General features: G+C 44.8%; 4 protein-coding genes, 1 long non-coding RNA gene and 1 other non-coding gene across 8 annotated transcripts; 4 read left to right on the top strand and 2 right to left on the bottom strand.

Annotated features, from left to right (window-relative positions):
- Positions 1-16528: 16528 nt before the first annotated feature.
- Positions 16529-32317, top strand: LOC123399828 (protein PSK SIMULATOR 1-like). Of its 3 annotated transcripts, none has more exons than XM_045094205.1 (18): positions 16529-16601; positions 18001-18079; positions 18171-18432; positions 18701-18956; positions 19066-19291; positions 19369-19519; positions 19618-19795; positions 19832-19872; positions 23519-23844; positions 23925-24017; positions 24123-24210; positions 24328-24376; positions 24455-24561; positions 24656-24844; positions 31166-31279; positions 31363-31439; positions 31565-31609; positions 31689-32317. In XM_045094205.1, exons 3-18 carry the CDS (start codon positions 18241-18243, stop codon positions 31885-31887), a joined length of 2331 nt encoding a protein of 776 aa, XP_044950140.1. In that variant the 5' UTR covers positions 16529-16601; positions 18001-18079; positions 18171-18240; the 3' UTR covers positions 31888-32317. The 3 variants fall into 3 exon arrangements, with proteins under 3 accessions (XP_044950140.1, XP_044950139.1, XP_044950141.1); XM_045094204.1 differs by having other exon boundaries at positions 17972-18079; XM_045094206.1 differs by lacking the exon at positions 18171-18432 and having other exon boundaries at positions 17972-18079.
- Positions 32318-35430: 3113 nt separating this feature from the next.
- Positions 35431-37688, bottom strand: LOC123399827 (cysteine-rich and transmembrane domain-containing protein WIH2-like). Its single transcript, XM_045094203.1, has 3 exons — positions 37525-37688; positions 37085-37355; positions 35431-35713 (listed from the first exon to the last, which is right to left on the bottom strand). The coding sequence occupies exons 1-3, from the start codon at positions 37568-37570 to the stop codon at positions 35656-35658; spliced, it is 375 nt and encodes a 124-aa protein (XP_044950138.1). The 5' UTR covers positions 37571-37688; the 3' UTR covers positions 35431-35655.
- Positions 37689-37750: 62 nt separating this feature from the next.
- TRNAN-GUU lies at positions 37751-37824 on the top strand. Its single transcript has one exon. It is a non-coding gene; the product is annotated as a tRNA-Asn (tRNA).
- Positions 37825-47753: 9929 nt separating this feature from the next.
- LOC123396983 (uncharacterized protein At4g22758) lies at positions 47754-49829 on the top strand. The gene is made up of 3 exons (XM_045091715.1): positions 47754-48110; positions 48208-48403; positions 49384-49829. Exons 1-3 carry the CDS (start codon positions 47754-47756, stop codon positions 49644-49646), a joined length of 816 nt encoding a protein of 271 aa, XP_044947650.1. The 3' UTR covers positions 49647-49829.
- Positions 49830-54390: 4561 nt separating this feature from the next.
- LOC123399825 lies at positions 54391-63273 on the top strand. Its single transcript, XR_006610439.1, has 2 exons — positions 54391-54487; positions 63094-63273. It is a non-coding gene; the product is annotated as an uncharacterized LOC123399825 (long non-coding RNA).
- Positions 63274-64282: 1009 nt separating this feature from the next.
- Positions 64283-69035, bottom strand: LOC123399824 (caffeoylshikimate esterase-like). Its single transcript, XM_045094202.1, has 9 exons — positions 68934-69035; positions 68619-68862; positions 67832-67861; positions 67186-67312; positions 66967-67113; positions 65728-65858; positions 65524-65661; positions 65255-65353; positions 64283-64676 (listed from the first exon to the last, which is right to left on the bottom strand). Exons 2-9 carry the CDS (start codon positions 68841-68843, stop codon positions 64446-64448), a joined length of 1128 nt encoding a protein of 375 aa, XP_044950137.1. The 5' UTR covers positions 68844-68862; positions 68934-69035; the 3' UTR covers positions 64283-64445.
- Positions 69036-71265: the final 2230 nt, after the last annotated feature.

The raw sequence follows: 71265 nt of genomic DNA, 5'->3' as shown, positions 1-71265 counted from the left end.
TATTATATATATATTGTAATTTTTTTACAATGTATATAATATAGTGTCTTACATTTTTTAGAAAAGGAGGCTAAGCCCCGGCCTCTGCATCGAAAGATGCATACGACCATATATTAAAATCAAACTCAAATCTCAAAATAGTACAAGAACGGTGCACCCAAAAGTAAAAGAAAAAGATACAAGGCGACTGAAGCGCCCAACCAGTGACGTCAATAGACCTAGATGACTAAACACCTATCCTATTAATATGACGCCATCCAAACCGATTGAAGATACCCTGAGCTACCATCTCCCATCGAACACACCCAGTAACCATACGCTCCCTGGCGTCCACAGGAGTGAGTAATGACCACGTGCGGATCAGTGCGGTAGCCCTGAAGATAACCTGCAAGAAGTTGAAACCACGTTGTATGTTAAACACAATGTCATTCCTGCAGTTCCAAACAGCCCACAAAAGTGCACATGCTCCCACACGAATAAGTTTAGCAGATAGAGCATCAACCCCCTTTAACCACATCCCAAATAACGTGTTTATACTAACAGGAGGAGTGATATTGAAAGCAATGTGCAACGAGCGCCAAGCCAATTTAGCCATAGGACAATCTAGAAAGAGGTGCTTAATACTTTCATTATTTGGACAGAAGCTGCATCTAGGATTCCCATTCCAATTTCTCTTGGTAAGATTATCCTTCGTTAGAATAACTCCTTTGTGAACAAACCACATGAAGATCTTAATTCTAAGAGGCACTTTAACCTTCCATATATGCGCGGATTTTAGAATAGGCGCCGAATCTATGAGATGCAAGTACATAGATTTTACTGTAAAAACTCCATTCGTAGTCAGCTTCCACTGAACACGATCGGGTCTGTCAGAGAGGTTGATGTCCATCAACCTTCTAACGAGATGCAACCAACTAATCCGTCTATCACCAAGTAAAGACCTACGGAAATGAATATTTAGAGGTATCTCACTTAATATTGACGCAACGGACGCTTGTCGACGTTGTGCAATATGGTACAGCTGCGGATATTGAATAGCCAAAGGCGTCTCCCCTAACCAAATATCTTCCCAGAATCTAGTGGATTCACCATCTCCTATGATGAACCTGGTTCTGTTAAAGAAAGCATTCTCACTACAACAAGAACCCCCTTTCAGCAACGCATTGATGTGTTGTTGTATGTCCATATAAGTGTTGCTAAGGCCTACACCAACGGATTAATATGTGTTGCCGTAGGCGGCGTTGGAAGGGCCTACAACAACGTATATAAATGCGTTGGTAAACGGCATGAAAAAACGATGCAGGCTGGCAACGTATATAACTACATTCTAACAACACTTTGTATGTGTTGCTCGCTGCATTGTACAATAGGATTTCCAAATGGACACAACAGATCATTGCAACATATAGAGGTGTTGCTAAAGTTTATGAACTGCGATTCCATATATTGTTATCAGAAAGATATGGTTAGTGTTGACAATACATGGAGCCACAATATAACAAACATAAAGGTCTCATATATTAATTTGACTTTGTTGCTTTACAAAGAACATGATCCAAAGGATGCAATGAGATACTAAAATAATAGCTAAGTCTGGGCGTTTCAATCAACGCCTCAACAATTCTAAAACATAATGTTTGAAATATCCACACTAGAGATGACATCCTAAAACACTACGTAAGACCATCGAATAGGAGCCCCATTCTCCACCTTGCAATCAACATCTGGGCCATGCATCATCAATTTATCTTGGCAATCTACAATAATAAAGAAATGATATCAACAAGTTATTGTAGAGAAAACAAGGCAAAGAGTGGTAAAATTAAAGAAGGAAGAACATACAAAGGTTGAAGGCCATGCAATAATTAATCCTGCTGCATGACCAATAATGTTGACCTTTTTTAGAGGTCGTATCAACGGATCTGATTTTGCCAATGTAGCATCAATTCGCACTGTCCAGAATTGATTACCAAGACGAACACCCTCAACTTTGTATTCTGGGTCGGTGCTTTGGAGTGTACCAAGAGCAACATTCTTGTTTGGATTTCCCAAGCTCTTCAAAAATACTATAGTGCCAAACTGTTCGTAAACGAGAAAACCATTTGTACTATAAGCAATTTGAAACATGCACATAATCATCTGTAACATAAACTTAATACCCATACATCTACCGAGTCGGCACACATGCAATTTGTTGTACTGCATTGTTGTTTCTGTAGATATTTTATGCAACATTAATATGCGATATACTTAAAGCCTAAGAACTGAAAGGGAGAATAATAAGATTTAGAAGATGTATGTCATACATTGGCATTCTTTGTTGCGTTACCTCCTCTCGAAATCTTACTAATGCTCTGGCCACCATGCTAATGGAAAGATGCAAAATAATCAGAATAACTTAAGAAGGAAAAACTGAATATATATGTACACATGATGAATCATAATTAAATATTCATATATGTTGTCTACATCTATATATGTACACATGATGAATCACAATTAAATATCCGCGCTGCTACACGTACGACGTTTCTCGAACGATAAACATCCGATGATACGTGGTAGCGAATTACCACACACGGGGCGACGGAGGCGGAACGGCTTCGTACACGCAATGGGTTAGGGTTTGGGCCAGGTTGGATCGTACTTCCTCTTCTGTCCTGGTAGGCCCCACCTCTTAAATAGAAAATTACTCTGTTTTCTTTGTTTACAAAGCAAGCTTTCCTTATCCCTTTGCTCAGGCAATGGACGGAGTCCTCTAGCTGCTACCGCTGGTATCTAAAAAATTTCAACAAAATCAGATCCATAGGAGATGTGATTGGTAAAAGCACAAGCTAGGTAAAAGCACAAGCTTGAGGTAATAGCTAGGAAATTTAGTGCCTAAGACCACATTTATCTTGACCAAGGCAGCATGCTTAGAAGTAGTCCATTGTGTGTCTGAATCTAGCTAGTATACTGTGGTTGTGCTATATGCTGCAATGGACAATGTAAACATATTTGATCCATCAGTATAACGTTGCTGAATGAATATGATATTTCAGAAAATATTTTGGTCATACAGAACATAGCGACACACAGCGTTGAAGAATGACTAGTTTTGAGGGGTTACGGAACAGTACACTAATATGGGTTTTGGGCTTGGGCTAGACCGTGGGTCATGGGGCAGTCTTAATTAGGAACCACGAGCATCCCTAATGTACGATCGAACCGTCGTACGTTTATCGGACAAGAAATGTCGTATGTGAAGCATTTTCGATTAAATATTCATATATGTTGTCTACATCATTATGCAAAAGAAAGACTGAAATAACAATGTGAAGGGATTTTTCATCTTGCTAAAAGTGGCTGCACTTTATCTCTTAGGTTGTTATCTCGGATAGTTTTACTCAATATTGAAATTGTTATATATGCCAGACATCATTTCTAGCATGCGTACGCACTGGAAATGTGCAAAAAAAATCTTGACGCATGAGAGCAGAGATGCATTGTGAAAATAAGCTTTAGAAGATTAGAAGATATGTAGTGCAGTAACCTTATTTGCACTAGAGTTTTCCTTCTCTTGTTGCACATTTTCACCACGGATAGAAGTATGTTTGTTCTGTGACAGAAGATATATCATAAGATTTGGAAGAATTGTGATAAACATTCCTACCATGAGACGAGTAAGTAACAATTGATTGTTGCTCAACCATATTGGACTCCAAGTAAAGATAAACAATTTCTCTTTTTGAAACAGATTCAGAGTTGAGAATAAATAAGCAACAACAGCTACGCAACGAGTATCTAGTGTTTTATATCTGATTTCATTGGTGTATCATCATAAAAGTTTGTACAGTAATCTTCTCAAGATTCTCGACATTGGTATAAGTTCAGAAAGGGAAGGAGTTAGTAACCTTATCTGCACTAGTTTTTTCCCACTCTTGCTGAACATTTTCATCATGGACCAAAGTTTCATCGTTCTGTGACAAAAGATATACTATCAGATTCGTGAGAACAATAATAAAAAATCATAGTGAAAAAATGTGTGAGTAATTCCAAATTTGTACTCAACCATGTCTGATTCCAAACAATATATCAATGATCATACCTCATCCATAGAAGGACGTTTGTATGATGGTTGCATCTCCATGTCTTTGAGAAATGTTTTCTTGCTCTGTAATGAATGTCAAGAGATGATTAATTTCTTTAACAAGAAAACAGAAATGTATTAATGCATCCATACACTACCATCACATTATTCTGCTTCCCAACAGTACGAAGTTGTTCACTATGACCGTCGCCATAAATTCTTTGTCGATTGAAACCAAACTAGATTAAGAACATAATTGTAAAATGGCATCGAAATATTTATTATACCTTTCTAAAGACACATACTTTTCTTTTTGAGTTTGCCTTGGCAATAGAAGGAACATCTCGAGATGCAGATATCTGATCCAAAGAACCCTGTAACTACTACCTAAGAATTAGTACATATATTGAATAATGGATAAATTCTTCGAATTTACCTGTCCTTCGGAGTTTTTGTTCTTCGCTTTTAGTTCCAAAATCTCAGCGTCTTGCTTTTCCACTTTGTTCTCCAGCTTCTCCATCTTCAGTCTAATAGCCAAAAGATCTTCATTCGATGTATCCTGCAATGAACTAAGGTATATATTCTGAAAGTGGCGTGAAGTTGACACATCAAAGACTTGATTTGGATCCGGAACACGTCCCAGGCCATGAATATGTCCAGGCTTGTCTGCGCCAAGTACGCATTCAAAACATCTCCTTTACATGTTGTCTTTCCTGTACTAGTATCTACTAAAGATGGATTCTCCGCTATACGCTCCTTCAAATCAACCTATATACATGAATAGTGTATGTCAAAACAATGTGCTAAACAACACTATAATTTTGAATAAAAGTGTCGATACTATACACTTGTTCATTCATTTTCTTGTTGCTTTTATGCTTATGAGTATGAATGTATAAGACAGCCCTGTGTGGGTACTTCTTTTCTGGATCCTTTAGTCTCTATTGGTCAAATGGTTAACTTATTAAATACCTGCAGTACAAATGGGATATATATGCATATAGTTTGAGTTCTCATAAACTGACCAGCTCTTCTCGAACTCGTGGAAAACTCTTAGTTCCAGACGTGTGTTTGGACTTCCTCATCGCACAATTTCTCCTATTTGTCTCACTTATCCCCTATCAAACAATTGTATAATGTATGCACAAGTATTTTTCAGAATTTTCCACCATGACTGAGGAACATGTACATAACAAATCTGGTGACAGTATATATACCTGTGCCTTTGGGGTCATCCAATTACTGACAAGAATAATCCACTGGTTCTTAATCACACCCTTTGGAACATTGGTGTTATTCGCTTCCATGCTCTTATTTGCATCAAAGTATAATGCTTTCACATCAGACTTATGTTCCCTCCATCTATCTCCAATTTTTTTTAAGATAATCTTTTCCATGCGAGGAGGGTAAAGAAATCTCATCTACATTTAAAATAAAACTATGTTTATGATAATGCTAGTATGCAAAGCATAATGATGTCAGCAAAAGAGATTTAATGTACTCTGAATACACCTTTACTTGTGCTAGTATATCCCTTTTGTTTCTTTGTTCATTTGTCGTTTTTTCTCTCTCTCCTATTAGCTTTCTCCAGTCCTTGTAGCTCAAACTACACAATTTTCCATTCCTAGCAACTGTGCCAAGAAAATTCCCAAGACGTGCAGCTTCCTTTCCAATTGGTTGGTTTATATCATTGTACTGGACCACAATTCTCTGTCCTTTCGGAAGATTCCATGTTTCTTTTAGCCTTGTCCTCCCACGCTTGGTTGTTTCTCCATTTTCATCTAATCATGCATAAATTTCCAAATCATTTATAATTCTAATTCAGTTCTATTTTGGAGAACATGGTACTGCAATGCTGATTCTAATTCTAATTTTTCAGAATGTCTAGCATAGTGTCAAAAGGTAATTACCTTGTTCATTAGCAACAGTGTCGTCCTGGTACTCTTCATCATCACTATCATTCAAGCCTTCTTCAACATTACAAGATGATGGTTGAACATGAGACGACTCAACATCTTTGCACATGGTATTCTCATGTTCAATATGTTCCTCAGTCATGTATTCATCATTGCATTGAACAACATGTATTCATCATTGCATTGAACAACATATTATCTTCCGTGAAAAAAAAACTATCATCAATTACAAGACATAATCGACACTATTAGCAACCCACACGTACCAGTCTGAGGTTTTGAGGCAAAGATTAAATATAAGAAATGAACTAGGGTTTGAGATGGATGATGTTGGTGAAGATGTTGATAAAGATTGATCCTGCCACGAAGGAGGAAGCGTTGGTGATGACGATGGCTTGGATTTTTTCTCCTAAAGTGAAGTTTCTCTGACAGAATCACTCTGCCAGAGAGCAAAAGGGCGTCTGCCCAGCTTTCCACCTCGAGAATAAATGATTCATGGAACTTTTGCCAAACTGATAAAAACTAACCTGCAACCATGTTGTGACATCTCCGGATTAGGCTACAGTAATCCCGGTAAGTGAACTACAGTAAACCTATGCAAAGGATGCCACGTCACCGTGTTTCCTATCATTGATCTCGTGATTGTTTGAGTCAGTTCGAATTTAAGACTTAAGTTTAAAATCAAACGAGAAAAGTTATAGGGTTGAAATAAAAATGTCGTGGGAGTTATATAAAAATTCCCTAACGAATTATATAACTGAATCGGGCTTCTTAAGATTTATTTCCATAACCACATAGTTAAAATAGAAAGCTATATATATATATATATATATATATATATATATATATATAAATAGAATAAAATAAAATATTAAAAAAATGGTAAGAGAATAATAATAATAATAATAATAATAATAATAATAATAATAAGAGGATAAATAATGAAAGAAAAAGAAACAACAACAAAAAAACAAAACAAAAGGGGACCAACCCCCCTGGCCCAGCTGGGCGTGGTGGCCGAGCTGGCCACCACCCATCGGCCCAAGAGGGGGCCCGAACCCTAGCGACCCCCCTGGCTCCCCTCGGCTCCCCATCCCCCCTGCCCGCCGCCAGGGGCTCCCTCCCCACGAGCCCCATCGCCACCTACCCCCCTCCCGCTCGGTCCCTCCCCTGCTCGCTCGCTCTCCCCCCCCCCCCGAGCGCATGAGCCCCAGCCCCCCACGACAGCCTCCCTCCCCCACGAACCCTCCCTCTCCCGCACCCACGCCCCACGATTCCCCTGCTCGCTCGATCCCCAGCTCTCTCTCCCGTCGCTCCCGAGCCCCACCCCTCTCACCTCTCGGCTTGCCAACCCGAGGGCCCCAGATCCCATCTCGCCGGCTCCCCCTTCCCGGCGAGCCCTTCCACACTCCGGCACCCCCCTTCACCTCACCCCCCGGGCCACCGCGACTCTCCAGCCCCGTCGCCCCACCGCGAGGGCCTCCCCTTGCTGGCCCTTCAGGCCTTCCTCCGTCGGCCTCCACCGGCCTCTCCCTGATTCCCTCCTCTAACGCGCCGGAACCGCCGTCCGCCGCCACGCCGGCGACGCCTCCGCTCCCCCTCGCTCTGGAACCGCACCTGCCCCGTGACGGATCCGCACCGACCGCCTCCGTCACCGAAACTTCACCACCGCCGGATCCGTCTCGCCGGACTGCAGCACCACGTCGGTCGTCGCCCTCCCTCGAGCCCACTTTGCACCTCTACGGGCTCGGTGAGAACCCCCCCCTCTTCTCCTCTCTCCCCTCCGGATCCGTTCTGACGAACGTCGTCGCGTTCCGACGAACGTCGTCGCATTCCGACGCCGTTAGGTTCATGCAGGTGGAGATGGGGTTGTCACCTTCCTCTCCCTGTTGAGAGAGGAGTTGTGAGAGTTGTACAGAGAGTTGTTAGAAAAAGGGTTGAGATATGTATGTATTAGTTGCATGTATATATTATGTATGTATGTATTTTATGCCCGTATTTATGTATGTATTTGCGTATATAGGTATGTGGAGGAATACGATATTTGTATGGTCATGTATCTGTGAATAAAAATATGTTTTTGGCCTAAAGCCACTTACCGGTGGGGCCAACGCACCCCGCTGTCTATGACATGGAGGCCCCACACCCCTTTTAAAGAAAAGTAATAATTAAAATTAAAATAATGTTAATGTTTTTATTAAATAAATAAATAGATATATTAGTTAAATTAATTAATTGGATAATTAGAATAATTAGAATATGACACATGGGTCCCCCACTAAATTAATCTGATTAATTAATATTTAATCTTAATTAAAACTTGTGCGTGTGACGTTCGGGACCCGCTGGTCAGTTGACCAGTCAACTGTTGATGTCAGCATGACATCATGCTGATGTCATAATAGCTTTTTTATTAAATTATTTAAATCTGTTTTTAATTCCTAATTATTGAATAAAACTTTAAAAATTAATATAAAATAATCCGTAAGCCAGATCAAAATATTTTCAACATCAAAGTTGATCACCAGAACGAGACGAACCCGGATACACGGTCCATTCGTCTGTCACGCATCCCTAGCATAGCAAACATGTAACATTTCCATCGTTTCCAGTATGACCGGTAGTAGCCCGAGACCCGGAAAATATCGTCAGATATTCTTCCGACCCGTCTATGACGGATGTTGCTGCGTTAGCTCATGTCTAGCCTGCATCTTGCCATGTCATGCTTTGTGTTGCATCGTTGCTATTATTTATTGTTTCTTCCCCTCTTCTTACCGGTAGACCCTGAGACTGACGCTGCTGTCGGGTACATCTACGACCCTGCCGATCAGTCCTTTGCCGCAGAGCAGCAAGGCAAGCAAACCCCCCTTGATCATTTCTATATCACATATGTCTTTCTTCCTACTGCTTGCATTAGTATTTTGCTACTGTTGTAGTTAGCTCCTACATCTGATGCATAGCCTGTTTTTGATGAACTGCTACTTTCAGCCTTGTACCTTTAATATGCTTAGTATAGGTGGAGCAGTCATCCCCTGTGACCCCGTAGTCCAGTTGCCCCGCTTGTTTTCAAATCTCGATCTCTGATCGACGAGCCAGACCCGACACAGCACATACACCCCCTTCATTGTACGACGCTACAAAGATACTATCGGATACCGAGGGTGACACCTCGCTAAGTACTCCTGATGATATCTCAGTAGTATAGCTAGTCGGTCGTGGTTATCGAGGGTGATTCCTCTTTCACCATTCCCGACGACGCCTCTGTCGTGCAACCCCTCAAGTGTGGGACCCCCGAGGGTGATTCCTCTAAGCCCACCTTGACGGGTACATCGTTCGGGATCCAACGAGGGTGATACCTCGGATTCCCCACGATGTTACAACCACACAGTTACTCGACCATGTTACTGAGATCATTGGTGATTAGTTGTAAAACGGGTGGATTCCCGTGAGATTGTGTTGGTGGCCTAATTAAAATGTTAATGGATTTGGGTATTTGACCTGGGTTGGTCGGAGACCTTTTCGCACTAACCGGCTACGCGGGAGAATTATGGGTACTCGGCGTCGCGGTATCAGCCGAAGCTTTTCAGATGTCAACAAATGTAGCGGCGCGCGCCCGAGTGGTCCCGAGATGCATCGCTCTTGTGATTAAGGGATGCTAGGACTGACGTCGGCCGCCCACGCCACATGCAGGAGCGCGAAGGGGAACTGGGCCCACGAACCCTTTGTGCTTAGGAGTTAGACCGGCGGGCTGGCCTCTCTGATTAGTCTTAGGTGGGGCTGCGACGTGTCGATATTCCGAGGCCGGGCAGGACCCAAAAAAGTATGTCCGGCCAGAGTGTTATCGAGCGTGACGGGACATGTGGTGCACCTCTGCAGGGATGAAAATTAACTATTCGGATAGCCGTGTCCATGGTTACAGGACGACTTGGAGTTGTGCCCCGAATCTTATACAACTACAATTGTTACTTAACTGGATTTAGTTTGCCTCGGGATTGCTTCCTCGCAGGGAGTCGAGGGAGGATCTTTAGGCATGACCTCACTTTAATATTGCTGCAACAATATGACTATTAATGTTTTACCCCCGTTCTACTCTCGTCTATTGCTGCAAGACCTTGAAGATGGTAGTCTACGATAGGACTAGGCCTTCTCTCTCTATTCTCGCATTGCTGTAGTCAGTCCACATATAACCCCCCTTCTTTGATAATGATGCATAATTAGAATAGTTCTGATGTAAGACTTGCGAGTACTTTGGATGAGTACTCACCGCTGCTTTGTTCCCCCTTGTCCCCTTGATCCGTTGCTGCGACCAGATGATGGAGCCCAGGAGTGGAGTTTCCTGCCGACGCCTGCCATCCCGATGGTGTCTTCTTCGTGGAGGCCGCTGAAGCCCAGGAGTAGTTTAGGAGGTTCCCAGGCAGGAGGCCTCGCCTCGTTCGATTGTGTTCCTTTTGTGCTAGCCTTCTCTAAGGCACCCCATGTTTTATGTCTGTGCTCAGATTTTGTTGCTTCCGCTGACTCGTGTGCTTATCGAGTTTCTGTGTTCTAGCCCTCGAGGCCCCTGGCTTGTAATATTAAGCTGATGTTGTTTTATTTGGGTCTAGAGTTGTGTTGTGATATCTTCCCGTGAGTCCTTGGGTTTGACCGTACGCATTTGCGTGTATGATTAGTGTATGATTAAACCGAGGGCGTCACACATGTAGAAGTTTTCCAAAACCGGCATCTGCAGAGGCAACAAACATATTAAAATGGGCAGGCCCATGTTCAATCCTAGTTTATGCGAAACAATGACTATTTTTGAACATCCTCTATTCTCAAATAGCTACTACCCATTAGCTAATTTTTTTCCATGCAACAATGCCACATTATCAAGTCATGCATGGAGTCATAAGTTACTTTTTCTATTAATATCTTCATGCAAAACTTCATGCACTGTTTTTCCCACGAAATAAAGTCATGTAAGAAAGTTTTATATTTGTTTTTGCATTAACTTTAGTCTTCTACCACTTATCCATACATTTTTAACAAGGTTCCCGCCGCAACGTGCGGGACATCGTTTAGTTCTTAAAATGACCTTAACTTTTACGAGTAGCTTGGCATGCCCATGGTAGGCTTCCATGCCACGTTTGAACAATTTTATGACACTGTATGCGAGACATGTCCGACCATTAATGAGCATTCTTTGACCGAGAAAACTATAGAAAATGCAAACAAAAAAATCATAAACCCATACAACTTGCATGGTGCCTTGAATTCGTGTTACAACGTCATGAGAAAAAGTTGAGGTCATTTCAAGATTGTCGAGAAATAACACGTTATCAGACGGTGCCTTCTAGCAAGACACCCTCCATAAAATATGGTCTACTTTTAGACATTCTTGAAATGACTCCATTTTTTGTAAGTAGGTGGGAATGCCCATTGTAGGCATCCATATGATGTTTGTACGAATTGTATGCAAGTTGTGACACGTCTGATCATTTATCGGCCTTTAATTTTGATCGAGAAAACTTCAGAAAATGCAAAGCTTGTCAGAAAACCAAATAACTTGGCATGGTGACTCGAATTGGTAATACAGTTCATGAACAAAATTGGAGTCATTTCAACGATATTCACAAACAACGTGCTCTCAAACGGAGCCTTCTTGCCTACGCGAGCATCCCCCGTTTAATCTATTTTTAAACATTCCTAAAATGGCATTGACTTTCGCAGCAAGGTGGGCAATGCCCATGATAGGTATACATGCCAGGTTTGAACGACTTTTGATATCGTATATAAATTGCAACACGTCCGTCCACTTATCGACATTTTTTTGTTATGGCAAATAGTCGGGCAATCGCACACACAATCGTAGAATGGGCGGACCCACCGACATTGTGAATCTTCTAGAAGGTTAATGACCGATTCTAAGAACATTCTAAAAGGTTTCTAAACCGTCTTTTATTTTAATTTCTCGGTTTTGGTTTGGTTTCTACTTTTCGTTTCTTTTTTGTTTTGTTTCTTTTGGAAAAAGCCATATTTTTCTAAAAGTGTTCAACATATTAATAAATTGTTAAGTTTTTAGCAAAAGATAATCAAAAATTCTAAATTTTCATCATATTTTCAAGAATAGTTCACGTTTTAGAACATGTTCAGAATTTTTAAATTTGTTCCTATTTTCCAAAAAAAATCTCTATGCTTTTAAAAATTGTTCAGGATTTTAAAAAATATTATTAATTTAAAATTTTGTTCTTGTTTTTAAAAAAGGGCAGATTTTTAATTTGCTCGTGTGAAAAAAACCAATTAGTTTTTGGAATTTCGCCTTTTGTTCTCATTTCAAAATGTGTTCCGAATTTCAAATTTTGCTCCAATTTTTTTATAGATTATTTGTATTTCCAAAAAAATATTTCTCATTTTAAATATTTTCATAGTTTCAAATAATGTTTGCAAATTAAAAAACCGTGGATTTCAAAAAATGTTCTTGTATTAAAAATAGTTCCTGAAATTCAAAAAATGATTGTATTTCCAAAAAAAAATCGTAATTTTGAAAAATGTTTCTGTTTTAGATAATTGTTCACAGAATCTGATAAATATTCGGTACTTAAAAATGTTCATAATATTTAGTGAAACATTCAATGTTTTGTAAAATCAGTTTCAGTTGTGCCGTTTCTATGGTTAATATAATAATATACCCGCGCTAACCTAAGTCAGATGTAGGTGATAGGTCGAGTTGGTTGCAGCACACAGAGCATCTTCGAGAGACTAAGCCTGAACTCTGGTGGGTAGGGGATACCACAGTTTGGTTTGCAAGTTGGCAGTTTGTTGATTTGTTGTAGTATTGGGGAAGAGGGAGGATGCGCTGTGTGTCACAACTGCGGTGTTGTGCGCATGCGGGGTGGACGAGGTTGCCGTCATGTTAGGGGACAGGAGAGGAGGTCGGGTATGCCGTACGCGTCAATCAGCCGAGCGTTGCAGTGTCGCTTGAGGCGTGTGGGGATAGGGCATGCGCTGAAGCGCTTATTAGGCCAACTCCACTGCACGACCTCAAACGATCGTCCGGTTTGGCCGGATTTTGTTCGTTTGGGACGGCAATGGGTTCGCCCATGCCCGCCTCTGTCCGTTGGGTCGTGCGTGCACCCACCGCGCGGTCGCACCCCAAATCATGTTCGTGTTGAATTTGATTAAAAAAAAGAAAACTCAACTAAAAATAAATAAACGCAGTTTAAAAACTTAAAACATAATAAGATTAACATTAAAAAAGGCCCAGTTTTCACGGCCACAAAACGGCCCAGTTTGACATAATTAACATAAAGAAAGTAGCCCGTCGTTGCCGTCGCCGTCGCCGTCTTCACTGGTCGCCGGTGTCGTCGTCGTCACCGTCGGTGACGAGGTTGACGTAGGGCGGCAGCGTCCAGAGGTGGGCCGGCGGTCCCTGGTGCGCGGGGGCGTCCTGGAAGCTGGCCTGGAGCACCTCCTCCCGTGACGAGGCCTCCCGCTCCGGTGACCGCGGCGGCATGGGGCACCAGTTCACGACCCCCACTGCCTGCGCCATCTCCGGCGCGGTGCACCACCAGCCCCATGACGCGCCCAGCAGTTCCGGAGGAAACGCGGCCACCTCCTCCTCCTCCATCGGCTCGGGGATGGCGACGTCGTCGGCCGTAGAGAGGGACATGGCGTGGTCCAGGCCCAGCCATTGACGCTCATCATGCGTCGTCATGGAGTCCTCCATGACACGCTGCATGAGCCGGGCCTCCTCCTCCTCCGTCATGTGAGGAGGTGGGGGTGGTGACGGAGACGGGGAAGGCGACAACGTGGGTGTGAGGCCGCGCACCCGTGTACGCCCGCGCACCTCTTGTGCCCGCCGCGGCCCCGCGACCGTCCCGGCGAAGTAGGAGGCACGCCGCACGTCGTGCTCGTCCCTGAGCCAGGTGTCCCAGAGGGTGGAGTCGGTGATACGTCTCCGTCGTATCTACTTTTTCGAACTCTTTTACCCTTGTTTTGGACTCTAATTTGCATGATCTGAATGGAACTAACCCGGACTGACGCTGTTTTCAGCAGAATTGCCATGGTGGTGTTTTTGTGTAGAAATAAAAGTTCTCGAAATGTCCTGAAAATTTACGGAGATTTTTTCTGGAATAGAAGAAAAATACCTGCGCAAAGATCCACCGGAGGGGGCGTGCCAGTGGGCCACAAGCCCACAGGCCACAGCCACCCCCTATGGTCGCGTCGTGCAGGCTTGTGGGGCCCACGTGGCACCACCGCCCCCAATCTCAGCTCTATATCTTCCGTTTCGCCTGGAAAAAAAAATCAGAGAGAAGGTTTCATCGCGTTTTGCGATACGGAGGCGCCGCCACATCCTGTTCTTCATCTGGAGGGCAGATCTGGAGTCCGTTTCGGGCTCCGGAGAGGGGAAATCGTCGCCATCGTCATCATCAACCTTTCTCCATCGACAATTTCATGATGCTCTTCATCGTTCGTGAGTAATCTCATCGTAGGCTTGCTGGACGGTGATGAGTTGGATGACATCTATCATGTAATCGAGTTAGTTCTTGACGGGGATTGATCCCTAGTATCCATTATGTTCTAGATTGATGTTGCTACTACTTGGCTATGCTTAATGCTTGTCACTAGGGTCCGAGTGCCATGATTTATGATCTGAACCTATTGTGTTGTCGCAAATATATGTATGTTTTAGATCCTATTTTGCAAGTTGTAGTCACCTAATATGTGTTATGACCCGGCAACCCCGGAGTGACAATAGCCGGAACCACTCCCGGAGATGACCATAGTATGAGGAGTTCATGTATTCACCGCGTGTTAATGCATTGGTCCGGTTCTTTATTAAAAGGAGAACCTTAATATCCCGTAGTTTCCATTAGGACCCCGCTGCCACGGGAGGGATGGACAATAGATGTCATGCAAGTTCTTTTCCCTAAGCACGTATGACTACATACGGAATACATGCCTACATTAGATTGATGAACGGGAGCTAGTTACATATTTCTCCGTGTTATAGTTGTTACATGATGAATCACATCCGTCATACTCATCCATCACCGATCCACTGTCTACGAGTCTTTTACTACTGGTTCTCGCTACGTTACTTTGCCTAGGCTTGTCCCTTGCTAGAAAAGGGATTGGGCCACTTTGCTGCTGCTGTTACTTGTCACTTTGCTACTGCTGTTACTTGTTACTTTGCTGCTGCTGCTACTGCTATTCCTTGCTACTCCGTTGTTATTTGTTGCAAGACTTTGTTGGAGCCGTAGCCGGGGAAGCATTCTTCTCAAGAATAATCCCCGTCCACGTGCTGGCGCCATTGATACAACAGTTAGGAATAGTCTGCTGTGTCAACAGATCGTTTCTGGCACCGTTGCTATCATACTACTTTGCTACTGATACTTTGCTTGCAGACACTAATCTTTTAAGTGTGGTTGAATCTGACACGTTCAACTGCTAATACTTGAGAATATTCTGTCGCTTCCCGTCTTGGCGAATCAATAAATTTGGGTTGAATACTCTACCCTCGAAAACTGCTGCGATCCCATACGCTTGTGGGACATCAGTCGGCGGGGTACCTTGGGTCGTAGTAGAGGTCGTCAGGGAGGAGGCGGCGACGGTGCTCGATCTCCTCGCGGCGCGCGCGATCGCTCGTCGGCACCGGCGGGATAGGGACGCGATCGGCGGAGAGATGCCACGCGTTGGGGAGGTGGACATCGCTCCATGGGACCGACGTCCTCGTCTTCCAGTAGCGTCGGCATACCTCAACGTTGAGGTACTGCCGGTCGCGATGGCCGACGGTCCTAGGAGCGATGGTGAAGGGAGCTTTGGCCTAGCGCGGTGGCGATGCGGCCTCCTCCTTCACGGAGCCACGACGGCGTCCCGACGAGGAGCCAGCCTCGCGGTCGTGGGTGCCCTTGCGGCCGTAGTTCCACAGGCCCATGGCTGCGGTGGCCGGCGAGTTCGAGGAGGAGGCTAGGGTTCGCGGCTGTCGGGTTTCGAGGAGACCGCGGGGTGGCGATGGAAACTGTGGACGACCGGTCCACGGCTTCCTCATTTAAAAATGACCGCGACCGTCCCCTGGACGGATGACAGGCGGGCCCGGCCGCTCGTGCGCATTGATGCGGGTGGGTGGGAGGTTGATGGCTGCCTGCTACGCGTCCCCGACGCGGACGAGCGCGCATCATTTTGATGTCCGCCACGACCCAAATCCCTCGCAAGTTTGTGCTCGAAATGGGTCGTGCCGGACACAAAACGAACAGGATGAATCCGGACCGTCACGCGGTGGGCCAACCTGTTTGTCCCTTTTACTCCAAACGGACGGGACCGGACAGAATGGGGTCGTGCGATGGAGTTGGCCTTACTATTTAATTTGGAAGGTGATTTACACACTCTACCGTCGGATCATCAAGAAGTTGAAAAACAGATCCTATTTTATTTTGGTCGGCTCTATAATATCCAAGTGGTGATTTCTATATTGGTATAGAGAATATTGATGATGATCAGGAAGGCTCTACTCTCTACTTCTCCGCCTTCTTAAACCATGCGCACCACAAGTCGGCCGGCCAGCCAGGTCAAGCCAACGTACGATTCTCCCTATCAGTACGTACGTTGGCAGTGAGCCCTTTGGCGGGGTCAAGTCAAAGGTATCCCGACATCTTCGATTCACCTCCAATCCGCAGAGCCAGGCCTTGATCTTTCTTGTCCAGGTTAAGGTTAGGGATCCATCGACCTCTACTGTTTTGTGCGTCGATCGATTTCCACGGAATCCATTTCCCTTGACACTGGTGTTATTCTCCTCCCCTCCCCTCCCCTCCCGCGCGCCTTATTCTCGCCTGCTCTCGCCTAGCTAGTTCAGGTTCGATCGCCAGAGCGTTCTTTTGTTGCAGCAAAGCTCCCGCGGCCGGGCCGGATTGTGCGCCGAGATCTTGGAAGCCATGGATTTCTGCCGCGCGGGCTGGTGGAGAAGGCCGCCACTAGTAAGGGTTGCGAGCCCCCTGCGAGCATAACTAGATATGGGGTTTGGCCTTTGGACTTTGGGATAGGTACCTCGACTATAGCCGCGGGTGAAAAGTATACTTTCTGAAGACAAAAAATACAAAATGTTTGAGCACCAATCCCTATTTGTTTTTTGCAGTCATCGATTTTTCACAACAATATTATCCCCTGTTTATCCTATTTCTGCACTTTAGCTTTTTTATTTATATACGTCCAAGTCCAGATCTAGGTGATCTTGGATTAGCAAGTACTCCCTCCGTTCCTAAATACTCCCTCCGTCCGGAATTACTTGTCGTAAAAATGATAGAAATGGATGTATCTAGAACTAAAATACATCTAGATACATCCATTCCTCGAACAAGTATTTTCGAAAGGAGGGAGTATAAGTCTTTATAGAGGTTCCACTAGTGGACTACATATGGATGTATATAGACATACTATAGAGTGTAGATTCATTCATTTTTCTTCGTATGTAGACTCCTAGTGAAGTCTCTTAAAAGACTTATATTTAGGAACGGAGGGAGTAAATGGCAATTAAGGTTTTGTTCACTACTTTCATGCACTAGTACCTTTCTTCACACCTGTAATCTATTCTTATCGTTATTAGGCCCTGTTTGGAACCACAATAGATTATAATAATCTGGATTATGAAGATAGATTATATAATCTGGTTTATAAAAATAATCCAGGTGGACATGTTTGGAGGCCAGATTATATAAACTGTAATTCAGTTTTTACATTGTACAATGACATGTCTGCCCTGTTTATAAAAATAGGACAGTGACGGTGGCAGTAGGTAATTATCTCCAAGTTTACAAGGGTAATAGGTCATTAGTAATCCATAATCTGATTTTAGCTGGGGTAGAGTAGATTATGAGTTTTTAATAATCTGATCATCTAGTTTTTTAAATCTACAATATAAACTGTCCTGTTTGGAAACATAATAAATTATGAAAACCAGATTATATAATCTGGGTGGTTCCAAACAGGGCCTTAGCTGTGCTTGTGTATAATTCAGTCGCAAGATGGATGCAACTTTTGTTGCAGATCAGGAAAGGGTACTCACAAGGGTGGCCGGATTCACTTTTATCCTTCCTGTTGACCAGACGATGCTCCCAATTTCAGGGTACGCGTTGTCTTTCTTCACCTGCAGATTCCTTTCAACATGCTAGCTAAATACCGTAAAACAAATTATATCGCGACGCATTATTGTACAGATTAAAAGGGGATATGGAGGTAAACGGACCGCCTTAACCGATTGCAACTATTATAAGAATATACAAGAAAATGGGCATTAAACCTAGTAGATATGCCAATTCTATCCTGCCAAATTCTATGGGTTTCAATTTATTTGAGAACTTGCTGCAAGTGCCAAGTGTCACGCCCATTTTTCTGCCGGTAGAATTTCTTAAAGCCATCACATGCAATTTTTCCAAGGAGCAAGAACTCGGAAGAGGTGGGTACGGAGTGGTTTACAAGGTATGGTGGATTCTTTTTCCTCTTCTTTACTACTCCATCCGTTCCTAAATAATATAAGTCTTTAAAGATTTTACTATGGACTACACACGGACGTATATAGACATATTTTAAAGTGTAGGTTCACTTATTTTATTCTGTATGTAGTCTCTAGTAGGATCTTTAAAAAGACTTATATTTAGGAACGGAGGGACTATCCACTTTGCGAATGTCAGCATGCAGCATTTATATCAAAGGAAAATGTCTATACTGAGAAAAGGAGGTTGGACAGGGGATGCTTCAAAATGGGAAAATGATTGCTGTGAAGAAACTTTTTGAAATGCAACTAGAAGATGATCAATTTCAGAAGGAGGTCACCTATCTTATCGGGGTTAAGCACCAAAATATAGTACAACTCGTAGGCTATTGCGCTGAATCACGGTGGGAAGCGACGCAAGTAGGAGAGAAATATGTCATGGCTGAAACGCGGACAAGACTGCTCTGCTTCGAGTATCTAAAAAACAACAGCCTTGATAAGCATCTTTCTGGTATGTTGCTGTACCATGCTGTGCTGTAACCAGATCTTGTTTTCCTTTAAACTTCATTATTTTAGTATAAATTACGTTGGATGATACAATATACAGTCTATTTCTACAGCTGAATCTGGTGGGCTTGAGTGGCACATAAGATATGATATAATTAGGGGAGTCTGCAGCGGTTTGCATTACCTTCATGCTGAGTGCCGCATTATTCATTTGGACCTTAAACCCCAAAATATATTGTTGGATGATCATATGATGCCCAAGCTTGCAGATTTTGGTATGTCTAGGCTATTTGGCAAACAACAGTCCCGAATTATCACCAAAAGTCGTGGGGGTACATTGTAAGCTATTCCTCCTCAGAACTTCATTGCTTCTCGATCGATCTAGTATATAAAAATATATCATTGTTTTTCTGCAGTGGATACATGGCTCCCGAGTACATAACAAATGGATTAATCACAACAAAGTCAGATATATTCAGTTTAGGCATTATAATCATAGAGTTAATGACGGGACACAGGAGATATCCCGAGAGTAGTGAAACACCATTTGAGGACTTCATCGAGAATGTAAGATGAATAAATCCATCCCCGCAAAAAAAAGTAAGATGAATAAATCCACCATTTGCATTTTCATGATATACTAAATTATTGTGGCAAGTTTGTAGGTGATTGCAAATTGGAGGCACAGATTGGAAAAAACACTGAGTCATAGAGCATTGGAAATATGTTCCGAGCAAGTAAACAGATGCATCGTATTAGGACTAAATTGTCTTAATCCCGATCCCAGTAAAAGGCCCTCTGCATGGGATATACTACAAACGCTGAATGAATTGGAAAGCACAAATTGACTACAAACGCTGAATGAATTGGAAAGCACAAATTGTTGTTTTGACATGAATGATGTACAACCAATGGGCCAGGTATGATAAGTAATGACGTGCACTGGTACATGTTATGCTAGTTTTTTATTTTCAATAAAGGGCATTTTATTGACTCCAAACATCGCATTGCAACGATACAACATCCTAGAGTAAATTGATACAAAATAAGTGTAAATCCTGCGCTTTGCTACGGATATTATTATATCTTTTTGCTGAGATTATTCTGAAGTATTTTTACATAAAATTTGTATTTTTACACATGGAGTTGCGCAGATCAAATGTTGTTGAAGTGCAAAAAATAGATTGAAATATTATCTTTTGTACATTAGTTTTGACACAATTAAGACAATTTCAAGGTCCATTAGGAGTCAGTTTTAAAACTGAAATATTTTTGGAGTGATGTGACTTAAAGGGATGTTGAATTAGGAGTCAGTTTTTGTAGAATAAAGAGGGATAGCTCAAGCAAACAAGTGTCCAAACTAGAAAAAAAACAAATTGACTAACATAGCATTACAAAAGGAATAAGCATCCCAAGGTTGTTGGAGCACCAATCAAAGACTAAAGCGCCATCCGTATGAAGTAAACACATCCTCAAGCTAGCACTTCCTTGACAGTTGTACCATAGAGACTTACAATTTTCTATAAATGGCGCTTTTATTAACTCAAAATGTAGCATCAATTAGATACAAAGCATAAAGAGTGACAACCAGCCTCTGCATAGCAAAGATGAACACAGCCATCAAACTAACAGTCTAACAAAGAATATAAAAATGATAAAGTGGCAATAGTAAAGCCATAGAGATTTACACACGTCAATATAGAAAGAAAAGAATTGTTGCTTCAGTAAAAAGTTGATATTGTAAACAATTGATGAAGCGTCTCAACTCCTTGGAAGGGAGCCCGCGAGATTATATCGACTGCGAGAGGGAGATCCTCACGAGAGGTTTTATAGGTCGTACGGTTACAGGATAACCGAGAGAGGACAGATCGAGAGAGATTACATGGGTTGGATAGATATAGATGAGAGCGTTTATAACAGGAAACAAATCTATCTCTATCTCACAGAAGTGGCGCCCAAGTCTCCTTGGCCAGCCCATGGTACTATGTCTAACATCCTCCCTTAATCCGAACTCCTCAAGTTTAGATTACGTATGAATTCTTCAAATGGTCTTGTAGACAAGGCTTTTGTGAATTCATCAGCAACTTGATCTCTTGAATGTACAAAACGAATGTCCAGTTCCATGTCGGCAACTCTTTCTCTCACAAAGTGGTAGTCTATCTCAATATGCTTGGTTCTTGCATGAAACACACGATTGGCAGCTAAGTATGTAGCGCCAAGGTTGTCACACCAAAGACGAAGAGTTTGTGTATGATGAAAACCAAGTTCCTTAAGGATAGCTTTGACCCAAATAATGTCTGCTGTGGCATTTGCCAATGCTTTATATTCTTCCTCAGTACTCGATCTTGGAACTGTGGCATGTTTCCTTGCACACTATGAGATTAAGTTAGGACCAAAGAAGACTGCAAAACCTCCTGTTGACCTTCTGTCATCCAGATAGCCAGCCCAGTTAGAATCAGAGAAGGAACTCACAAGAGTGGATGAGGATTTACTGAAGGTTAGTCCAACACTCAAGGTGCTTTACTACTTTTTACATATCTCAATATGCGTTTTGCTGTAGTCCAATTAGCAGTCGTGGGTGCATGAAGAAACTGACAAACTTTATTTACCGAAAACAAAATATCAGGTCTAGTGAGAGTCAAGTACTAAAGTGCACCTATCAAGCTTCTATATTTGGTGCCATCCTCTTGACTTAGCAATTCACCTTGAGTGAAAGAGAGTTTTTTTAAACTGGATAATGGTGTTGGTGAAGGTTTACAACCTTGCAACCCAACTCTCCTCAGAAGATTAGTTGCATACTTTTTTTGGGAAAGATGAATACCTCCTTTCCTGTTTTTCTTGACCTCAATACCAAGGAAGAAGTGCAAGTTTCGAGAGGGAGATCCTCACGAGAGGTTTTATGTCTCAAAGAAGGTTTTCCCCGCTGTTTCTAAATCAAGTAGGAGTCTGTTTCTGTTTCTAGTAGGTGTCTAACTTGACTATTTATATTGGCCCCTATGGAGGAATGAACAAGCAAGAAAAACACAACTTTGTTACTTTGCGCCTTGTGCACCTCTCCTCCTTCCTGGGCGATAAGGCTTCAAGCCTCGTCCTTCCGTAGAGCACAGCTACAACCTACAGTCAACTCCCAATCCTCCTAATTCCCAAGCATCTGACAAAGTCATTAAGTACTATCCAAAGCCCAGTATGGTCAATTATTAATCCCTCGTTTTCTTAATGCTAGGCATATTTGTTTTTTAGAGAATTTGTAATTTGTTATGTGTATATTTTTTCTTTCCTCTAGAATTACTGTTTTCTCTATCTAATAATAATAAAGCGAGTAGTGCTTCAGGTCGCCCGTCACTGATTTTACAAAGAAGTCATTGTGTTTTCTTGAAATCAATCTACAATCCAGACTTAGGAGACAAAAACGAATCATTTTTTGTATCTTTTTGGAAACCCCATTCTGTTTTCGTGAAATATTTTTGGTGTAATTTTAATCAAAAGTGATGTGTACAGTGTAAATATGATGTTATTTTACCTATTTAACATTTTTTAAATTTTATTTATAGTGTAATTTTAATCAATAGTGCACGATCCGTCTTTTATTCGTACCAAGGCCAATTCGTGTTGTAAATTAACACCTCATCAAAATCTGGTTGAAAAGAAAAGAAACGATCAATAACCACACATGCATGCCTCGACAAAACATCGCATGAAAAAAAGGAAGTTGATGTCCATCTTATGCCGAGAGAGAGAACATAGATGTGATGCCATGTTCAAATAAAGGACATTAATCTATTAGGGTCTTGAGTCATTATTATTGGGTTAGGGCGTGTTGTATTGTTTCCTCCCGTTGCAACGCACGGGTTTTTTGCTAGTTATTCCTAATAGAAAATCTCATGTCCAGTTATTTTTGGAAGGCATGCTCCAATCGTGTGATGGGCCAAGTTATTTGTGGAAGGATAATTATTTACCCCCCCCCCTCCCTAATAATCACTGAATTAAGTTGAGGGGCACTTTTATCCCAAATCCTACTCCATTCACGGCGCTGGTTACCGTGCCAAAAACAAATACAGGACACGTGAAGTACATAGTAAAATACACCATGCCACATTTACTTAACTCGTGTATGTTTATTTTTAGTAAATTATCAATGATGATAAAATCTTGTGTGGTACTACTAAATAAGTGGTAATAATCCCACCTACAATAGCCCGTGAACTTCAAGAATTCCTCTTACTCTTAAGGAGATAAAACTTGTGTATCTTAAAAAGGCTCCTCTGTCAAGAAAAATCTCCCTCGAAAGAATCTGCAGTAGCACTGCTTCATGTATTTTGTCAAGGAAGAAAATAGTTTTAGATTACAGATTTACAGAGGTGCAAAGCACAAAAATCAGAACAGCCCATACGGGTCAACGTTGCTGAGCTGTAGCCGAGCATTGCATTGCTCCTTTAAGAGTTATCTTAATTCGGTAGCCGAGCGTTGCATACTTTTGTTTTGCAGGAAGAGCATTGCATGTTAATTTACTAGCCTGAAATAAAAGTGATCAATATACTAAGTACATGGGGTCCTCTAATATTACAGGAACTAGAAATAGACGCATTTGCAGGGTGTGGCGATGTGAATTCAAACAATTTAGCATCAAAATTGAACAGAATGATAAGTAGATCATTCGCCCCAAGTTCTGCAAATATGAGCGCCGTTTTCCGCTCTGCTCCCAAAGGAAGAAAGATATCGATCCACGCTTTCGAGATTGCCAACACAATTGTCAAGGGATCCAATCTGATAAAATATCTCTCTAAACAAAGAATAAGGCACCTGAAAGAGGGTGTGCTAAGGTCTGAAGGTGTCTGCCGTCTTATTTCGGAAGATTACAGTCAGTTGTCCATTCTCATTGAAGACGACATACGGTAACATGATTTGCTGGACCTATTAGTTTATCAGTTTATTTGTTAAAAAATCTTACATGCATTTGGTTGGAATTATGCAGAGAGGACTTGAGACGATTTTTGATAGAGGTTGCCAGGTTTGGAGATCTGTGTGAAGATCGTCAATGGCACAACCTCAGTAGATATTTCTGCAGGTAAAACTTATCGCGGTCGCCACTTACTTCACTGTGGATTCCATGTTTAGCAATGCCTCATCTTCATGTTTTGTGTGTACATGCATTGCTCTTGTCAATGAACAGAGGTGATTCTCCGCTGCCATCTAACAACTCCAGTGAAGAAGCACCTCCCAGTATGCACTATTTGATAAGATTGGCACAACACACGCGGGTTAGTATATACATTTTTTTCGCAGTCGCCACATCCTTGCAGAGCAATGTTTTCTTTTTCTGCAGAGAGGTGTTTTCATCTGACAAAACATTGAGATTCCATTTTCCATTTGTTCAGGTTCTACATGAAGAAATGCTAGCACTCGACAGACTTGAGCACCCTTATTGTACTACAAACTAGCTAGTTTGTCACTTGCATTCAATGAGTCTCTTATCCTTTCTAATTATACAACAACTATATGCAGATGCAGCGGCTATTCCTGTTAGGAAACAAATTGATGCCATCAAGAACCAAAGGGGTGCGGTGAAGGTCTTAAAAAACAAATCGCTTTGGTCAAAGAGTATGGACGATGTAATAACCCCTAAGGACGATGACTTATAATTAGTGTTACTTCAATTTAAGTCAAGTCATGGAATTACCAATTATCCATGTTGTCTTGTTGCAGATTGTGGAGAAACTTGTGGAGATCGTAGACTTCATGCATCTTCAAATCAAAGAAGCTTTCTTGAAGAGCCATGCAAATGCAGAGCAATCATCTGGAGAACTTCACATAGCTATCAACCTCACGAAAACGTTAGGGGCTACTGGACTTGCGTTGCATTATGCTCATGTCATTCTGCAGCTAAAAGCTTTGGTATACCTCCCCCGACATCAAGTTATATATCAGTAAATACTTTTTGAAGGAAACCACATGTTTATTATGTAAAGTTGGAAATTACAACAGAAGTTTATTACAGCATATAGCAGTAATTGTGACACCAACTTGAACACCGAAATTAAGGATCCTTGCAACAGAAGTTCAGATAGGAGGAAAGCCGAGGCCAAAAAAACACATGGCCAACATTACTACTGCAAAGCAATACAGCCGCAATATCTTCTCAATGCCAGGATTCAGCATTATTACGTTCATTCTTCTGTATCCCTTCCCAAATGCCTAACACAGAAACAAAGAACAAGCATGGAACGCAATGTCATCAGGGGACCGGATCACTCTATGATCAGAACAGACTCTGCTCCTTCTCCAAAGCAGGTGTACAAAATCTATCCCCAAAAGGGAGATAGGCATGCATCCACGCAAATTGTTGCCACAAATGATTAGGGTACATGAAGTTTCCAGCAGAGATCAACAACTTCCCAAGCCATTTACGCCGCCCCACAGCCAAAGAACATGTGATGAGCTGATTCCACATTATTCATAAACTTTTTATTCAGTGAAACTTGGCAAAGCTTTTGCCCCTGTTTCAAATTTAAAGAGAACGCACACAACACACACACACACACACACACACACAAATTGCATCCTGAAAAAGCTGCCACATGAAGAACTTAGCATTCCAAATCTAGATGTGATGTAACCCTCTCCCCAGCCAATCATATCTTCGGTGCGTCAGTACCTGCTCTGGAGATGGACCAATGAAAGACGGTGGCGGCGGCTTGTGAGAGTGCGCCTAGACCGGCGTGTGATACATGTAGAAAGATATGATGCGCCTTACCTCTCCAATAGGAGGTCCGAAGGCTATATATTGAGTGGTGATCGGTTGGAAGAATAACCAACTAGAGATATACATGAGAGAGAGATAGGAATAGAAAGTTAAACATAAAGTAGTTACAACACACAATATCTATCTCTACAATATCTCATGTCTAACACCCTCTCTTAATCTAAGCTTCTCAAGTTTAGATTACGCTTAGATTCCTCAAATGGTCTTGTAGCTAGGGCCTTTGTGAAGCCGTCTGCAACTTGATCTCTTGAAGGAACAAACCGGATTTCCAATTCCTTGCTTGCAACTCTTTCTCGAACAAAGTGGTAATCAATTTCAATATGTTTGGTCCTTGCATGAAAGACCGGATTTGCAGAGAGATATGTAGCACCAAGATTATCACACCAAAGACATGGAGTTTGTATATGACATATCCCAAGCTCCTTGAGCATTGCTTTTATCCATATAACTTCAGCTGTTGCATTTGCCAATGCCTTGTATTCTGCCTCAGTACTGGATCTAGAGACAGTTGCCTGTTTCTTGGCACACCATGATATGAGATTGGGTCCAAAAAAAACTGCAAACCCACCTGTAGATCTTCTATCATCCAAACAACCTGCCCAGTCAGAGTCAGAAAAAGCACTGACAAGTGTGGAAGGAGATTTACTGAAGGTGAGTCCAACATCCAAGGTGTGCTTAACATATCTCAAGATGCGCTTAGCAGCAGTCCAGTGAGCTGAGGTAGGTGCATGAAGAAACTGACAAACCTTATTGACTGCAAAGGAAATATCAGGCCTGGTGAGTGTCAAGTACTGAAATGCTCCTACCAGACTTCTGTATTTTGTGCCATCCTCTGAATTCAAAGGAACCCCTTCTGCAAGGGACAATTTTTCTGAGCTGGAAAGGGGTGTTGGGGACGGTTTGCATCCATGTAACCCTGCCTTGTTCAAGAGATCAGATGCATATTTTACTTGAGAGAGATGAAGACCCCCTTCTGTATTTCTCTTGACCTCAATGCCAAGAAAGTAATGAAGATCTCCAAGATCCTTTAGAGCAAATTCTGAATTTAAATCCTTTAGAAGAGCAGTAATAGCTTCATTGGAGGAGCTAGTAACAATAATATCATCCACATAGATAAGTACAAAGATAGCTATCTGTGACTTATTGTAAATGAACAAGGATGTATCAGACTTGGAGGGAATAAAACCAAGAGTGTGCAGCTTAGAACTCAAACGAGAATACCATGCTCGTGGTGCTTGCTTGAGTCCATAGAGAGATTTATCAAGCCTGCAGGATATGAGATGATTTATGTTTGTCCTCAAACCCAGGAGGTTGCTTCATATAAACTTCCTCTTCCAGAACACCGTGAAGAAACGCATTCTGCACATCTAGCTGTCTGAGACTCCATCCTCTGGACACAGCAACTGATAAAACAAGGCGAAATGGTAGCAACTTTAACAACAGGACTGAATGTGTCCTCATAATCCAGGTAATACCTTTGTTTGAACCCCTTGGCAACAAGTCTGGCTTTATAGCGATCAATAGTACCATCAGATCTGCGTTTGATGCGGTACACCCATTTGCAATCAATGACTTTTTTACCTTGTCTAGGAGGAACAAGATGCCACGTGTGATTTTTCTGGAGAGCATGAAACTCCTCTTCCATAGCCATGCGCCACTTGGGATCAGCCAATGCTTCATCAACTGTGCGGGGTTCATCTGTTAGAACAGAGGCAACTAGGCCATACCTAGTTTTGTAGTTTGTTCGGGGGATAGTGCCATCCCGGAGTCGTGTACGAGGTGTTGCAGAATTGGTCACAGCCGCAGAGGATCCAGCCGTTGTCAACTGCTGCTGGTCGGCTGGATCAGCTGTGGCGGGGCCAACCGACGCGGAGGTGGGTGAGGCCGCAGGGGAGCTTGACGATGTCGCAGAAGATCCAGGTGAGGAGACCAGATCAACATCGGATCCAGCAGCGTCACCAGAGCCAGCGGCGTGTCGATCTGGCCCGCCTGGCGTAGAGGACACATGAACCGGCGTTGTGGAAATCGACATGGGCCGTCGGTTGTACACCAGCGGGACCGGCGCATACCGCGCGGTTGGTTGTCGCGCAGAAGACGCGGAGGCCAGCACGGGGGACGGGCGACACGTGGCGTCAGGCAGGGGGCTCGGAGCAGAGGATGGTGGAGGCCCCCTGGCGTCCCGACGCGGCAGCGATCCTGAAGTGGATGCTGTCGGTGCTGGCGCATGCATGCAGGGCGCGTCCTGACGTGACGGCAAGCCCGAGGAGGATGCGGTCGGGGCTGACACGGGCAGGCGTGGCGATCCCGAGGAGGGCTGCAGCAGATCGTCATGGGCGCTGATTGGTCCTGCAGAAATATGCTCAGGTGTAGTAGAAGATGAATTAGTCATATTTTGGTCAGTACAAATATCAGCACCCGCACACGAGACACTGGAAAGGTTAGGTGGTAGGAGAAGAATTTCTTTTCGAAGAAGTGCACCAGCATTGGGGTGAAGATGTGAAAACGGAAACTGAGTTTCATCAAAGACTACGTCACGTGAGATGTACACACGACCGGTAGATACATCAAGGCACTTGACACCTTTGTGTTGGGCACTATAGCCAAGGAAAACACATTGTGTGGAGCGATACATAAGTTTGCGAGTATTATATGGACGTAGGTTGGGCCAACATGCACAACCAAAAACACGAAGAGCAGAGTAATCAGGTGTGACATGAAGAAGACGTTATGTGGGAGTTTCATGAGAAATAGTTCGACTGGGCCACATATTAATAAGGTAAACAGCTGTAAGAAAAGCCTCATCCCAGAACTTTAAGGGCATAGAGGCAGAAGCTAGGAGTGCTAAGCCTACTTCGACAATGTGGCGATGTTTTCTCTCAGCAGAGCCATTCTGCTGATGAGCATGTGGGCACGAGACATGGTAAGATATGCCAATCTTTTGAAAGAAATAATTTAGCTTCTCATACTCATCACCCCAGTCAGACTGGACTGCAAGTATTTTACTATCAAATTGACGTTCTACAAGAGCTTGAAAGTTATGAAACACTTGAAACACATCAGAACGTTTCTTAAGAAGATAGATCCATGTGTATTTGCTAAAATCATCAATAAAACTCACATAGTATTGGTGCCTACCAACAGAAGTGGGTGATGGACCCCATACATCAGAAAAAATAAGTTGCAAAGGTTTAGTAGAGATGCTAAGAGACACATGATATGGTAATTGATGACTTTTAGCTCGTTGACATGAATCACAAATGGTTTCTGGATTTCTCTCACCAACAACTGGGAGATTATTTGTACTAAGAATACGATGAACAATAGCAAACGAAGGATGACCTAAGCGACTGTGCCACCTTTCAGGAGAAAGCTTGATGGCACCATAGACTTGTTTATTGGCTTGGCAGTATTGGGGAAGCAAATCATAAAGGCCTTGGACACAAACACCTCTATGAAGAATTTTCTTCGTGACCTGATCCTTGATAAAAAAAAGAATGGGTGAAATTCTAGAAACACATTGTTATCAAGGGCAATACGATGAACGGATAATAGAGTTTTGGAAGCATTGGGAACATGAAGGATTTCATTAAGGCAAGGTTTTTGTGTGGGGTTTTGATAAATGAATGACCAATATGACTTATCTTCATACCTGTACCATTGGCAGCAGTGTAGACCTGATCGTGGCCACGGTATTTCTCCGGCATGGACAGCTTTTCTAACTCAGCAGTGATATGGTTTGTGGCGCCCGTGTCCATATACCAATTGGTATCAACACCATAGGATACATCTGTTGCGGCTGCAATCTTCTTGCTTTGGGAGTTAGGGTCATCCTATAGCGCCAATCGCAGTCCTTGGCAATGTGATTAGATTTCTTACAGATTTGGCAGCGGCCCTCATAGCCGTCATACCCTTGGAAGGGGCGCCCCCTGTTGTTGTTGTTGGGAGGGCGCCGAGTGTTGTTGCCGCCGGCCGAGGAGTTCTGGTGATAGTGGCCACCGCCACTGCCACCATAGCCTCCGCATCCTCCATTGTTCTGATGGTAAGGACCACCAGAACCGCCACCATGGTGATAGCCACCGCCGCCACCGTTGTGATGGCCACCACCAGAGCCGTAGTTGCCGCCACCAGGGGCGCCATAGCCGCCGCCGTTGCCACGAGGACCACCGCCACCACTGCCCTTCTGGTTGCGGTAGCCACCTCTGCCGGCGTTTGAGCGACCCCGGGAGGCCGCGTTGGCAGATGACTTGAAGCCACCGGCGCCACCATCGTGGAACATATCGATCCGCTGATCGAAGTTCGCCGCGAGGGAGAAGAGTGCGTCGATGGTGACAGGCTCTGTGCGGACGTCGAGGGCGGAGATGATAGGCTGGTAGTCCATTTCCAGACCCGCGACGATGAAGGAGATGAGCTCCCCCTCCCCGAGTGGTTTGCCCGCCGCCGCGAGCTCATCGGAGAGGGAACGCATGTGCCCGAAGTATGCCGAGGCCGATTGAGTACCTTTCTGGGCGTTGGTGAGTGCAGATCGAATATTGTTGACGCGGGACAGGGAGACGGCGGCGAACATAGCTGCGAGGGCAGCCCATATCGCATGTGAAGATTCAAGGGAAGCAACTTGGACAAGTACCTCTTTGGACAGGTTGCGAAGAAGATAGGCAACAATCTGTTGATCCTGGATCAGGCATAGGCAAGGTTTGGAACAACTTGATCCTTGCCGTCTTTGTCTTTGATGGAGATGGTTTTGGAAGGCTCTTCTAGGGTTTTGATCTATATAGCCAAACAAGCCGGCGCCCATTATCTGGGATCGTGCTTGAGCTCTCCAAAGGACATAGTTCATCCTGGAGAGGGGCTCGGAGGTGTTGTAGTTGAGGGCGGCGGTGATGGGGGCGATGGAGGACGACATGGTGGACGGGAGGTGGTGGGAGGTCGATGGAGATTAGCTAGATGAGATGGAAGGGTCTGCTCTGTATACCATGTAGAAAGATATGATGCGCCTTACCTCTCCAATAGGAGGTCCGAAAGGCTATATATTGAGTGGTGATCGGTTGGAAGAATAACCAACTAGAGATAGGAATAGAAAGTTAAACATAAAGTAGTTACAACACACAATATCTATCCCTACAATATCTCATGTCTAACAATACAGTCCCAGTATGTGGCTGGGCTGGGGCATCCGGCTTTAGATGTTAGCCTTTGGTGCGATGTATGTTTGGTATTCGGCTCGGATATTCGGCACCCCTTCATCAAGGGCATAGGAATAGCGACACGTGTTGCCAAGATGGTGATTTCAGGCTTACTAATGTATTACTTTGTAAGATTTTTATGAATAATTAATAAGGTGACTGCATGCATCACCCAAATGCAGAGGCTGGGGGTGTATCCTCCTTTTCTTAAAAAAAAAGAAGAAGCCAATCATAGTCTTATTATGCGCTAGTGACTACATATCCTATTGTCAGGCATTGGCATCACCGGCGGTTCCTCAAAATGCTCGGGAGGCATTATACCAAGCACTGCCTCCTGGGATTAAGGCAGCTCTGCGTACCCAGCTGCGTATTCCCGACAAAGATCAGGTAAGTAGCACACCCTTTTCAAAACAAAAACAAAAAAAAGTGAATCCATCCCTTGTCATCTCGGTTGCATCTGCATCTTGTAGACCATGTCGCAAGCAGGGGTGAGAGCTGAAATGAACAGAGTATTGCGATGGCTTGTGCCAGCTGCGGAATCCACAAGGTACTTCATGCAACTTAACAAAACACCACTACTTTTAATAGTACTGGAGAAATAGTTAGGCGTTGGAATCTCTCTCTTAATGATATACTGCCGGTTCACTCCATTACCTTCTTGATGAACACCAGGCGGTACCACGTGAATGGAGTATTCGGAGAATGGGAGATGAAAGGGTAGGTTGCACATTCAAATAGATGTATAAACTGCAATGTCCTGTCTGGCTCTCATGACTTAATTCATTCATTGTATCAGAATTGAGGGTATCGATGTGGACGAAGCAAACTGGCTCGAACAAGAAAGTCGGATCAGTGTCAGTTTCATGCTTGCCCATGCAGATGCCAAAGTGAGCAAGGTAGAGACGCTCTACTACGCCGACAAGGAAAGGACCGAAGGTTACATCATTGGCCTTGTTCTGGCTCTTCATCGTCTTGTTTCGCCTGCGGAGGACTGAAACAAGCCGAATATGAAGACACTGAAACAGTTGAGATGAGCACAGCATTTGGATAAACTTATGGCCCAACTTACGTTGTCAATGCAACGAGGAGATGAGGCGTCCGTGGGTGCCTGATTTTGTTGGCCCTTTTCAGATGCGTCAATCAGTTCTAACACTGAGGGAAATGAGCCGATTCTTGTGAAAATTCAGCTTTTAAGCTCGGTTATTTATGAAACTTTTGTGAGAACTCTCTGGGATTTTAAACAGAAAAGCTTTCACTCTGTTTATAGACAACTCGAAGTGACCTCACATTTGCACAGCTAAGTTTTCTGGGTGTGTTTGGTAGCATTTCCAACCTAGCATGGTTGTTCTCCTCTGATACATGGTGACTGTAGACATGTTGAGTACATGCATTTAATGTTGTTTGGTAATGGTGTATGTGCTGAGACATGTTAAGCTGAGAATCTGTTTGATAGCTTGCATCTGCATGGACATGACAGTCGATATTATAGCAACGGGCATTTTTAAATAAGTAAACAAAACATTTCAAAAATATGAATATTTTAAACACGGGAAAAATATTTTTTCCGAAAATTAAACATTTTGAAATTTCAAAGTTTCTTTTGAAAGTTTGAACTTTCATGAAATTAAAACAAATTTTGAAAATCTAAATATTTTCTAAAAAACAAAATTTTAGAAAATCCAAACAGTTTGTGAAAATTTGAAAAAAATGTAAGTTCATACATTGTTTGAAAATTTTAAAAAGCTCGTCAGTTTTTTAAAATTTTAACAAATTTTAAAAATCATGACATTTTTTCAAATTTTGAACAAAATTTGAAAATATAGATATTTTTTGGTGTTCTGAACATTTTCTAAAAATTAAATTATTTTTTTGAAAATTTAAATATTTTTTGAAACACAATGTCGCTCGCTTCGTTAATGCATGCTGACCAATGAATGGTTGTTGAGGTGTTTACTCTTCATGCATGCTAAGAAGTATTTGGGATGAGCTCATACATGCTATGAAGGCTCCTTAAAGGCTACCAAACACTTAAAAATGGATCGAGAAGGAAACAGTTGAGCTCATGCACTCTTCATGCGCTCTACCAAACACTCGAAAGTGGGTCGAGAAGGTAACTGTTTTTGCATGTATCAATTGGATTTTTTACACGCTCTTCAGTATGAGTAACAATCAGTATGTGTCAATTGTCTAGATCTAATAAGCACTAGTATGGACATGGAGTAAAAAACAAAAGCAACTATTCCCACAACAATCACGTCTGGAAAATGGAAAATGTTATGTATATAATCCACTCGCAGAAGTAAAGATTGTTAGAAGCAATAAAACAAAATTGGGAAAAGTATCAAACATCAATCATCACAAGTAGAATCATTTTATGGATGTACAAGAATAATGAAGAGCATATGCCTTTGTGAACACGGCCACGTGGTAAATTTCGGATTTCTCAGGTTGATCGGAACCATCAATTACAAATGGTGAACACCTGGAGAAGTGGCCTCGATCGTTATATCAGGCTTTGTCAATCCAATATACGCGGGCGAACTACGAGCTGACTGCAAATTTGAGACAATCTGGCTTGCTTGAGACACCAACCTCCTTGTGAAGAGGTTTTTTCTTTAGAAAAGGAGGATGACCCCCGGCCTCTGCATCTGAAAGATGCATGCGGTAATTTTATTGATTATTTTCGAGGACCTTACAAAATAGTACAACAATATGTCTGAATCCACCATCTCGACAACATTTGCCGCTACTCCTATCCATATGATGAAGGGGTGCAAGCTGCACCAAATACCCAGACCTCTCACCTAAGCCTAACATCTAAAGCCGGAGGCCTCGACCGAGCCACATACCGGGTCCGGGGCACAAACCGGTCCGACACACTCACATGTGTCGTCGCCGCCATATTTCACTGGTCCATCTTCAGATCAGATTGAGGTACCAGCCTTGGCAGGTGCCTCCGCCATCGACATCACCATGATGTCAAACGACGACCTCCATCTACGCTAGTCCATCTACAAGCAACGGACGCAGATCCATGCTAGGATAGGGCCGCACCACCGTCGTCGCCCACCGCCCACAAGCGCCACCCAGTCCCAAGGTTCCCAAAGCGGCGCCTTCAAGAAGGGAACGGCGCCGTGAGCGCCGCCGCCGCCCAACAAAGTTAAGGCTTTCGCCCGGGAGACCTAGGGAAAGGGGAAGTGAGGGGATCAGTCCATACCGACGCCTCCAAGGAGGGGAACGGCGCCCTCAGGCGTCTCCGTCAACGCGGCCAGCCATGGCCGACCAGGGATTTCGCCCGAACTAGATCCCCGCCACCAGCAACGCCTCCTGTACAGAACCGGCGACCCAAGGAAGCGTGGCCCGACCAGGCTAGCCTGCACGCCGAACAGGGGAGGAGGGGAGGCGTCAGATCGTGCGCATCGGCCACCGCAGAAGCCGTCGCCGGACGCCAATGACCACCGCTGGCGGCGGCCGGGACGCCAGATCCACCGCCCGCACGGCTGCTATCCTGCCATGCCTCGTCAATGAAGCCGCTGCTCCAGATCCGGGGCTCCCCACGCAGAGGCAGGGCAGCCTAGGCCCCGCCGCCACCATCCTTGGCGCCCCGGGCTTGCCGGGCGGCTGCCTCAGGAGGCGGCGAGGAAGGGAGGGGGAGGGGGTGAGGCTGGAGGGCAGCGTGGTCGGGAAGGATGCTAGTCAGAAGGACGGATAGGTCAGGGGCAGGAAGTGCAGATCCGGCCGTCGGCGCTCTGCTGTGGAGGAGGAGACGCACGGTGATGTGCGGCCTTCTCTATAAGAACCACGTACGATCGAGTAAAGCCGGAGAAAGAGGGTCAAACTCCTTAATTCCATCTTAAGGAGAGTTCATTGAATTGGTTACTAGTCTGTAATAAATTGAGATTTTGTCATAGAGATGTTTTTTTACAGTTCAGTTTGAGACATTCATTGAATTGTTTTCTAGTTTGTGGAACTTATATGTACTGTAATGTATTTATACGAGTCAGCACCTATTTTTTAGTATAACTATCTTAGTAGAGCGTATATGCATAAGATGTATGGTCATTGATGTTTAGTGTACAATTGTTTATTTTAGTGTAAAAACTAAACTACAGTGTGTAATCATCTATCTATTGTGTAAAAAACCTAGAGCATTGGCACCGAGTAGTCATGGCAGCCGCCGATTGTTTGATCTGTAGGATTACAACCCATACAATTTTTTCCTAAGAAATCGATGCACGATATCGTAGGAGTGTATATCTTTGGTATAAAAAAGAACCCATCATCTTCAGGTAAAAACACTAGCCTTGGCACGGAGTAGTCAGCTGTGACAGCAGCCGCTTGCTAGATTTATAGGATTCCAAACTATTTTTGAATATGTTATGGGAGAGTTCTAATTCGCCAACCTTTCAATACCAGTTATTTAGAACACTGATATTTTTTTATCAATTAACAGAATGGTCTATCAGTTACTGTGCCGAAGTACAAACTTAAGCCTTCGGATCTCCATCTCCGAGCATTTCAGCACCAAGCCTCCACAATCAACCAATGAAAAACAATCAAGTCTGAATCATGTACACTTTGTACAATACCGTTCATCCATGGTCCAAACAGTTCAGCAAAAACAATGTAAACACCGTTTATTTGACACAGGTAACAGAACACGTTATATAGCGACATATAATAATAAGTCGAAAGATTGACTAGATACTGCGGCACGTCCAATGTCGAAGATGCAAGGCACGGGTAGCTTCCAAGCATGCATATCACCATAAACAGCAGCAGCACTCCTCCAGACAGCAGCAGCAGCATAGAGCGGCCAACCTGCGAAAAGAAACACGGGGAGGTTAATGCGATGAACAACAGGAAAATGGAACGAAAATACCAGGGGTCTATCTGAAATAAAATGGGTCAACTATTGAATACGTGTGGATACACATCTTTGTCGAACAAAGCAAAAATCTGAATCAGGACCATGTGTGTAGAATCGACACTCGGTATGGTGTAAGTCTAAAACCCCAGACATCATTGATCAAGGCATGTAGACTTTTAGGTAGTGATTACCTTACATCTACTTACAAGTTTAAAGACTGATTAAATGTATAGTATTATTCCGAATGGAAATGAGAACTCTTCGCTAGTCCACAAGTTCATGGCTGGTGCCCAAAATGACAGGTACAGCCATGTCTTTCTACCGGTGCTTGCATAGCACACTGACACTGTCTTTTTCTCTTTTGGGTTCAGCTAACACGCTTATTCAAACTAGTTAATTACAGGCACTTCTCAAGGGATGTATTTGTGGGTGGACACAAACCATTGATGCAATACTAGAGAACATGAGCATCTATCGGTTATTCCAGATTGCCACTGTCCAAGGTCAATGACTATCTGCAACTCTGCATCAGGCAACAGTGTGCACTAGTCAAGCAGACGTATACTACCTCCATTCTCTTTTAGATGTCGATTTATAATGTACAAATGCAGTGTTCCAAAGATGTGCAAACAGTATGTCAACTAACCATGGTAAACAATGGATTTAACGGCATTGATAAATCAAATATCGCACTATCAACAAAAAACTTCACGGGCTCCTGCAACAGCATGGCATCATCTCGAAGTTGTGTATTACAAAATGTTTCAGTATGGACTATGGAGGCAAATGTACATTACTTGTAAACAACGCTTTGTTTCTTAGGTGCTACTAGATATAAGATTTTTCATTGTGAAGCTTTTGTTTAGGCAATGGCTACTGAATTTTCATTACATAGATTCAGCCAGAAAGGGAAAATTAGTCTCTGGAAGATCGGATCACAATTTATATATGCTTTAGGTATGAATATGTAAACAATTTCATAAGGAACCAACCAAGCCCCTTTCAAAAAGACACCAAAGAGCTAGCTCGAGAAAAACTATGCATAAATGCATAATTCGATGATCTCAATTCACAACAATGAGCTCCAAGTTCGGCAAAAAGAAAAACTACACTATTGGCACAATCCAAACAAGAATTTGACCACAGGCATTCAGCCAACATCACATCCGAATCGCATACCCAAAACTCACAACACATGTCAAGAGAAAAACTACACGACTATCACGATCTAAACAAGAATTTAACCACATCCAAGCACACATCCGAATGGCATACCCAAAACTCGCAACGCATGTCAAGAGAAAGGCCTGGATTAACATTACCATCCTTTGAGGAAGCCAAGGCAGCAATCATCATCGTTGTGGTGATGGTGACCATGGTGGTGGTGGTGCTCGGCGTGGTGGTCATGGTGGTGGTGGTGTCCACCGTGCGGCGGCGGGGGCGGGTAGTAGTAGGGCGGCGGCTGCTGCGGCTGGCCCTGGCTGAAGTAGCCCTGGTACCCCGGCGGCGGCGGCGGCTGCTGCTGCTGCGGCGCGTAGTACGGGGGGGCCTGCTGCCCGCCCGTCGCCGGCGGCGGGTACACCGGCGAGTACCCTGCAGGCCGCGCAGAGCAAAAAAGCACAGATCAGGCCATGGCGGACCCTGCCGGACAACCCACGGTCCTCAAATCGATCGAGGAAAACATTGCGTCGGCGCGGATTTGGGGGGCAAAAAACGGAGGCTTTGGGGGCGAGTTCGCGGGGGGTGAACGGGGGGGACTTGCCTGGCGGAGGGTAGGCCTCCTGCGGAGGGACCTGCTGGTAGCTCATCCTCTCTCGGCGTCGGCGGCGGCGGCGATCCCTTTCTCCTCGTGAGTCGAGATCTACGGCGGGGGGGGAGGGGGTCGTTTGGTTGACGCCGGCACGGGGGAAAGATTGGACGACAAGCAAACGGGCTGGCCCGTGTACTGATTTTGTATAAATAAATTACCGCACGGCTTGCAAGCGTAAGCTGGAATAGCTCAGTTGGCTAGAGCGTGTGGCTGTTAACCACAAGGTCGGAGGTTCGAGCCCTCCTTCTAGCGATTTTTCAATTCTATTTTTTGCTTTTTCATGACGTGTCATTCTCACTCAAACTACGCTGCCCTTTCGTAGCTTTTCCATCACAAAACATTTAACTACTTTCTTTTATCACAATATCATACTCCCTCTTATCTCAAAAAGGAAAAAAAAACATCGTACTCCCTTCGTATCTAAAATATGAGTTTTTTTTTAGATTCCACCAATGGGCTACATATGAATGTATATAAACATACTTTAAAAAGTATAAATTTATTTATTTTGTTTCGTATATAGTCTCTAGTAAAATCTCTAAAAAAACTTATATTTAAGAACGGAGGGGGTACATTTCATTCCTCACTATCACATAACATGATGTTCATTTTTTTTAAAAATTACTTATTAGCGAGAGCATTGACGCCACACCACTGTCCAAAGGTGGTACCTTCATGAAGGCGACGACGCCGAAGCGTCGTTGTCGCCTAAATCAAGGGATTTTTAGTTTTTATCATAGACACATGAGAGGGTAGGGAAGGGATGGACCTCGATGGCCGCCCACAAGTACGATGATGGCGCCCGCAACAGCATCGGCATCGTGCTTCTACCTGTCGACCAAGGGTTTCCCCCAGTCCATGCCCCCAACCACAAGCACACCAAACCAAGCACAAGGTCGGAGGTTTGAGCCTTCCTTCTAGCGATTTTCTCATCCAATTCTGTTATTTCCTTTTTATGACGTGTCATTCTCATTCAAACTTTCGTAGTTTTATCATCACAAAACGTCAACTACTTATTTTTATCACAACATCATACATCTCATTCCTCACCATCACCTAACATAATGTCCATTTTTAAAAAAAAATAACTACTTATTGAGCGAGGGCACTGAGGCCACACCACTATCGAAAGGCGGTACCTTCATAAAGGTGACAACGCCGAACGCCGTTGTCGCCCAAATCAGAGGATTTCTAGTTTTCAACATAGACACATGGGAGGGTAGGAAAGGGATGAACCTCGATGACTCCCACAAGTAGGATGGCGCCCGCAACATCATCGGCATTGTGCTTGTATCTGTCGACCAAGTGTTTCCCCAAGTCACAAGCACACCAAACCAACCACCAGATCGAGCAGACCAAAAGGTCCCTGGAATCCCAGGTAGGTGGGGCTAGTCGAGCCGGAAGCGAAGAAGCTATCGTCTTCATATCTAGTATCAAGAGTCGGCAGGGAAAGCTCATGTACCGCGACCCACGCCCACCGTCAATTTGACATGCATAGACACAACATCAATTAAAGATCATAGTCAATTATCTTTAAAAATGATGACTCGTCACTTCACAAAAAGTCCCCTATCAATGAGAACATCCGTTTTCTATATAGAAAAAGAAAGTTAGTTTTACCGAAACGTTTAAACCTAAAGCTTAATCTGAATGAGGGGGCGGGTGTTATTAAGACTTGTTGGGGAGGGTCGATCCATGAAAATACACCAATTTAGCATGACATAAAATGTTTCACATGTTTGTTAGTTCCTAAATTAGTTGTGTTAGGGCCGCGAGAGAGCCCTGCTGGCCCCCCTTGTTTGTGCCAGTGTGAGCGTACAACCACATTTTTAGGTATCTACTCCCTTCGTTCCGGTGTATAAGTCATCTTACGAAAATTAAATAATCTCAAAACATTTAGGCGTGGTGCATTAACTTTTACCTCATTTTTTGTTTTTTAACATGAATAAATGAATCAATCAATAAAAAACGCGGGACGTGTATGTTTTTAATGACTACAGACTAACTAACACGACATGTAATGGTCAATTCATTACATGTAATGGTATTAATTAGCAAATTAACATTATTTTTTTCGTTTTCTTCTCCGTCTTGATCACGGTGCATAATCTAAAATGACTTATACATCGGAACGGAGGGAGTAACTAAAATGTTTGATTATCAGTTCCTCATCATAGTAAATAGTTGCACTGCCCAATACTTCATAGTAAAGTAGTGCAACTTTCGTAAATGTGGACACGTTATAAATACATGTATACATATTGAGTGTGTTGCCTCGCGCAAGGAATGGTTGTGAGGGGCAAGAAAAGGAGGAAATGTCATGTGGAAACCAAGTTTCGATGGAAACCATGTTCAAACTATGTTTTTTTTGGAACGTTGCATGAAAAATTAAAATAAAATTATGAACACCCAAAATCTATTTATGAAGATGCATAGGAGAGAGAGTGTGTCTACGTACCCTTGTAGACTATTAAGCGGAAGCATTTATAACGTGGTTGATGTAGTCGTACTTTTTTACGATCCAATCGTGATTAAATCCGATCTTGCGCTGAACAGAAGACGCCTCTGCGTTCAGCACACGTGCGGCTCGATGACGTCTCTACCTCCTTGATCCAGCAAGCAAGGGCGGAGAAGTAGATGGGATCTCGACCAACACGACGCCATGGTGGAGATGATGATGGAGCAGTGCCTGTAGGGCTTCGTCAAATGCCTACGGAGCTACAAACGAGGAAGAACGAGAGAGACGGGAGGGAGACGGCTGCTTCAAGGACAAGGACTTGATGTATTCGGCCCTCCTCTCCCCTCCACTATTCCTAGAAGGCAAGGGGGGAGGGGGCACAGCCCTAACCCCACCTCCAAGGGAGGGATGGCGTCCAAGAGGGAAGAGTCCTCCCTTCCCAAGGCACTTCCTAGGTGCCTTGCCCCTTAGCCGCATGGGCCCTTGGGAGGCTGTCCCAATAAGGCTAGGGTGCCCCCCCCCCTTCAGCCCATGTTGGCCTAAGGGTCTTGGTGGGATCATTCATGGACTTCTGGACACCTTTGAAATCATGAGTTGGTTAGCATTTGTAGTGTCAACATTATAACGGATATTAGTCAGCTTTCCATAGAAGGTGTATGTATGCGGAAATAAAAGAACACTGATCGTTACTTTTGAAAGGGATAATCCTTGGTCCATAGTACTCAAACTTAAAGCACAGTAAAACCCCTCCCCCATTCGCATGATCATTTCTTTGGCATAATCTTGTCACTATATAACAAAAGTTTCAACAAACCAATGATTGAAAGAAGCGTTTCCCAGCCTTGATGAGGCGAAACTCATGTGTGTTAGTGAGTTGCTTTTGCATCACATTGTCTTTTACATACCTTTCACTCCCATAATATATGTTTTTGCTACAAAAGGAAAAAACTCTTTCAAGTGTTCCAGACAAAGCAAGTGTTAGCTATAAAAAAATGGATAAAAGCTACTTGATTATTTTGTCTAGACTAACAAAAGTTTTGTGTTTATTATCTTTTCTTAACAAAGATTGCATAATAATCTTGTCATCGCTACAAACTATATTAAGTTTTTAGGCGAAGAGAGCACAGTGGTATCTAGGCATACCGATTGTGAGTGAACCAAATCCTTCTCGTTATTCCGGTTTAAACAAGCGAGTTCCTACGTCATCTCCATAGCCACCACCACCACCACCATCACCGTGGCCATGCTCTCGAGTTAGTCATACACGTAATTGATGCATCCCGGTACTATTCATCGATCAATCATGCACCTTTAATCGTCTTCAATGATTTCTTCTTGCGACCCCATCATAATGTGTGAGTAATTCATCAAGGCGATAAGTTGAGGCAATGCAAAGGGTCTTTAGAATGACTTTGCTTGATTGACGTAATTTATATGTGTGTTTAGCAACAAAGTTGTCTTCTGTCTTAATATTAGAATTTGTTACGATTTGACATGTTGGCGGGGAAGAAATCAATCAGAGTATGTCATTATGAGGATTATTTGCGTTATGGATGTTGTTTCCAAGATAAAATGCAATTAGTGAAAATAATGCTGCTTCTAGAATAAATTACAATTAATGTAATTATTATATTTTTATTCAGATACAATTGATGCATAATTATTAATATTGTTTTCAGTTCATCATGTTGTCACGGACACATAATTAGAACAGACGTGGGGTGTTGGATATAAGTGGTTGGTTGGATTTTTATAGGTAGTGGCAGGCACTCGTGACATTGATGTTTGCAATTTTTATGGATCTGGCTTTTGATGATGTTCATTTAATGGGAAAAAATGTTTTCGTCGACTACGAATGCGTTCATAACGACTTCATCAGTCTCAAGCTGATGTGTCGGTTTACTCTTTTAAATGTATGTCTACAGTAATACAGTGTGCGTGCGTGTGTTTGTAGGGATGCGTGTACGTGCGTCTCATTTTAAAAACTGCTTTACTCCCTCCGTCAGGGTTTAGAAGCCACGATTAAATTTATGTGCATTTTCATAATAAACAAGGTTTAAGACGCATTATATTTACTCTTAGCTGCTTATTAGTATTCCGTTGTATTTTTTATATACATGTGTAGCGTGAATGCTATTTTCCAACGTATATCATAGGCAATCAATAATGTTCGAGAAAATTTCAAACACGTCTTCTAAACTGTGAGGGGGAGTATTTTGTGTTGACTGTTTTAAAAGAAATGGGTTTATCTCTCCCTAATAATAAAGCAAATACAGTTTCTGATCGTCCGTCGTGGTAGTTTTACAAAAACGTCCCCCTGTTTTTTCATAATCAACCCGCGGTCCTACATTAAGTGGGAAAATGTTTCATTTTTTTCAAAAAAGCCCCTGTCCTCCTCCACTGGTAGCTTATCCGTTCGCATTCTCCACCACCAGGCGTACGCACCACTGGCGATCTCCGCGGAGGCGGCTGAGTCAGCCGGCCGCCCCTCTACCCCTCGCTCCGGTCCCTGCGGACACACGCACGCCACGATGCGCCGCGGCGACAGGAGGCGCGACTCGGTCCCGCGGCGGCTCGCGCGTCACTGCCGCAGATAGCAAGATCTTCTCCCCCTCCGGCCGTGCGCCCGGCCTGCTGCTCCCGGGATGTCGCGCGTCGCGGCACCGGCGGCGGCGGGAGGGATGCCGTCCCTGCAGCTGTTGTAGCTCACCGAGCGTGGCCGCGGGCTGCTCGTGTCCCGGAGGTGCGTGTGCTCAGCTCCAAAGTCTCGTCCTTTTTGACTGATATCTAAAAAAACATATTTGGAATCTTGATGGTTGTCGATTTTGGGTGGAGGCAGGAGGATGCTAGCGGTTGTCTTCGGCGCACTGGTCGCTGGCGGGGCGTTGGCGTACGCACGGTCGGGCCGAGGCCAAAGGAGGAGAGGTCGTCCGGAGGCCGCTGCCAATGATGGTGACGATGCATTGGGCAGGTGAAAAGGACGTGGATGTCGCCTAGAGGGGGGTGAATAGGCGCTTTAAAATAGTTAAGGTTTAGGCTTGAACAAATGCGGAATAAAACTAATGTTTAATATGTCAAGCACAAAACCTACAAACAACTAGGCTCGCCTATGTGCACCAACAACTTATGCTAAGCAAGATAAACAACTAAGTGATAGCAAGATATATTACAATAAACAATATGTCTATCACAAAGTAAAGTGCATAAGTAAAGGGTTCGGGTAAGAGATAACCGAGGCACGGGGAGACGATGATGTATCCCGAAGTTCACACCCTTGCGGATGCTAATCTCCGTTAGAGCGGTGTGGAGGCACAATGCTCCCCAAGATGCCACTAAGGCCACCGTAATCTCCTCACGCCCTCGCACAATGCAAGATGCCGTGATTCCACTAAGGGACCCTTGAGGGCGGTCACCGAACCCGTACAAATGGCAACCCTTGGGGGCAGTCATCGAACCCGTACAAATGGCAACCCTTGGGGGCGGTCACCGAACCCGTACACGTGGCAACCCTTGGGGGCGGTTACCGGTACCCGTACAAATTGCTCGGGGCAATCTCCACAACCTAATTGGAGACCCCGACGCTTCCCGGAGCTTCACACCACAATGATTGAGCTCCGAGACACCACCAAGCTTCTAGGACGCCAAAGCATCCACGAAGAACAATATCAAGGGTACTAAGTACCAAAGGTAGTAAGCTTCTCAACTTCTCACTTCCACGTATCACCGTGGAGAACTCAAACCGATGCAACTAATGCAATGGCAAGAACACACGAAGTGGTCAAGTCCCTCACAGTCAAATCCCTCCACAACAACAAAAGCTATGGAGAAATATGATAGGAAGAACAAGGAGCTCACAAAGAACTCCAAGATCAAGATCCAAGGGGTTCCCCTCACATAGAGGAGAAAGTGATTGGTGGAGATGTGGATCTAGATCTCCTCTCTCTTTTCCCTCAAGAACAAGCAAGAATCATTGGAGGGATTGAGAGTAATCAAGCTCTAAGAATGTCAACAATGGAGGTAGAACAAGAACTCAACGGATAGATAAGACCAAGGGGGAAGAAGACCCCCTTTATATAGTGGGGGAAGGAATCAGACCGTTACCCCCACTTTCTGCCCGAGCTCCAGCGGTACTACCGCTGGCACTCCAGCGGTACTACCGCCAGCTAGCGGTACTACCGCTGGCACTCCAGCGGTACTACCGCTGGCCCCAGCGGTACTACCGCTGGGCCCCTGGTAGTGCAAAGGCACTACCACCGCCAAGAAAGTCTTCGCAAAAAGGTCCGTCCACGAACAACCGCTAGGCAGGCGGTACTAAGCTCCTGGAGCGGTACTACCGCTGACCAGGGGCGGTACTACCGCGAGACAGCGGTACTACCGCTAGGGCCAGCGGTACTACCGCCAACTCTAGCGGTACTACCGCTAGGTCCAGCGGTACTACCGCTCGCCACTGAAACAGCCATAACTTTCGCATACGAGCTCCGAATCGAGCAAACCCAAGCTTGTTGGATTCAAGACGACAAGGGCTATCCAAACAGGAAATCTTAAGACCATGCGGTTATAAATATGCCAAAGATATAGAGATGTGAGATCTCTATGAATGAAGAACCGGCAAAAACTCCAACATCGAAAACATCATAGTAGATGCATATGGACTCCGTTTTCGATGAACTCGAGCTTGTCACGAAGATGACCATAAGCTCTAAAACTCACAAATAGAAACACCAAACAAGAACCAAGAAGTATGATGCAAGGATGCAAATGGTTTGAGCTCTCAACGAACGATACGATCAAGCTACTCACTTGAGAGCCCCCCTTGATAGAACAGCAATCTATCCTAACCAGAAAACCTATCAAGGGCAAACCTATACCTTGCACCTCGTCCTCTTGAGCTAGATGATGATGATCTTGGCTTCCTCAAGATGGACCACCTTTCTTTATTGTGTTGGCTTGATGAAGACTAGTTGATTGCTCCCCCATACTCACTATGGGTGAGCCACTCTTCAGCATATCTTCACAAGTCCATTGCCACCACAATGGACGGCAAGCTTCAAGCATGCTATCTTCGTGCTGATCCACTTGAACTTGCACATCGCAATCTTGATGATGATCACAACTTGACGTCATACTCCATGGGTTGTATGAGATCTTCCCTTTGACGCAAGCCCATGGAAACACACCTAACCCCCACATAGAACTCTCACGAAGACCATGGGTTAGTACACAAACACGTAATGGACAATGCTTATCATACCATGGGATCACTTGATCCCTCTCGGTACATCTTGTACGCTTTGTGTGTTGATCATCTTGATTTACTCTTTGTCTGAGATCTTGATCAACCATGTGTCTCTATGACCATTCTTTGGATAATACCTTGAATACCATCTTGGTCATCATATAAACTCCTTGAACCCAACAGATAGACTTCAATAAGTGCCTATGGACAAATCCATACCATGGGATCACTTGATCCCTCTCGGTACATCTTGTACGCTTTGTGTGTTGATCATCTTGATTTACTCTTTGTCTGAGATCTTGATCAACCATGTGTCTCTATGACCATTCTTTGGATAATACCTTGAATACCATCTTGGTCATCATATAAACTCCTTGAACCCAACAGATGGACTTCAAGAAGTGCCTATGGACAAATCCTATAAATGTAACTTAAGGCAACCATTAGTCCATAGGAATTGTCATCAAGTACCAAAACCACATATGGAGATATATGCTCCAACAGCAGGAATGGGGAGAGGCTGGGTCACAACGACACGGATGGCAAGTTGGCCGGGACAATGAAACGGAGGAAGAGAGCGCTGAAATCTTTACATTTCTTGGCTGCTATCCTGCTCAAGAAGATTGGACCGAGTGGCACGCCATACCTTCTTGGCTTGATGTTGACATCAGTAAGTTCAGACAATTTTCCAGAATTGGCAGTTGTTCATAAGCAATGCCATGTTTTTACCGTGCCCGAAGAAGCGAACAACTAGCTAGCTTTGAGTTTATGTTTTGCACAAAGGATTAAGTCCCACTTTCGATATGCGGATGAAAACCAAGTACTTTTGTAACCATCGATCTAGCCTGCAATCATGCTGGTCCTACTAATAGTAAGGACAACGTAGAGCATACTGCTTGGATCTGTGCCAACTATTCTACTTCCTTAATAGAGCGGGCAAATCGATAATTGCGTGGTGGATATAGCAAGTTTAAGCGAATACACGTTTCATATGTTTGATTGGTGACATTTTAAATGGCTAATCTCACTCGTGTTGTCCAACTAACGAAGGTGGAGCCACGAGACAGAGGAGGCTAGGGGAAAAGGAGATGCCGGAGGGGAGCAGCCCTGGCCGGCCGCTGGCTTCGACGTGACGGACCAAGGCGGCATCGATGCATAATTGGGTGGGGGCGAGCGAAATCAGGCCAAGGGGGCGCACGAGGAGAGGAAGAAGCCATAGCCTGCAGGCCCCGTCGCCTCAGCCACTAACCGGGGAGGAGGGGCTCCACCACCACGGCATGGGGACGCCGCCCCAAATGGAAGGGAGGGGTGATCCCGTCGGTGCTAGAGCTTGGTAGGGTAGGGGACGGGGCGTGATCGACGGCCCATCTCAGTATCAGGATGTGGAAGGCTTCGTGGAATATTAGAAAAGTAAACGACGAAGATAAGGCTATGAGCGAGCGCCAGCCAGGCTCCTGGTTTCTTCTAGCCATCTGACATGTTAGCTAACTAGCGTGGCTGCATCACAGATGTGTTTACTTTTTTCCTTCTAAGAAAAAATATGTTTGCTCTTCAAACTATGCACACGTCTATTTTTTTAATTGAAGTTGAAGATGACTCATCTTGTTTTTTTAATTTGATTGTTTATGTCCATACTCATTTTTTAAATGTTTGCAAATAGTATAAAATGTTCATGAATTCAAAAACTGTTGTTGATTTTATAAAGTATTCGAAATTTTATATAAGTGTTCATGAATTTGAAAATTTTCACTGCTTCAAACATGTGCACGAGTTTTAAAAAATGGTCATGATTTCAAAAAAAATTCATGATTTCATGAAATTAGGAGTGATAGTGTATGCCGATGATACAACAAAATATGACCATGATCATTTAAAATTATGTTTTTTTTCCCGTTGCAACGCACGGGAGTTTTGCTAGTTAATAAACAGATAAAAATGTTCGGTTGGCTATAGACGCACACCGACGCACGACCGCCGCGGGCCCTTGATTTGTGTGGGTCCGCCACCGTCCAAACCGCGAAGACGAAAACGACCCACGTATCCGGACCAAATCTTGGTCCCACCACTCCACAAGCAACCAATCCCGAACCCCCTCCCCCTGCAGTCCGCACCGTCTCGTGACGCCCACCCACGCCGCACGCGGAGAACCCAACGCCTTCCTTCCCAGCCTGCTTCCCCTGCTCCCGGTTCACGCGACGACCCCCGCTGACACGCCGGGCCCATGCTCAGCAGCGCCCCGTGCGCCGGGTCCGCCCTCGTGGAGCACCGGCCGCGAAGCTTCCTCCTCTCCTCCCCCGGGTTGCACCACAAACAAAGCATAAAGAAGCTCGCCGTGTCGGCAAACCGGAGGTTGCGGCCGCCCGACGACACACCAGTACGCCACCACCGCCGACCAACGCAACAATCCCCGAACCCCAAACCTCACCCCCCCCCCCCCCCCACACGCACGCACGATCGTCGGCCAGCCAGAGAAGAGAAGAGAGAAAGATGCAGCAGGGGAGGAGGAGGAGCCGCCCGCGCGTCGCCGGCGGGCCCTCCCCGCCGTCGCGCCGGGGCGGGGGCAGCGCCGGGCGGAGGCTCCGTATGCCGGTGCAGCTGCTGCGGGTGCCGCGGACGCGGAAGCGGGCCGAGGAGGGGAAGGGGGCGCTCACGCGCTCCGCCTCCGAGCCGGCGCTCTGGTGGCACGACGCCCGCGTCCACCCCGCGCCGTCCCCGCCGCCGCCGCCGCTCGACCGCCCGCACACCTGCTACGACGTCCTCGCGCCGGACGACTCCCCCTTCGCCGGCTCCGCCTCCTCCTCCTCCCTGCTGCTGCCGCCGCCCGATCGTCGCACGCCCTGGGAGGTACTACAGCACGTGAACTGACGGGCGCGCGCGCACTCATTCTCATCAGTTCTTTGCGCGGTCTGTGAACCTGATTTTTTTCTGTATGTATATGTAGGAGGCGAAGGTGGTGGTGAACGTGACGGTGGAGGGGAGCGCGGGGCCGGTGAGGGCGATGGTCAGCCTCGGCTCCAGCATCCGGGACGCCATCGCCGCGGTGGTGGAGAGGTACCACCGGGAGGGGAGGAGCCCCCGGCTGGACCCGGCCTCCGCCGAGTCCTTCCAGCTCCATCACTCTCACTTCTCCCTCCAGAGTAAGCTAGCTAGCCATTCATCATTTTCACTCAATTTAGTAATTTACTACCCCCCTTGCTAAAGCTGGAAGGATATGCCATGCCAATTTGCTGATCAAATGGGGATTAAACTCTAGTACAAGTGTTCAGTTTTCTGTTGCTAAAGATGTGGTTGTTTGATTCCGTTGTTTGTGACCCAAACCATTTTCAAATTCTGTCACTGTCACTACAAGTTCATGTGTACTGGGATGTTTGAATCATCAGAAATTCAGAATAAGTTAAGAACTAATTAATCATGGTTAATAATTTTATTACTAGTTATGTAAGTCTCTGACAAGCCTTCTTTGTTCATGTGGCATCTGCTACTTGGCTTAGTCATTCATTTTTGTGTTGCTTGTATTTTATTTCTCCAACCACTTCGTTCTTTAAGGATTCAGCAATAATGGAATATTGGCCGATCGTTACGGATTAGGATGTAGACTACTTATCTGGTACTCCCTCCGTCCTAAAGTCTCAAGCTTAGTACAATTTTGTACTAGAGCTAGTATAAAATTGAGACACTTATTTTGGGACGGAAGGAGTACTACTTCTAGGCAACGACCTCTTCTTTTTCACTCGAAAAAAAAAAAGACCTCTTCTTCTTTTCAAATCATCTACTCCACTATGCAAGGACTCTTAAAACTATCACTCTGAAAAGTCTATGAACATCATGCAGCCAGGGACGGAGCTCCGCAATGGGGTCAATTGACCCCGGTAAAATTAACAACTCCTTCATGAATTTAGCACTAATCATTACTCATTTATAAATGATGACCCTATTATCATAGACATTGACCTCATTAAACTTTTTTTCAAGCTTCGTCACTGCATGCAGCTACCTCCTTCACCTAAAATTTAGTTGCTCAGCCCAAGCAACTAGTGTCTAAACTATGAAGTCTACATTTCGAAAGTTAACTTTGGTTAAGCGGACAAGTAACATCTTGAGCTTGTTTCTACGACAGGTTTAAACAAGAACGACAAGATCGGCCAAGTGGGCGGCAGAAACTTCTACCTGCACAAAAACGACGGAAGCAACGGGCTTGCGCTTCAGAGGGGAGAACCCGGTGCGCATTCAGGTGGCGGTGAAATCGCACAGAACCATGGAGGGCAGCTTGCCGGTGTCCCGTACCACCGTCAGCTCCTCGCCATTGTCATCAAGAAGCTGGATAAGATCGGCAGGCGGACGAGGAGGATTTGGAGGATCCTCACCTGCGACTGTACATGACTGACTGATCCTGTGGGTGTTGGTACATGACTGACTGATCCTGTGGGTGTTGATGGTAGCCTAACAAGTAACATGGTATACTGTCTGGTGTAGTAGGCTAGTTAGAAACTTAGAATCAGTGCGCGGTGTGCCGGTGGTATTGGTACTGATGAATAAAGAAGGCACGCGGCGCGGTAAGGCCAACTCCACCGGCGTTCCCATTTTGTCCGGTGCGTTCGTTTAGGATAAAACGGATGAATAGCGCGGTCCAACGCGTGGACCCAAACGGACAAATGTTCGGATTTCGTTCGTTTTCGACCCATCCCTGACCCAAACTTGCGTCGAATTTGGGGGAAACGGACATCGCGCTGACGCGCTCGCCACACGTCCTTGTCCGCCCATGGCCTGCGTATCGGGGACACATGTATTCCCATTCGATTGCAACGCCTCCACCCCCTCTCCCGCCTCGCCCCGTCGACGCCGACGCCGCTATTCTCCGGCCACCTCAGCCCCCGGCCGTCCATAGCAAACCACGTCTTGACATGGCCGCCACCATGCCCGCACTTTCGCCGTAGTTTAGGCGTCAATCGGAGGAGGTTTGGCTGTCGTCGTCGTAGCCGGCGGCAGAGTGGATACGACCGCAGACGACGTACCACGACAGCTTCCGACGAGTGCTCCAGAGCGGCTAGTAGCCGGCCGCCAACCACCCTTGCATCGAGGTGATCATCGCGGCCTCTTTGTCACCACAACCGCAAGGTGTTCGACACTTTGCCCGCAAAGGTATGGACACTGATGATGAGTTTTTCTTCCATCACTTCATCTATTCATCGGACGATTCGTCGTCAGATGATGAAGATCTTGTGGTGGCTGCAGTGGTGGTTCACGACCACATTCAATGACAGCTTCCTCGGTAAGGGGGTCACTCCCTGGCCGTGCTCCCAACTTGAACCGCAACAGGGAGAGAGGCCAGGCCCTGCTCTATGCCAATTACTTTGCGAACACACCACTCTTCAAGCCGGATAAATTCCGTCGTCGTTTTCGTATGACAAGGCATGTGTTCAATCATATCCGAGAGGGAGTGGTTGCTCATGACCCATACTTTGAGTGCAAGACGGATGCCCTTGGCAAGCTAGGATTCTCCTCTTACCAGAAATGCACCGCGGCCATCCGCATGCTTGCATATGGAATTCCAGGCGATCTGGTGGATGAGTATGTGCGTATGAGTGAGACAACATGTCTGATGTCAATGTACAAGTTTTGCCAGACTGTGATCGAGGTGTTTGGCCCTGAGTACTTGAGGCAGCCAACTGTCGCTGATACAGAGAGATTGTTGGCGACCAACGCAGCTAGAGGCTTTCGAGGGCATGCTTGATAGCATAGATTGTATGCACTGGGAGTGGAAGAACTGTTCATTTGTTTGGCAGGGCCAGTACAAGGGGCATGTCAAAGCGTGCACTGTCATATTAGAAGCGGTGGCTTCGCAGGATCTTTGGATATGGCATTCTTTCTTCGGCATGGCAGGTTCTCACAATATATCAACGTGCTGCAGCGTTCTCCAGTCTTCGCAAGGCTTGCAGAAGGCCACTCCCCACCTGTCAACTTTGAGATCAACGGCCACCAGTACAATAAGGGATACTATCTAGCTGATGGTATATATCCTCAGTGGTCAACTTTTGTGACGACAATCTCGAACCCCCAAGATGAAAAGAGAAAGAAATTTGCCCAAATGCAAGAGAGTGCTAGAAAGGATGTGGAACGTGCTTTTGGTGTGCTTCAATCCCGATGGGGTATCGTTCGAAACCCTACACCGTCATGGGATGAAAGGAAGCTTTCGGGAGGTGATGACTGCTTGTGTGGTCATGCACAACATGATCGTCGAGGACGAGCGTGATGACAGTATCTTCGACCAAGGATTTGATTATCAAGGTAAAAATGTTGAGCCCCTGCACCAAGAACCGGCCACGTTTCAACAATTTGTCCAGTTCCATCGTGTGCTACGTGATTGGCACACTCATTTGGATCTTCAATATGACTTGGTTGAGCACATGTGGGATCATATTGGCAACCAATAGATGTATTGGTTCATTTTATGTTCATTCAAGACAATTTCAATTTGATTGTAAAACTATTTTATTTAAAGACAATTTCGATTGGGTTGATGTGCAAACTTGTTTTGATACGAAACTATGGGTATTTTAGACCCTAGCGGACAGGATGGGACAAAAGGATGCGGCGCACGCTGGACGCACGTCCGCCGCATCCCGGGACAGGCCCGAACACGATCCCATCGCTCTGCCCAAACGGACAATATTCAAACAAAACAGACGTCCGTTTATGATCGCACTGTCAAGTTGGCCTAACCTCGTGTTGGTGTGTCGACAAATTGGGTTGATCAGGTTGGCAGGTTAGGTATATGGCAGAGCACACGCTTTGCAGTCCACACACATCACTCGTGAGCTTACTTCTTGTCTTTGCACGTGTGACTGCAGGTGCAAGGTCCGACTTGACTAAGGCCCTGGAACCACCCATATTATATAATTCAGTTTTTATAATTTATTTCGTCTTTAAACATGACAGATTATGGTGTAGATTATAAAAACTAGATGGATAGATTATTAAAAACTCATAATCTACTCTACATCAGCTAAAATCAGATTATGAATTGCTAATGACCCATTACCCTCGTAAAGTTGGAGATAATTACATTCCTACCACCGTCACCCTCCTCTTTTTTTTTTAAAAAAAAGAGGGTAGACAGATCATTATGCAATGTAAGAACTGGATTACAGTTTATATAATCTGGAATCCAAACATGTCCACCTAAATTATTTTTATAAACCAGATTATATAATCTATCTTTATAATCCAGATTATCATAATCTATTATGGTTTCAAACAGGACCTAATACTTCCTTCATCCCAAAATAAACGCCTCAGCTTTGTATCAAAATTGGTAGAAAGTTCAATCACTTATTTTAAGATGGAAAAAGTATGAATCAATACAAACATATTACAAACACGAAATGATTGTTCGCAATCTAGGGCCCCGCAGCTTACAGGACAACATTTTATATTTCCTTTCCCGGTATACTCACAGGTCATGCTAAGGAGATTCGTGGTCTATTCTTACGATCTGTGGATTCACAGATTGAATTCCTACGCCCAGTTCCAGGACAAACATACTTGTTGGTTCCAGAACTCGATATCAAATTCTGACCCCAAATGATGGGTGCCAAACATGAGAAATTCTAATCAACGACGTCGCACTAGACCGTTCCTGTGCGGCGGCTTGCGCCCAGGTTGCATGCATGCATACATTTTTTTTTCTTCATGTAGTTACTATCCAATGCTTAATAAATTTTTATTTATATAGAATATAGAGTAGACATGCATGCTTGTCGAAATATCATCACATTATATTATTTTTTAAATTTAAAAAATAATTTATCTCACAAACCAATAATTTAATTAGAGATCCGCTTCTACCGTCATGTTCGTCTCGACGAGACCTTTAAAATAAGATCCTATATTGACATGTTTTGATGAATTTTTTTTCATGCGTTACCGGTTGCCACAATTACATCATCATAGTTGTCATATTACACATGTACAGTTGTTATAAAAGTTATATATAGTTACAGAAACATTTTATATATTTTTAAAGCATTGCAGTGCCATGTGAAGCTACACAGTGGGCATTAAATTGGTACAGAAAATAGAAAATGCACAAGCACCATGTATCAAGTTTTTTAGTGGTTTATATTGTTGTTCATCAAGCTGACAACCAAGATGATTTAATTTGACAACTAAGTGAATAATAATGTGACAAGTAAGTGAGAGTAATCTGGCAAGTATTGACGATTTTTTTTTTATCAAAACATGTTAACATGGGATCTAGTTTTGAAGATCTCGTCGCGAGAAAGCTAACTGTGAAAACAGATCATCAATTGAGATAACGGTTTGGGAGATAAATCTTTTTGAAAATGCAAATCAAAAGAATATTTGGTGATGTCATACTTGTATATTCTCCATGCATGAAAGAAATAGATGAGAGGGAGCTGCCGCATCGGAAGACAAATATGCGGCGCCGCTGTGTAGTTGGATCCGACAAACATTGTTGGTTTCCGAATTCAATAGTACTGATAACTTTCACGGTTAAGGTGTAAACTGTCGGCGGAAGAGAAGAGGGAACAAAAGCCTGACTCGTTTTGCAGCCACATCAAATAGCCCTGTTTTTTTAAGGCGCGGTACAGTTCCCCTCTCTCGTGTCGCTCCCCCACGAGCGCACAGGAGCAACCCTAACTACCGCCGCCGCCCACCCTCACTACCCACATGCCCCTCCTCGCCGTCGTCGGTGTGCGTCGTCGGGCAAAGCTCGCGAGGCATCGGCGGCGGCGGGATCTTTCCTACCCTCTTGCGATGCGCTCGAGCGGCGCGGGGCAGCTCGGCTAAGCGAAGGATCGGAGCTCGGCGTAGTGCCGTCAGTCTCGCGACGTCTAGGGCGTGACGCGGTCGCGTGGGGGCTTGTCGGAGGCACACACGATGCGTGGTGGCCACGGATCTGGCGCGGTGTTGCGGAGCTCGGCGCGCCGTCGTCGGGCTCGCGGCGACTAGGGCGCGACGCGGTCGCGCGGGAGCTTGTCGGAGGTGCGCATGGTGCATGATGGCCACGGATCTGGCGCGGTGCTACGGATCTGGCGCGGTGACCATGGATGCGGGGGTATGTTGCTCTGGCTAGAGTGCCGGCTAGGGTCGGCGAGGCGGTGCAGGGTGGCGCCGGGCGCGGCGCGGAGGCCTTTCGTGCAGCGCGGATCTGCTGAAGGGAGTGGGCGCGGGGGGCCCGGTGCGCTCGATGCGCGGTGGTAGTGTTGGAAATATGCCCTAGAGGCAATAATAAATTAGTTATTATTATATTTCTTAGTTCATGATAATCGTTTATTATCCATGCTATAATTGTATTGATTGGAAACACAATACTTGTGTGGATACATAGACAAAACACTGTCCCTAGTAAGCCTCTAGTTGACTAGCTCGTTGATCAAAGATGGTCAAGGTTTCCTGGCCATAGGCAAGTGTTGTCACTTGATAACGGGATCACATCATTAGGAGAATCATGTGATGGACTAGACCCAAACTAATAGACGTAGCATGTTGATCGTGTCATTTTGTTGCTACTGTTTTCTGCGTGTCAAGTATTTGTTCCTATGACCATGAGATCATATAACTCACGGACACCGGAGGAACGCTTTGTGTGTATCAAACGTCGCAACGTAACTGGGTGACTATAAAGATGCTCTACAGGTATCTCCGAAGGTGTTCGTTGAGTTAGTATAGATCGAGACTGGGATTTGTCACTCCGTGTGACGGAGAGGTATCTCGGGGCCCACTCGGTAATACAACATCACACACAAGCCTTGCAAGCAATGTGACTTAGTGTAAGTTGCGGGATCTTGTATTACGGAACGAGTAAAGAGACTTGCCGGTAAACGAGATTGAAATAGGTATGCGGATACTGACGATCGAATCTCGGGCAAGTAACATACCGAAGGACAAAGGGAATGACATACGGGATTATATGAATCCTTGGCACTGAGGTTCAAACGATAAGATCTTCGTAGAATATGTAGGATCCAATATGGGCATCCAGGTCCCGCTATTGGATATTGACCGAGGAGTCTCTCGGGTCATGTCTACATAGTTCTCGAACCCGCAGGGTCTGCACACTTAAGGTTCGACGTTGTTTTATGCGTATTTGAGTTATATGGTTGGTTACCGAATGTTGTTCGGAGTCCCGGATGAGATCACGGATGTCACGAGGGTTTCCGGAATGGTCCGGAAACGAAGATTGATATATAGGATGACCTCATTTGGTTACCGGAAGGTTTTCGTGCATTACCGGAAAAGTTTCGGGCTCATCGGTAGTGTACCGGGAGTGCCGGGAGGGGTGTCGGGGACCATCGGGAGGGGTGTCACGCCCCAAGGGGTCTCATGGGCTATGGGAAGAGATAAACCAGCCCCTAGTGGGCTGGAATAAGTTCCCACTAAGGCCCATAAGGTTTGAGAAGGAAAAAACACAAGGTGGAAAGAGTTTCCAAGTGGGAAGGTGGAATCCTACTCCAAGTAGGATTGGAGTAGGACTCCTCCACCTCCAATTTCGGCCAAACCTTTAGGTTTTGAGGCTGCCTCCTCCCCTCCCTCCCACCTATATATACGGAGGTTTTAGGGCTGATTTGAGACGACTTTTCCACGGCAGCCCGACCACATACCTCCACGGTTTTTCCTCTAGATCGCGTTTCTGCGGAGCTCGGGCGGAGCCCTGCTGAGACAAGGTCATCACCAACCTCCGGAGCGCCGTCACGCTGCCGGAGAACTCTTCTACCTCTCCGTCTCTCTTGCTGGATCAAGAAGGCCGAGATCATCGTCGAGCTGTACGTGTGCTGAACGCGGAGGTGCCGTCCGTTCGGTACTAGATCGTGGGACTGATCGCGGGATTGTTCGCGGGGCGGATCGAGGGACGTGAGGACGTTCCACTACATCAACCGCGTTCACTAACGCTTCTGCTGTACGACCTACAAGGGTACGTAGATCACTCATCCCCTCTCGTAGATGGACATCACCATGATAGGTCTTCGTGCGCGTAGGAAATTTTTGTTTCCCATGCGACGTTCCCCAACAGTGGCATCATGAGCTAGGTTCATGCGTAGATGTCTTCTCGAGTAGAACACAAAAGTTTTTGTGGGCGGTGATGTGCGTTTTGCTGCCCTCCTTAGTCTTTTCTTGATTCCGCGGTATTGTTGGATTGAAGCGGCTTGGACCGACATTACTCGTACGCTTACGAGAGACTGGTTTCATCGTTACGAGTAACCCCCTTTGCTCAAAGATGACTGGCGAGTGTCGGTTTCTCCAACTTTAGTTGAATCGGATTTGACCGAGGAGGTCCTTGGATGAGGTTAAATAGCAAATCATATATCTCCGTTGTGGTGTTTGCGTAAGTAAGATGCGATCCTACTAGATACCCATGGTCACCACGTAAAACATGCAACAACAAAATTAGAGGACGTCTAACTTGTTTTTGCAGGGTATGCTTGTGATGTGATATGGCCAATGATGTGATGTGATATATTGGATGTATGAGATGATCATGTTGTAATAGAAATATCGACTTGCACGTCGATGGTACGGCAACCGGCAGGAGCCATAGGGTTGTCTTTATACTAACGTTTGTGCTTGCAGATGCGTTTACTATTTTGCTAGGATGTAGCTTTAGTAGTAATAGCATGAGTAGCACGACAACCCCGATGGCAACACGTTGATGGATGATCATGGTGTGGCGCCGGTGACAAGAAGATCGTGCCGGTGCTTTGGTGATGGAGATCAAGAAGCACGTGATGATGGCCATATCATGTCACTTATGAATTGCATATGATGTTAATCCTTTTATGCACCTTATTTTGCTTAGAACGACGGTAGCATTATGAGGTGATCTCTCACTAAAATTTCAAGACGAAATTGTGTTCTCCCCGACTGTGCACCGTTGCTACAGTTCGTCGTTTCGAGACACCACGTGATGATCGGGTGTGATAGACTCAACGTTCACATACAACGGGTGCAAAACAGTTGCGCACGCGGAACACTCGGGTTAAGCTTGACGAGCCTAGCATGTGCAGACATGGCCTCGGAACACATGAGACCGAAAGGTCGAGCATGAATCGTATAGTTGATATGATTAGCATAAAGATGCTTACCACTGAAACTATTCTCGACTCACGTGATGATCGGACTTGAGATAGTGGATTTGGATCATGTACCACTCAAATGACTAGAGAGATGTACTTTTTGAGTGGGAGTTCTTAAGTAATATGATTAATTGAACTAATTGTCATGAACATAGTCTAATGGTCTTTGCGAATTACGATGTAGCTTGCGCTATAGCTCTACTGTTTTTATATGTTCCTAGAGAAAATTTAGTTGAAAATTGATAGTAGCAAAACTTTGCAGACTGAGTCTGTAAAACCGAGGATTGTCCTCATTGCTGCGCAGAAGGATTATGTCCTTAATGCACCACTCGGTGTGCTGCACCTCGAGCGTCGTCTGTGGATGCTATGAACATCAGACATACACTTTTCTGATAACTACACGATAGTTCAGTACAAAATACTTAATGGCTTAGAAGCAAGGCGCCGAAAACGTTATAAAAACGTCACGGAACATAAGTGATGTTCTAAAGAGATGAAATTGTGATTTCATGCTTGTGCCCTTGTTAAGAGGTACGAGACCTCCAACAAGATTCTTTGTCCACAAAGTAAAGGAGAAAAGCTCAATCGTTGAGCGTGTGCTCAGATTGTCTGAGTACGACAATCACTTGAATCAAGTGGGAGTTAATCTTCCAGATGAGATGGTGATGGTTCTCCAAAGTCACTGCCACCAAGCTGTGAGAGCTTCGTGATGAACTATAACATATCAAGGATAGATACAATGATCCTTGAGCGATTCGCGATGTTTGACACTGCGAAAGTAGAAATCAAGAAGGAGCATCAATAGTTGATGGTTTGTAAAACCACTAAGTTCCAAGAAAGGCAAGGGCTAGAAGGGATACTTCATGAAACGGCAAAACAGTTGCTGCACTAATGAAGAGACCCAAGATTAAACCCAAACCCGAGACTAAGTGCTTCTGTAATGAGGGGAACAGTCACTGAGGCGGAGCAACTCTAGATACTTGGTAGATAAGAAAGTTGGCAAAAGTCGAAAGAAGTATATTTTATATACATGATGTTGATGTGTACTTTACTAGTACTCCTAGTAGCATGAGGGTATTGGATACCGGTTCGGTTGCTAAGTGATTAGTAACACGAAATGAAAGCTACGGCATAAACGGAGACTAGCTAAAGGCGAGGTGACAATACGTGTTGGAAGTGTTTCCAAGGTTGATATGATCAAACGTCGCACGCTCCCTCTACCATCGGGATTGGTGTTAAACCTAACTAATTGTTATTTGGTGCTTGCGTTAAGCATGAACATGATTGGATCGTGTTTATTGCAATACGATTATTCATTTAAAGAGAATAATGGTTACTCTATTTTCTTGAATATTCACCTTCAATGGTTTATTGAATCTCGATCGTAGTGTTACACATGTTCATAATATTGGTGCCAAAAGATACGAGTTAATGATGATAGTACCACTTACTTGTGACACTGCTGCTTGAGTCATGTTAGTATAAATTGCATGAAGAGGCTCCATGCTGATGGATCTTTGTACTCACCTGATTTCGAATCACTAGTGACATCCAAATCATACCACATGAGCAAGGCCTTGTTTTCATTGAGATGAAACAAGATAGTAACTTGTTGGAAGTGATACATTTTGATGTATGCAGTCCAATGGGTGCTGAGGCACGCAGTGGATATCATTGTGTTCTTACTTCAATGATGATTTGAGTAGATACTAGAGTATTTACTTAATGAATCACAAGTCTGAAATATTGAAAAGTTCAATTCTGTTTCGGAGTAAAGTTCGTCGTAACAAGAGGATAAACTGTCTACGATATGATCATAGAAATGAATATCTGAGTTACGAGTTTTGGTACGCAGTTAAGACAATGTGGAAATTGTTTCGCAGTTCATGCCACCTGGAACATCATAGTGTGATGATGTGTCTGAAAATCATAGCCATGCACTATTTGGTATGGTGCATGCTATGATGTCTCTTATCGAATTACCACTATCGTTTATGGGTTATGCATTAGAGACAACCGCACTCACTTTAAATAGGGCACCGCGTATTTCCGTCGAGATGACACAGTATAGACTGAGGTTTAGAGAAATCTAAACTGTCGTTTCTTGAAAGTTTGGGGCTTCGACACTTATGTGAAAAAGTTTCAGTCAGATAAGCTCGAACCCAAAGCGGATAAATGCATCTTCATAGGATGTCCAAAACAGTTGGGTACATCTCCTATCTCAGATCCGAAAGCAAAGTGTTTGTTTCTAGAATCGGATCCTTTCTCGAGGAAAGGTTTCTCTCGAAAGAATTGAGTGGGAGGGTGGTAGAACTTGATGAGGTTATTGAACCATCACTTCAACCAGTGTGTAGCAGGGCACAGGAAGTTGTTCCTGTGGCGCCTACACCAATTGAAGTGGAAGCTGATGACGGTGATCATCAAGCATCGGATCAAGTTACTACAAGCCTCGTAGGTCGACAAGGTCGCATACTACTTCAGAGTGGTACGGTAACCCTGTCTTGGAGGTCATGTTGTTGAGCAACAGTGAACCTACGAGTTATGGAGAAAGCGATGGTGGGCCCGGATTCCGACAAATGGCTGGAAGCCATGAAATCCGAGAGAGGATCCATGTATGAAAACAAAGTATAGACTTTGGAAGAACTACTTGATGGTCATAAGACTATCGAGTAAAGATGGATCTTTAAAAGAAGACAGACGATGATGGTGATAAGTCACTATTAAGAAAAGCTCGACTTGTCGCAAAGATGTTTTCGACAAGATCAAACAGTTGACTATGATGAGACTTTCTCACTCGTAGTGATGCTAAAAGTCTGTTAGAATTATGTTAGTTGTTGATGCATTATTTATGAAATATTGCACGTAGGATGTCAAAACATTGTTTTCTCGATGGTTTACTTGAGCAAACATTGTATGTGATACAACCAGAAGGTTTTGTCGATCCTAAAGATACTAGCAAGTATGCAAGCTCCAGTGATCCTTCAATGGACTGGTGCAAGCATCTCGGAGTTGGAATATATATACTTTGATGAGATGATCAAAGATTTTGGGTTTGTACAAGGTTTATGAGAAACTTGTATTTCCAAAGAAGTGAGTGGGAGCACTGTAGAATTTCTGATAGGTATATGTGGTTGACATATTATGGATCAGAAGTAATGTAGAATTTCTGTAAAGCATACAAGGTTGTTTGAAAGAAGTTTTCAAAGGAGTACCTGGATTACGCTACTTGAACGTTGAGCATCAAAGATCTATGGAGATAGATCGAAAGCGCTTAATAAGAGTTTCAACAAGATGCATGCCTTGACAAGTTTTTGAAAGAGTTCAAAAGAGATCAACAAAGAAGGAGTTCTTGGTTGCGTTGTGAGGTGTGAATTTGAGTAAGACTCAAAACCAGACCACGGCAGAATAAAGAGAATAGACGAAGGTCGTCTTCTATGCCTTAGCCGTAGAATCTAAAGTATGACATGCTGTGTACCGCACCTGATGTGTGCCTTGACTCAAAGTATCTTGAGAGGTACAGAGAGTGATCCATGATTGAATCACTAGCAGCGGTCAAAATTTATCCTTAGTAACAAATGGACTAAGGAATTTTTTCTCGATTATGGAGGTGGTTAAAGAGTTCATCGTAAAGGGTTACGTCGATGCAAGCTTTGACACTAATCCGAATAACTATGAGTAGTGAAACGGATTCGTATAGTAGAGTAGATATTTGGAGTATTTCCGAATAGCACGTAGTAGCAGCATCTATAAGATGACATAAAGATTTGTAAAGAACGCACGGATCTGAAAGTTTCAGAACCGTTGACTAAAACCTCTCTCACGAGCAAGACGTGATCAGACCCCATAACTATATGGGTGTTGGATTCGTTGGAATCACATGGTGATGTGAACTAGATTATTGACTCTAGTGCAAGTGGGAGACTGTTGGAAATATGCCCTAGAGGCAATAATAAATTAGTTATTATTATATTTCTTAGTTCATGATAATCGTTTATTATCCATGCTATAATTGTATTGATTGGAAACACAATACTTGTGTGGATACATAGACAAAACACTGTCCCTAGTAAGCCTCTAGTTGACTAGCTCGTTGATCAAAGATGGTCAAGGTTTCCTGGCCATAGGCAAGTGTTGTCACTTGATAACGGGATCACATCATTAGGAGAATCATGTGATGGACTAGACCCAAACTAATAGACGTAGCATGTTGATCGTGTCATTTTGTTGCTACTGTTTTCTGCGTGTCAAGTATTTGTTCCTATGACCATGAGATCATATAACTCACGGACACCGGAGGAACGCTTTGTGTGTATCAAACGTCGCAACGTAACTGGGTGACTATAAAGATGCTCTACAGGTATCTCCGAAGGTGTTCGTTGAGTTAGTATAGATCGAGACTGGGATTTGTCACTCCGTGTGACGGAGAGGTATCTCGGGGCCCACTCGGTAATACAACATCACACACAAGCCTTGCAAGCAATGTGACTTAGTGTAAGTTGCGGGATCTTGTATTACGGAACGAGTAAAGAGACTTGCCGGTAAACGAGATTGAAATAGGTATGCGGATACTGACGATCGAATCTCGGGCAAGTAACATACCGAAGGACAAAGGGAATGACATACGGGATTATATGAATCCTTGGCACTGAGGTTCAAACGATAAGATCTTCGTAGAATATGTAGGATCCAATATGGGCATCCAGGTCCCGCTATTGGATATTGACCGAGGAGTCTCTCGGGTCATGTCTACATAGTTCTCGAACCCGCAGGGTCTGCACACTTAAGGTTCGACGTTGTTTTATGCGTATTTGAGTTATATGGTTGGTTACCGAATGTTGTTCGGAGTCCCGGATGAGATCACGGATGTCACGAGGGTTTCCGGAATGGTCCGGAAACGAAGATTGATATATAGGATGACCTCATTTGGTTACCGGAAGGTTTTCGTGCATTACCGGAAAAGTTTCGGGCTCATCGGTAGTGTACCGGGAGTGCCGGGAGGGGTGTCGGGGACCATCGGGAGGGGTGTCACGCCCCAAGGGGTCTCATGGGCTATGGGAAGAGATAAACCAGCCCCTAGTGGGCTGGAATAAGTTCCCACTAAGGCCCATAAGGTTTGAGAAGGAAAAAACACAAGGTGGAAAGAGTTTCCAAGTGGGAAGGTGGAATCCTACTCCAAGTAGGATTGGAGTAGGACTCCTCCACCTCCAATTTCGGCCAAACCTTTAGGTTTTGAGGCTGCCTCCTCCCCTCCCTCCCACCTATATATACGGAGGTTTTAGGGCTGATTTGAGACGACTTTTCCACGGCAGCCCGACCACATACCTCCACGGTTTTTCCTCTAGATCGCGTTTCTGCGGAGCTCGGGCGGAGCCCTGCTGAGACAAGGTCATCACCAACCTCCGGAGCGCCGTCACGCTGCCGGAGAACTCTTCTACCTCTCCGTCTCTCTTGCTGGATCAAGAAGGCCGAGATCATCGTCGAGCTGTACGTGTGCTGAACGCGGAGGTGCCGTCCGTTCGGTACTAGATCGTGGGACTGATCGCGGGATTGTTCGCGGGGCGGATCGAGGGACGTGAGGACGTTCCACTACATCAACCGCGTTCACTAACGCTTCTGCTGTACGACCTACAAGGGTACGTAGATCACTCATCCCCTCTCGTAGATGGACATCACCATGATAGGTCTTCGTGCGCGTAGGAAATTTTTGTTTCCCATGCGACGTTCCCCAACAGGTAGGTGGAGCCGGTGGACGTCGACCATAGAGATTGTGTGTTGTGGAGTGCTTCAGATCTGTTCGGATTCGGATGTGTGGTGGAGCTCCGGGTGAAAGCCCGGGCCCGACTTTTGGTCGGTGCCGGCAACGGCGGCGCTGGCGTTGTTCCCCTTCTTGAAGGCGTTGCCGTGGATCTTCATTGCACGACTCCCCAAGAGAAATCTCTAGCTTCGGATGGTCGAAGCGGGCGATGGCGGTGGCTACGTAATTTCCTTCTTTGAGGCATCGCCTTGGAGAGTCAGCATGCTGCAGTTTGCACAGATCTCTTCGTCGTCGGGAACAGTGGACGTCGGGGCGGCGGCTCCGGATGGTTCATGTTTGTGCGTCGAGATGGCGATCTTGGAAACAATGTGAGTGGCAGCTCTATGAGATGGGGCTCTATCTCGACATTGATTGGGTGGCATCCTTGTCCCGCTTGGGCAGTAGGGGTGTCGGCTCGGTCGATGCGCCCCAGAAGGGGCGGTCTGACTTCACCTCGGGGCGGCGGCTCCGGATGTGGTGCGACGTTTGTGGTATGCGAGTGATTGCCCTGAGGAGCGTGGGAGGCAACTGAGTTGTGCGACATTGCTGCTTGAGGGGAGCGATGGTATGTGAGGGCGGCGGCCCCGAAAGGCGGTGCCGGTTGTTTGCGCTGGGCACGACATAGCGGTGGATGTCGGGGCGGCGGCCCCAAGAATATCACTATGGCGTCCAGACTTATGTGACAACGTTGATGGCGGGAGCGAGGTCGGCGACACGGTAATGGTTGCGGTAGTCGGCTTTTCTCATGTGTGTCCACGATATTGCCTCGGATTGTTTGTTGTTGTAGAGTCGAAGCTGCGACGACGGGACCCTATGGGGTACGATGACTCGCTGTAGGTAACCCGTTTGGCAATCTTCCATGGTGCCTAATTTTGTTCTTCAAAGTTCTCCATCAGAGTCGGAGCTGCGTTGTCCTGACCACAGTTTAACATGTCGTTGTTTGGGGTGGGTTTTGCCCTGATCGTTTCAGTCTATGAAAATAGGCTTGGTCCTTGTTGTTTTGATTTTTGCCTGACTTTTGGTAATTAACTGGTCAATTTTCTTCTACTTAATTAATAAATGAGGCAATTTTTATCTCCGTTTCAAAAAGAAAAGAAAAAAAAAGAGACCCGTTTTGGGCAAAACAATGACGAACCAAGCACGGCCTTTTGCGCATCACACCAAAGATGATGAATGCTATACATATTCACAATCAGCAGGACATAAGTATATGTATCAAGCGTAAATCCCAAAATGGAATTCCCAGCCATGAACTGGCTCGACAAATGACAAAAAAGGTATCTGTGCAGCTCACGACGACGGTATTTCCTTTGCGGAATGCTGATCCAGCCAAGAGATTATGTCGTCGAGAACTTTGAAGATCCCCTCGTCCGGTTCACCTTCCAAGATGGCATGGTATGCGTCTTTGTAAAGGCACAGCATCTTGTCCGATGTCTTCGCTTTTTCATAGAGGTCTTTGCTCACGCCTGGATCGGTGACCAAATCAGCATCGCCATGCAGAATGATTATGGGCAGGGAAACCTAGATGGGAAAATGAGGCAGAGCTTAAGCATCACAGAACAGAAGCAGTACAGTAATAGAACAGGAATGAAGGCCAATGGCAGTGCTACAGCTTAATATAACTCACATATAGAGGAAACAAATGAGATACAAATGGCCTCCTCGAGAACGGGATAGATTTTTTTTTTTCGGGAAACAGGAGAGCTCATTAAGTTGTACTGTATCAAGGACAAACATTTGGATAAAACAGTAGGAACATGGAATGCCTGCCTTGCTTGGTAATGACCGAACCCAAACTAGGTTCCTTGACCCCCCAGTGAATATCGTCACCCCTCAGATTAAAAAAAATCAACCCAATCCACAGTTTATAACTTCTTATCCTCATTGGAGTAAACTGGCTTGCCTATATTCTTCACTAAGCCAGGAGGCAACATGGCATGCGCAAAGAATCAATGCAAATTCACGCATGTTAAGAGTTTGAACAAAAGAAATTATGAGTGCTATTGATGTCAGAATGAGTAACGTCGTAAGCAGCTGTACAAATCTTAGATGACGCTTATAAAAAAACTAATCAGAGCAAAGCAAATTAAACCACATACTTCGTCTAGGCGACTTTCTATCTCTTGTGTGGTCCTCAACATCTCCAAAGCTGTTCGAAGACGTGGTTTATCCTTGTAGGCAATCACATTGTAAGAGCACTGCATTAAGCACTGAATTAATATAAACTGCATTTCCACTGGGCATAACGTGCGAGTAGCTATAACTGAATAAGAAGATCTCAATGAAATAATCTCTGCATTAACCATGAATGTGCAAATAAAGAATACAAATATTGGTCGAAGAGAAGTCAGCAGTGAGAGGTATTGACCTGCTCTTGTTTTTCTTTCTCTTTGAATGCCAATTCTGCTAAGTCCTTATTTGGAACAAGCTTCTCTTTTGGAAGGAGTTTAGCCAAGAAAATCAGAACTTGCTGAACAGGCCAAGCTGGGACCACGTCATCTGAAATCTATTAAAGCAAGTTTGTGAATATCACGCAATAAAATCACCTTGAATTTATTTTTTAAACAATCACCTTGCACATAGGTGCAACTAGAATTGCACCATTCCATTCTTTTGGTTGCTTAAAGTGAATCTTCAATGCAACTGCTCCACCCATAGATTGGCCAAACAGAAAGCTTGGAAGTTCTCTGTATTCAGGATTACCTGCCAACATATAAAGGGCACTTCTATAGTGAAAGAAGTATGTTTACACTACATGGAGTGGCTTACAGCAAACATTGCGAATGAATATGGCCAGACATAAACTCAGTTCAGAATGATAAAAGAAAATGTATTGCAACGAAAGAGAAGATCATTTCTGATATATAGAATGATAAAACATCGTAGGCCAATTCAATCATTGTGACAAAGAAGATCCACTTCTGTCAGCCTCTCAGCAGTTTGGTAATGTGGAGGTTATATACTACTCCCTCCGTCTGGAATTAGTTGACGCTCAAACGGATGTATCTAGCACATCAACTAATTCCGGACGTAGGAAGTACGTAACAATCTATTACCAAGCTTACCCAAAGCAATTTTCACCTACTACCGTTATCAAAAGTAATCGCATGCATTGATGCAGGTATTTCATTAACTCTCATATGGAAATATTTACAATCAATTTCAGGTATTGCAAGTAACCCTCAATAGTATCACATTGTTAGTGCTAGACTGCTAGTGTTCATCCCCACCTCTAGTACAAACTCATATTAGTTTGGCTATTTAGTTTCATTAGAAATGTCACTATCAAATACTTAAAAGATAGTGGTGTAAAGAGCTACGGGAGGAAAAAAAATCCCAAAGTGAAGTATGAACAAATAGAGAGTTAATTCTTTCCTTGTTCTTGTGCATAAAGCTTAAGCATTACACATATCAGACTGAAGAGAGTAAAATCATTTCTTTAGCCTCATTTTGCAAAACCAAAGCAATGTCCTATAGCAGGAGTGAAAATATCACAACTTCTATTAATTTCTAAAACCCCTAATATTAAATAAAGATGAAAAAAGAAAGTAAATAAAACTAGCAGTAGCTTGACCAAAAGCTTCAACTATGCCAATATGCATTGTGGTTAGCAAACATGTCGCTTACTTGTGCAGAAAGCAAGTTACTCATCTTGGTGAAAATAAATTCAATGCACATAATAATTTTAACCAGAATGGTAAGCCATATCACTGTGGTTGAGAAACAAATTGCACTTTCCAACTGTTCCCCAAAAACTCGTATATGGAAAAGGACAGCATTAAAACTCAGCAATAATATAATTACGGAATACCTTTGATCTTAGCAAAATGTTCGGCTACATCGTCAACAAGCGTATCAAAACTTGGAATGTATCCATGAAGTCCTTCGGAAAGACCAAAACCAGGGTAGTCCAATGCAAATACTCCATATCCGGCTGAAGCAATCTTCCTAGCAATCCCTGCAACAACAATGAACTTAGGAAATGTAGTAAAAAGGAAGCGTCAAAGTAAATTGAATATTATTACTATACCATCAAGGAAAAATGTACAAGTGTCTCCATAACCATGGCATAGACAAACAATTGCTTTCATACGATGGTTTTCCGGAAACCAACATTTTGAGAATATCTCCACACCTCTGGAGTTCCGCTCATATGACTGTCGAAGAGGAAGAAAATGTCACATTGTAAAGTATCAAATGAAAGGAGTACCGATGAGCAAAGTATCGAATGGCACGTCATGGCTTAGGAGTTAAAAGTAGCAATGAGCAAACTAACGTTGTTGGCATACCACCTTCGAATGTCTATCCAACTTTGTTTTAAGTTTCATCCCTCACAACAGAATGTCTCTATCAACTAATTGGAGGAAGTAGTGGGCCTTAAATTGGGTTCGACGTTGCATTGGCTAATACCTTTTTAACAGAGAATTATACAACATGGTACTGAAAATTCTGATCATTTTCACAAATATACTTAACAAAATAGATCATTGATGCCTGCTGTAGTGTTGTCTTATGTAGAACGTAATATCTCAGATCTCTCTATTCAATTCAAAGCAGAACACATACTAATGCAAATACGGATCAACTATATCAAATTAATGTATTGTAGCAGTCAAGTGAGGGGTCTAATTATTATGACAGAAACTGTACATTGCAGCTACACTACAAAATAGTACCTCTTTTGTTCCAATGTCACTGTATTGTGCCTGCAGCATAGAGAAAATGCAAGTAAGAGATGTCATCCATGTCATGACATAACATCAAAGGCATAGTTAGCTTTAATATAAGTATCAGAAGTTCAGAACTAAGAACAGACAAAAAGGTGAATGTGAAAACCCAAGGGGTACACTTGTTTGGGAATATTTAATTACATATTTGAATTTTACTATGTTTGTGGATTACTGGATTTCACCAGGAAAAGAGTTGTAAGGCGTGTTCATTGGAGAAGACATAAAAGCTACTAGTAAATAAGTTCATTGAAAAAGACCTAAAGGCTAGTAAACATGCTACCACACTAACTAAATGAGCAAGTTCTTCCCATAAATAGTGATCCACATGCACAATCGTTCGTCTCTCATACGTTCCTTTTGGTCAAAGACCAAGTGTGTATAACCCAAATGATGATCCTAAACTAGCCTTGCAACTCCAGGAATGCAGAACTCAGTAGTATGTTTGGACCATCCTATTCAACCAGAACTAGGACTGTGACAGCGATAATAAGGACCCAAAATGGCTGTAGGCATATGGCATGGAGCAATCAGAAAGCTTCTCATGGAAACATTGACCAAGTAGTGTGTGCCATTTCGATGCAGCTACAAGCTCTAGACCATCCCCATTCCTCAAACAGACCCTCCCAGAACATATATATATGTCTCAATTTAAACTCTATACAAGCACAGGGAAATCGAAATCATCCAGGCCACATGAAAGACATCGATGGCACTGAGAGTTGATAAGCCGGACCTTGAAGAGGCAGTGGTCGATGCTGAGCTGCACGTCCTTGAAGGCCTCGCGCACGCGGCGGCGCTCGGGGGCCTGGTCCAGGCACGCGCGCAGCACCATCCGCTCCAGCGCCGGGTCGACCCCCTCCCACCTCCTCGGCGGCGGCGGCGGCGGCGCCGCGGCCGCGGGCACGGCCGCCATCCCCGTCGCAGCCACCGCCGACACCTTGGCGTTCACGTGTGGCATGGTGGGGGTTCAGCTCGCGCTTGAGCCCCCAAAAACCAGAGCAAATCCACGGAAAAACAGAGCCAACTGGAACGGATTGCTTCGGATTACGTGTGGAGTTCGGGGCGCGGCGACTGCAGGAGCTCAGATGGACGGATCTCCACTTCACCGGCGGCCGTCGAGCGGGATGAGGCCCACGCTTGACTCGTGCCGCCGCGGGCGGCGGGGGCAGGCCGGCGAGGAGGAGGCGGCGGCGGCGGGGGGTTGGTGTGATCCGCTTCGGGGAGGAAGGGCCGTGGCTATGACGCCATTTATTATTGCGGGAGAAGATAGTAGTGCCCTGCGCCTGTACGCATCCGACTTCTTCTCTTTTCTCGCTTCCAATTATATAATAACACGGTCTCAGATTGAGTTGCGTGATTGGGACCCGCGAGGGCTCATCTCGTGGCCACGAAAAGGATAATCTATATCTATATCTATATTTATCTATACCTTATTTCTATACACCTAATAATAAAGAGGCTATTGCTTCCGTCGGAAAACCCACTGCATCACTTTTATAAAAAAGCCCCTGTAATTTTTGTTATTCAACCCGTGCTTCATCATTTATCTGCAATGCAAAAGGAAAAAACGATTCGCTGCAAAAATTATACCCGTACACATTCCCTCCTCCCGTCGATCCTGGGCCACCATGTCCTGCGCCCAGGCCGCCGCCACACCACTCGCCGCCGTGGCCGACCTCAACCGCCACCGCTGCCGATCTCAACCCACCCACCTCCGCGGCCGTACCTCTCCCCGCTCACTGCCCCCGTTGCGGCGCTCGAGCGCATCGCGTCGACCCTGGTCCACCCTGGCGTGTGCCCAGGACGCTGCCATACCACTCGCCGCCGCGGCCGACCTCAACCACCACTGTTGTCGATCTCAACCCACCCGCCTCCACGGCCGTACCTCTGCCCGCTTGCTGCCCCCGTTTCGACGCTCGAGCACAGCTTCTGGATCAAATCAACGTGACAGCTACAGTGATTGGGGATGATGCGTCTGCTCGATGCAGAACGGCGGCGGCGCGGCGGAGCGACGTACTTGCAGGTGGAGGCGGGCCTCCATGGCTCACATGGGGGAACTCCGAGGTTATGGCACGGCAACGACGACTCCTTATGACCTGATAGAGGCGCCTAACCCTTGCTCCCCTCATCGTATCCCCTCCTCCAGCAGGAACTCATCATCTGGTGAGATCCCCTCCCCATGCCTCCAACCGTGTGCCCAGCACCGACAAGAAATTTTGTTTTGTGGGGATTTGTTTGCTGATGAATGAATGTATTGAATGTAAGATTGTATTATTATAGAGACAGAGAATGGAACACCACCTTCAGTTTGTCATCTAATCCCACATTCTCTACCCATGAGTGAAATAAGATAACAGTCCATTGATCAATTCACGTAGCATCTTTGTTTTGCTTTGCTTGTCCCGCTCAATTTCTCATCATGGTGGAATTAACAATGGATGGGTTGATTTCTCAACAAAATAGGATAGGATTGACTACATTAGTTAGTTAGCTTATTATTTTAATAAATCAAAATAATTATAAAAAGATTAAAAACGTGTGATATTTTTTTTCTCCCCTTGCAACGCACGGGCCCTTTTGCTAGTAATAATAAAGCGGCTATTACTTCTGTCGGAAAACCCACCGCGGTATTTTTATAAAAAAACCCTGTAATTTTTGTTATTCAACCCGCGCTTCATCATTTATCTGCAACGTAAAAGTAAAAAACGATCCGCTACAAAAATTATATCGTACGCAACGCCTCCTCCCGTCGACCCTGGGCCACCCTGGCGTGTGCCCAGACCGCCGCCACACCACTCGCCGCCGCGTCCGACTTCAAACGCCACCGCTGCCGATCTCAACCCACCCACCTCCACGGCCGTACCTCTCCCGCTCACTGCCCCCGTTGCGGCGCTCGAGCGCATCGCGTCGACCCTGGTCCACCCTGGCCTGTGCCCAGGCCGCTGCCACACCACTCGCCGCCGCGGCCGACCTTAACCACCACTATTGTCGATCTCAACCCACCCGCCTCTGCGGCCGTACCTCTGCCCGCTTGCTGCCCCCGTTTCGGCGCTCGAGCACAACTTCTGGATCAAATCAACGCGACAGCTATAGTGACTGGGGATGATGCGTCTGCTCGATGCAGAACGGCGGCGGCGCGCGGATAAGGCACGGCGGAGCGAAGTACTTGCAGGTGGAGGCGGGCCTCCATGGCTCACACGGGGAACTCCGAGGTTATGGCGCGGCAACGGTGACTCCTTATGGCTAGATAGAGGCGCCTAACCCTTGCTCCCACTCATCGTATCCCCTCCTCCGACAGGAACTCATCATCTGGTGTGATCCCGTCCCCATGCCTCCAACCGTGTGCCAAACACCGGCAAATTTTTTTGTTTTGTGGGGAT

The sequence above is a fragment of the Hordeum vulgare genome, chromosome 5H (assembly GCF_904849725.1).
Source record: "Hordeum vulgare subsp. vulgare chromosome 5H, MorexV3_pseudomolecules_assembly, whole genome shotgun sequence".
In the NCBI taxonomy this organism is placed as follows: Eukaryota; Viridiplantae; Streptophyta; class Magnoliopsida; order Poales; family Poaceae; genus Hordeum; species Hordeum vulgare.
This window is presented reverse-complemented; position numbering and strand designations above follow the sequence as displayed.

Excerpts from the sequence above, each read along its gene's own strand:
- LOC123396983 (XM_045091715.1), top strand. The coding sequence starts at position 47,754 with ATGCAGCAGGGGAGGAGGAGGAGCCGCCCGCGCGTCGCCGGCGGGCCC. Across the intron at positions 48,111-48,207 it reads ATCGTCGCACGCCCTGGGAG|GAGGCGAAGGTGGTGGTGAA; the intron begins GTACTACAGCAC and ends ATGTATATGTAG. Across the intron at positions 48,404-49,383 it reads CTCTCACTTCTCCCTCCAGA|GTTTAAACAAGAACGACAAG; the intron begins GTAAGCTAGCTA and ends TTTCTACGACAG.
- LOC123399827 (XM_045094203.1), bottom strand. The coding sequence starts at position 37,570 with ATGAGCTACCAGCAGGTCCCTCCGCAGGAGGCCTACCCTCCGCCAG. Across the intron at positions 37,356-37,524 it reads GGAGGCCTACCCTCCGCCAG|GGTACTCGCCGGTGTACCCG; the intron begins GCAAGTCCCCCC and ends CGCGGCCTGCAG. Across the intron at positions 35,714-37,084 it reads CTTGGCTTCCTCAAAGGATG|GTTGGCCGCTCTATGCTGCT; the intron begins GTAATGTTAATC and ends TTCTTTTCGCAG.
- LOC123399828 (XM_045094205.1), top strand. The coding sequence starts at position 18,241 with ATGGGCATTAAACCTAGTAGATATGCCAATTCTATCCTGCCAAATTCT. Across the intron at positions 23,845-23,924 it reads CTCATTGAAGACGACATACG|AGAGGACTTGAGACGATTTT; the intron begins GTAACATGATTT and ends GGAATTATGCAG. Across the intron at positions 31,440-31,564 it reads CCAGCTGCGGAATCCACAAG|GCGGTACCACGTGAATGGAG; the intron begins GTACTTCATGCA and ends GATGAACACCAG.
- LOC123399824 (XM_045094202.1), bottom strand. The coding sequence starts at position 68,843 with ATGCCACACGTGAACGCCAAGGTGTCGGCGGTGGCTGCGACGGGGATG. Across the intron at positions 67,862-68,618 it reads TCGACCACTGCCTCTTCAAG|GCACAATACAGTGACATTGG; the intron begins GTCCGGCTTATC and ends TCTATGCTGCAG. Across the intron at positions 64,677-65,254 it reads TAGAAAGTCGCCTAGACGAA|GTTTCCCTGCCCATAATCAT; the intron begins GTATGTGGTTTA and ends TTTCCCATCTAG.